The 72,089-nt window shown below is 37.7% G+C and overlaps 1 protein-coding gene and 1 pseudogene across 1 annotated transcript; both read right to left on the bottom strand.

The window, feature by feature from the left end:
* Window positions 1-12,097: 12,097 nt before the first annotated feature.
* Window positions 12,098-13,036, bottom strand: LOC124983306 (olfactory receptor 6C2-like). The gene has a single exon (XM_047550490.1). It carries the CDS (start codon window positions 13,034-13,036, stop codon window positions 12,098-12,100), a length of 939 nt encoding a protein of 312 aa, XP_047406446.1.
* A 26,156-nt stretch (window positions 13,037-39,192) lies between these two features.
* Window positions 39,193-40,126, bottom strand: LOC124982911 (olfactory receptor 6C4-like; annotated as a pseudogene).
* Window positions 40,127-72,089: the final 31,963 nt, after the last annotated feature.

Here is a 72,089-nt window from a genome sequence, read left to right as displayed (position 1 = left end):
GTTTTGAGCATGAAGGGGTGCTGTATTTTATCAAACGTTTTCTCAGCATCTACTGAGATAATCATATACTTCTTAACTTTAAGTCTATCGATGTGATCAATTACACTTATTGATTTCCAGAGGTTGAAACAACCTTGCATTCCTGGGATGAACCCCACTTGATCATTGTGCACTATCTTTTTAATATGTTTTTGTATGTGATTTGCAAGAATTTTATTAAGGATTTTTGCATCTATATTCACCAGGGATATTGGTGTGAAGTTTTCTTTCCTTGATGCATCTTTGGTTTAGGTATCAGGGTGATACTAGCTTCATAGAATGAATTTGGAAGGTTTCCCTCCTTTTCTATTTCCTGGAATACTTTGAGAAGTATTGGTATTAGTTCTTCTTTGAAGGTCTTGTAGAACTCAGTTGAGAATCCATCTGGTCCCAGACTTTTCTTAGTTGGTAGGCTTTTGATGGCTTCTTCTATTTCAATGCTTGAAATTGATCTGTTTAAATTGTGTATGTCCTCCCGATTCAGTTTGGGAGGATCATATATCTCTAAAAATTTGTCAATGTCTTTGACATTTTCTATTTTGTTGGAGTATAGATTTTCAAAGTAGTTTCTAATTATGTATTTCAATGGTGTCTGTCATGATCTTTCCTTTGTCATCACAAATTCTAGTAATTCAAGTTTTCTTTCTCTTCGTTAGTGTGGATAGGGGTTTATCAATTTTGTTTACTTTTTCAAAGAACCAACTTTCTGTTTTGTCAATTTTTGAATTGTTTCTCTTGTTTCAATTTCACTGATTTTAGCTCTGATTTTAATTTTTTCCTGTCTTCTACTACTTTTGGCCTTGATCTGTTCTTCTTTTTCTAGGACTTTGAGATGTAATGTTTGGTCATTTAGTTGTTGAATTTTTATTCTTTTAATGTATGAGCTCAATGCAATGACCTTTCCCCTTAGTACTGCTTTCATAGTGTTCCAGAGATTTTGATATGTTGTATTGTTGTTCTTGTTTACCTCTAAGAATTTTTTTATCTCCTCCCTGATGTCTTCTGTTATCATTGCATCATTCAATAGCATATTATTTAGTCTCCAGGTGTTGGAGTATTTTCTGTTTTTTATTTTATCATTGATTTATGATTTCATTCCATTTTGTTCTTATAGAATACAAGGTAGTCTCTCTAGTTTTTTATATTTACTAATGACAGCTTTGTGTCATAGCATATCCATTTTGAGAAGGATCCATGAGCATTGAGAAGAAAGTGTATTCACTCAATGATGGATGAAATACTCTATATATGTCCATTAAGTCTAAATCATTGATTATATCATTTAATTTTATAGTTTCTTTCTTTGTTTGTTTGTTTTTTTTTGGAGGATATATCCAGTGGTGAGTGAGGTGTGTTGAAATCCCCCAGGATTTTTGATTTTGGTCTGTTTGTTCCCTGAAATTGAGAAGAATTTGTTTGATGTACATGGATGCACCACTGTTTGGGGCATAAGTATTTATGATCATTATGTCTTGCTGGTTTATGGTTCCCTTAAGCAGAATTAAATGTCCTTATTTATCCCTTCTGACTAACTTAGGTTTGAAGTCCACTTTATCTGATATGAGGATGGAGACCCCTGCTTTTTACTGAGTCCATGTGCATGGTAGGTTTTTCCCCATCCTTTCACCTTTAGTCTGTGGATGTCTTTTTCTATGAGATGAGTCTCTTGAAGGCAGCATATTGTTGGGTCTTTCTTTTTAATCCAATCTGCTAGTCTATGCCTTTTGATTACTGAGTTTAGGCCATTAACATTCAGAGTTATTGTTGAAATATGATTTGTATTTCTGGTCATTTTGACTTATTTTTGGTTTTTATCTTGACTTGGTTTCTCCTTTTATTGGCTTTTCCTTTAGGGTAGTTCTTCCCTTTGCTGACTTGCCCTGTTGTTTTTCATTTCCTCCTCATGGAATATTTTGCTGAGAATATTCTCTAGTGCAGGCTTTCTATTTGTAAATCCTTTTAACTTTTGTTTATTATGGAAAGATTTTATTTCTTCTTCAAATCTGAAGGTTAGTTTTACTGGGTATGATATTCTTGGTTGGCATCCATGTTCTTTCAGAGCTTGAAATGTACTGTTCCAGGCCCTTCTAGCTTTTAGGGTCTGGGTGAGAAATCTGCTGATATCCATATTGGTTTCCTCTTATATGTAATCTAATGCTTCTCTCTCACAGCCTTTAAAATCCTATCTTTTTTGTATGTTAGGCATTTTCTTTATAAAGTGACTTTGTGTGGATCTGTTGTAATTTTGTGGACTTGGTGTTCTGTGAGCCTCTTGAATTTGATTTTCCATTTCATTCTTCAGATTTGGAAAATTTTTTAACATTATTTCACCGAACAGGTTGTTCAATACTTTGGTTTATATTTCTGTGCCTTCCTCAATTCCAATAATTCTTAAATTTGGTCTTTTCATGATATCCCATAATTCTTGGAGGTTCTGTTCAAGATTTCTTACCATATTCTCAGTTAGATCAACTTTATTTTCAAGATTAAATATTTTGTCATCATTGTCTGAGATTCTGTCTTCTAAGTGATCTATTCTGTTGGTGATATTTTCTATTGAGTTTTTAATTTGGTTTATTGCCACCTTCATTTCAAGTAGTTCTGGGTGTTTTTTTTTTTTTTTTTTCTTTTCAGAATCTCTGACTTTATTAAAATGCTCTTTTGCTTCCTGCATTTGCTCTTTTAATTGTTTTTTGACTGATCATACATTGCCTGCATTTGCTCTCTTATCCCAGCCTTTGCTTCATGGATCATTTTAGTTATGTACATTCTATACTCATTTTCTGACATTTCTACTGCCATGCTGTCATTGGATTCTATTAAAATAGCATCTTGGTTTGTTTGGGAGGCTTTCTTTCCCTGTTTTTTCATGTGGTTCCTGTATCTTCCCCTCTAGCAGTGTGGATCTGAGGTATTGCAGTTTCCCCCTTATAGCCTCATTGTGACCCTGCAGGTTCCAGTACCTGTCCTTTGAAGGGGAGATCAATATTAGCAGCACCCAATACAAACCATATGCAGCCCTAAACCAGATACCCTTTATGAAGACATTAACAGTATTGTAATAAACAGGGTGAGTTTGATTATTATCTACAATGTAACCAAAAGGCTTGAAATGAGATGTGCAATTTCTAATGGTGAACAAAGAAGATGGGGAGGGTTGTAGGATGTAACTGTTAAGGATAAGAAGTGAGTATTTAGAGGTACTAGATCAAGGGAGGAGTGAGAGTGGAATCAAAAGAAGTTGGTTGTTAGTATGAGAAAAGGGAAAAAGAGACTCTAAGGAAACAGGCAAATAAAAGGAACACAGAGTGAGAAAAATGAAGAAATAAAAAATTAAAAGTTAAAAATAAAAATAAAACTATGGTGTAACAGTCATTAACTATTCAAATCTTGCAGTCTTCAGTATTCTGATGCAAGAGAGCTACCTAACAAAGAACTTTCAGTCTCCAGCAGGCATCTTGGGATGGGAGTTGCCCACCTAAAAATGGTGGCTTTCCCTTTGTGGATAATTGAAAATGTCTGCACCAGCTTATAAACATGTTGATAGGTGGAGAGCCATAGCACAGGTGCTAAGTCTGCATGGGGTGTGGGCAGACTGGGGTCCAGAAGCAGGGCATAGTCTTGGGTGGACCGGTCTTGGGTGGGTCTAAGATTCTATATTTAGAGGACCCAAAAAGTTCCTCCAGAAAACTTCTAGAACTAATAAATGAATTCAGCCAAGTAATAGGATATAAAATCAATACTCATAAATAGAATGCATTTCTATTCATAAGTGATGAATCCACTGGAAGAGAAATTAGGAAAACTACCCCATTCACAATAGCCTCAAAAAAGAATTAAAATACTTGGGAATCAATCTAATAAAAGAGATGAAAGACCTCTACAATGAAAACTACATAACACTAAAGATAGAAATTGAAGAAAATCTCCCATGCTCTTGGATAGGCAGAATTAATATTGTCAAAATGGCCATATTACCAAAAGTGTTATACAGATTTAATGTGATTCCAATTAAAATCCAATTGACATTCCTCATAGAAATAGAGAAAGCAATCATAAACTTCATCGAGAAGAATAAGAAACCCGGAATAGCCAAAGCAATTCTGAGCAAGATGAGCGAAGCAGGAGGCAACATAACACCAGACCTTAAACTATACTACAGAGCAATAGTAAAAAACTGCATGGTATTGTCACCAAAAGAGACATGTGGACCAATAGTATGGTATAGAAGATACAGAGACAAACCTACATAAATACAGTTATCTCATACTAGAGAAAGGTGCCAAAAACATACAATAGAGAAAACAAACCAATGGTGCTAGGAAAACTGGAATCCATATGTAGCAAGATGATTAAATCTGTATCACTCACAAAAATCAACTCAAAGTGGATGATGGACTTAGGAATTAGACCAGAGACCCTGCAACTAATAGAAGAAAAAGTAGGCCCAAATCTTCATCATGCTGGATTAGGCCCAGACTTCCTTAACAAGACTCCTAATGTATAAGAAACGAAAGCAAGGATCAAAAATGGAATGGATTCAAACTGAAAAGCTTCTCAGCAAAGGAAACAATAATGTGAAAAGAGAGCCTACAGAATGGGAGAAAATCTTTACCACATGCACCTCAGATAGAGCACTAATCTGTAGTATATATAAAGAACTCAAAAAACTTAATACCAAAAAAACCCAAATAATTTAATCAATAAATAGACTATGGAACTGAACATACAGAGGAAGAAATACAATTGATCAACAAACATGAAAAAATGTTCATCTTCTCTAGCAGTTAGAGAAAAGCAAATCAAAACTACTCTAAGATTTCATTTCACTCCTGTTAGAATGGCATTTATCAAGAATAGAAGCAATAATAAGTGTTGGCAAGGATGTGGGGAAAAAGGAACATTCATATGTTGGCGGGACTGCAAATTGGTGCAACCACTTTGGAAAGCAGTATGGAGATTCCTCAGAAAACTTGGAATGGAACCACCATTTGATCCAGCTATCTTACTCCTCAGTTTAAACCTAAAGAACTTAAAATCAGTATAAGACAGTGATACAGCCACATCAATGTTTATAGCAACTAAATTAACAATAGTTAAACTATGGAACAACCTAGATGCAGATGAATGGATAAAGAAATATGGTATACATATACAGTGGAATATTACTCAGCCTTAAAGAAGAATAAATTTATGGCATTTGCAGGTAAATGGATGGAGTTGGAGAATATCATGCTAAGTGAAATAATCCATTTCTCAAAAAAAAATTCAAAGGCCAAATATTTTCTCTGATAAGTGAGTGCTGAACCATGGTGTGTGTGTAGGGGAGAATGAAGGAACTTTGGATTGTGCAGAGGGGAATTGGGGGAGCAGTGGGGCAGTGGCGATGATAGATGAGACAGACGTTATCACCCTATATACATGTATGATTACATTGCTGCTGTGACTCAGCACCATGGACAGCCAGAGGAAAGAGCAGTCATGCTCCATTTGTGTACAATGTGTTGCAATGCATTCTACTTTCGTGTATAACTAATTAGAACAAGTAAAAAAGAAACAAACTATGAGTTAATTTTTCCTTTACATCAATGTCAAATTAAAAAAAAAGATTTAGCAATTTAAACTCATTGGTGTTTAAAAGTTGATGCTACTTCAAGATCGGTTTGAATTAATTGCAAGAGATTAATGTTTATTTGGTACTAGAAAACAATTTTAAGTAATTCAGTACACACAGATGAAGATCACACACTAATCTCTATGGGTTAAAAATAGCATTTGGGAAAATTCAATACTCATCTAAAACTCTGGGCAAATTTAGCATACAGGGAATATTAATTTAATGGAGAAAAAAATCTAAAAGATAAAATCCTACTGCAAGTATCATATTTCTGGTGAACTACCAAAAGTTACTTACTTGAGAAAAATCTATTGCTATCATCATTTATGTCAACATTGTAGTTATATTTCTGGTCTGTGTAAAGAGGCCAAATGAAGAAAGAAAATGTAAATGAACTGAACAAAATAGATAGGTGTTATCAATCACAGACTACAGATTAGGTATACTGGAATTCCAAATGAATCTACAAAAAAAGCATTAAAATCAAAAACTTGAGTTTAGCAAAGTCACATGCAAATATAATTTTTATGTTTGTGATGTGACAAATATAGGAAATTAAAATGAATTAAAGATGCTATTTACAGTGATGTAAAAATATTAAATTTGAAGGAAGACATTTATTAAAATATGTACAAAATTGTTGCTCTGAGAACCAAATAACTTTATTAGAATAAATTAAAGATGACTTGAAGGGCTATACCAGGGTCGTGTATTAGAGCGTTTAATATCATTACAAAGTCAGGGATAATACACAGCATTCCAGTCCTCAGATGAAGACTTTTGATGTTCTCCAGTGTCTCATCCACAGCACACTGTGTCAGGGAAGTGGGGTACATTGCAGATAGGTCAAAGAAGTGCCCAGAGGCAGCATGGTGACATATGACTTATTGGGGAAGGATTACAAGAGATCAGTAGCTGCTTCCAAAAGGGTTCAGTGGTGACAAGCCAACAGATAGCACCTCTGTCCCTCATGATGCTTTTCCAAAAAAGTGCCTCCTCTCCCTCGAGGTGTCCACTGGTGGCTGGCTGGAAAAGTGACACACAGACCTTCCCTCCGTTTTCTACCTGTCCCCACTCAGAATGGAGTTTTGTATGTTAGGTTGCAAAAGCAGTGATACTATGAGCGTCAGGGTTAGGGTTAGGGTTAGGGTTAGGGTTAGGGTTAGGGTTAGGGTTAGGGTTAGGGTTGGGTTAGGGTTAGAGTTAGGGCATTTAGTTGAATATGTAGAAACATACACCTGAAGTTCTGGCCACCCTGAGTAGAATCCCTTATTTTAAAATGTCTCTTTTCTTTCAATCCTTAATAATCTCTTCTTGTTCAGAATATCAAGAGCCAAAGTTTGAGAAACTTATTGAAACTCGATTCTGAGATTTCTATTTTCTTTATGTCTGTGAAAGATTAAAAAAAATTTAAGACCGCAGAGGCCATTCAGTATATCAGCTTTTAGTGAATGCATCATGTTTAGAGGCGATTTTTTCCATACAAAGATACATTTCATTTTGAAGAGAAAGATGAGTTCATGTCAAATAACAGTGAGATAACAATCTAGATAATGATTATTATTTCTTGGCTAAGCTGTGTATTAAAAGGTTGTGCTCTCTATAAAAAAAATATAACAGGCATAAGCTTAATTCTTTTACAATATTTCAAATAGTTATACACATCAATGATAGAGATAAATGTATGTAAAATCTATTTCTATGATGAAATACTGATACAATCTCTCAAAAGGTATAGTGGTGCAATCATAGAAGTTGTGCTTAATTTTTTGAGAGTCCACATTAGCTTCTGCTGGATGGGTAACAACAGCTTTCCTTTGGATGACAAGGAGTGTATCTTGTTACATGTAGAATGTATGTAGAATGTAAGAATATGTAAATATTCCATATATAATTTCTTTAACTTGTTTCATCATAAAATATGAATATACGAGTATTTCAAACAATCATGTTAGAAGGTGTCATTATTTCAATACCTTTGTAACAGGGTTCCTTCAGTTTCTTCACACCAGCTCCGATTCTCGGGCATTCCTTGAAGCTGCTCATTATTATCAAGTAGATGGGTGCATGTAAATACATTGTATGGTTGTATACACTGTTTTCCAGAAATTTATTTTTTCTGGCAAATCATCCTTCTACAAATACTTTTGCAAACTTATAATAATGACTACATTTATAGCAACAGAAATAAAGTACATCCACATTTCAAGACTTTTGCATCATATTATCAAAATTTTCTCAAAAAGATCCTACAGATTTATATATCCAATTATAGTTCATGTCAGTACTCCTGTGTCAACACTGAGTTAAACACTGTATATTCTTCTTCTTATTATTATTTTCAAGTCTAAAGCCTTTTAAACTATGTTGAAATATTTTTTTCTTTAATTGTTATTGGTCTTTAAATTCACTTATATTATTTAAAAAATTATGATTTCTCCTATTACTCCTTGAGGAGTTGTTCTTATAGTTTTAACTTATTTTATACTTTGCACTTATTTTTGAAAGTCTTCTATTATATATTGCAAATCGTTATTTACAAACTCTCTGGTAAGTTTGATTCTATTAGTAATTCTATTGAAAATACATTTCAAATTATATCAAATATTCTGTATTCATTGAGGTATTTTTTCTTTAATATCTTCCCTTTGTTATTTTACTTCCTATTATTTATTTTACTTTCTATTATATTATATTTTTGTTATTAGTAAAATATGGTGAATTATTAATAAAATGTGGTGAATTATATATTTCATTTTAAATGTAAAACCAGTATTATATTCTTTGAACATATTCTAACTTGTTATATTAACCTTTTGTATGCTGCTGAATTCAACAAGTTAATTTTCTAATATTTTATTTAGGATGTAGTATCCATGATCACATGAGACTAGTCATTAATTTTCTTTCTTTTACTGTCCTAACTTGATTTTTGTATCAAAATTTACTGTGAACTTTTAAACTGAGTTGTTTTATCTTATGTTTTGAGGATTTTGTGTAAGATAGATGATATTTAGAGCAATGTATTTGGGGTGACATTTTGTCTTGGAGCTTATATTGTGGGAAGGTTTTTCAATACAGATGCATTTGCTTTTCATAAAATCAGAAATAACAAAATTTGAATTAATATTGTGTCATATTTGCTGAGTTGTGGTTTTCTAAGAGATTGTCCAGGCAAATATATATCTCAATTAATTTATTCTTTTTTTTTTTTGTGGTGCTGAGGATTGAACCTTGTGCCTCACATGTGCTAGGCAAGTGCTCTACCACTAAGCCCCAGCCCCAGCCCCTGTCTCAAATTAATTTGCATGAAGTTTTAGACTGTCATCTCATTTCTTCTTAATGATTCTAGGATCTGTAGTGATATACATACTGATACTTGGAATTGGTGAAAAAGAAAAGATAATATATGTGTTTATCTTTGGACTTTCTTTTCTGTTCAATCTTCTTGCAAATACTGGCTTGATTACTGTAGTTTTATATAGTCAGGTAGTTTTTGTCCTTAGTATTGTCCTTTCTCAAAGTTGTTTTGTCTACTATACATCGTTTGCAATTACATGTACATTTTAGAATCATCTTGTTGATTTTTACAGAAAAACTTTCTGAGATTTTGATAAAGATTATATTGAAACTATAGGAAAACATAGGTAAAATTGACATCTTAACAATATTGAGTCTTTCAATCTATGAATATATTTATTTTTATTTGTTTAGGGCTTCTTTAATGTTTAGCAGTCATGTTTTATAACTTTCTGTGTACACAACTTACATGCCTTGGGGGCAGATTTATCCTTAAGTGTTTTATATTTTTGCAGCAATGTTGGTACTATTGCTTTATAATTTTAATTTTTGGTCATTTGTTGCTAGTATGTAGAAATAAAATTCATTTTTGTACATCAATCTTGTATTAAACAGTAGAAAAATTTACTTTTGGTTCTACTAGTTTTTTGTTTTTTATTTACTTATTTTTTGTATTGGGGATTGAACCCAGGGGAGCTTTCCACTGAGCTATATCCCCTTCCCTTTTTTTTATTTTTTATTTTGAGGCAGGTTCTTGCTAAATTGCTTTGGGCTGGGCATTGGGTCTGGCTTAGCTCTAGTAGTTTTTAAACAGATTCCACATGATGTTTTACATAGATATTCTTACAGTCTTAAAGTTGGATTCCTTCCTTTCTTTCTATTCTGAATGCCTAATTATCATCATCAGTATCATTACTATAAAATTTTGCTTTATTTCATGGGCTGGAACCTCCAGTATAGTGTTAAAGAGATGTGGTAAGAGAGAATGTTATTATATTCTATATTCTATTTTTGAATTAAAGCCATTCATTTTCCCACATTTTACTATTAACAGTCAGTATATAAATTTTTATCTATTTTTTAGGTTCTTCAAAAATAATCACATTGCACTTAATTTCTTTACATGTTTATTAAATTTTCTACCTTCAAATATGTTTAGAAAAATGTCCAGGATGGTATAATACGGTTCTTTAGACAGTATTTGTGTCAGTTTTAGTGCTAGATCATGATAGCACCAATGACATAAATACCAATGATTGATTCTTCAGATTTCTTCTTTAACGGTGAATATGTGACTTCAAAAAGTAGAGCTAGAGATACAAATTTAGACTTAGTAAAATTTGTGTTGTGAAGAGTTTCAAGATCTTTGGTTTTTTTTCTTTAATTAGATGAATCTATAAGCTCTGTCAGTTATTTCTGAGTCAACGAGATGCTGTGTTTCAGTGGATGATGATAGTTTTTAGTCCCAAGGATTCTAAATACATTTTTAGCATCTCAAAAAGAGTTAGATTACCTCATTCAATATTTTCCTGAAAGTAGTCTAGGGTGCAGTGTTGTATAGACTGTAAAGATAGTGTTCAAGATTTTGGATTTAATGCAATTTACATTAAAAGAAAAACACTACACTAGAAGTACAGGTCAAAGATTAAATTCCTTAGACTGTGGAAAATAGTGGAGATTATGTAATTTCAATTGTGGTATTTTTCACCATGTGCAGTAATAGAATAAGAGGTGATTCCAAGAATGACTGAAGAAGAGGTTTGTTAAAATGTTCAATGTTATTTATTTATCTAAAACTTACAAGTGAATTATTTGGCATCAGGGATGCAAATGTAGACTAGAATTATAAAGGAGCTGCCATTTTTTTGGTGGATAAGAGAGTATACCAGTAAAAAAGTGATAGAACATTTATGTATAGAAAAAAATTTTTTTAAGACTGTTTACACAACTGTATTCATCATTGAAGGAAGATAAAAAGAGATGATGTAGTAGTAACTGAGGTCTAGCAAAATGGAGTGTTATTAACACCCCTGTGTTAGAAGAGAAAAATGAGAGGGAATTGTTACTGAAATCTGGAAAAATGACTCTTCACTGTAGGTGAGGGCTCTGTAGGGTTCTGGCTTTTGGTAGAAGGATGTGGCCAACTGCCGCCAATCACGTCAAGATCAAATGAGCAAAATGGATAACCAATTTCGCTCTTCTAAACTCTGATCTTTTATTAGGTCTTTCCACTGGCTAACCCCATCTTGAATTTATGAAATTCATGGGAGTGAATGGCATAAAATATTCAAAATATTCTGGAGGTCCAGGTTCTGGAGGGTCAGGTCATTTGTCTGTTTTGGTGCTGTGGCATGTTTGACCAACCCCATTCATTAAGTCTTACTGGTAAGATTATAACAGGGTATAGTTCCACTCAACCATCTAGACCCTAAAACATCAAATCTGTGTATTTGCTTAAGGTAGTGGTGATGAGTCTTCTTTTCCTCTCTTATTTTTTCTTCTTCCTTCTTTTATTTTTGAGATTCAGAATACAACTTCCCTATAATGTAAGCTACATTATGGTGAGGTAGTGTCAATTTGTTCTAAACATATCCCCCATCAGGTAAGCACTTATTTTTTGAATTGTTTTGTGTTATATTTGGTTCTCTTACTTAAACATTCATAGTAACTTACAGTTTTAGTTAACCTGGATAGAAGAGAAAATTATTGTTTTTCTGATGAACATATAATCATATATTCTGGTAAAGAATATTCGTCTAACAAAGGTTCATTTTTATGAAGAGAAAACAATAAACTGAAATTTGGACTTTAAGATAGTTTGAGAAAGTTATCCTGAATTAGAACACAGGTGAGAAAGATACAAAATAGTTTTGTAACTTCAGTAATTCACATGTGGAAATCTCTTGTTCCTTGAAAACTTGGTTTTTAGACCTCAGCATTCTCCTTTAAATATTTATTTATTTATTTATTTTTTATTTTTTTGCAGTGCTGGAGATTGAACCCAGGGCCTTGTGCTTGCGAGGCAAGCACTCTACCAACTGAGCTATATCCCCAGTCCTTAAATATTTAAATTAATTCATTAAATTAATTTTTGAATTTGACAATAGAAATTGTACATATTTGTGATATCTCAGCATTCTCTTACTTCTTTGAAGGTAACGTAATTCTTTTGAAGGAGTCACTGAAGGCTTGTCTCACCTGCTTGTTTCTCAGAGTGTAAATGAATGGGTTCAACATGGGAGCAATGGACGTCATTAGCACCGTCACACCCTTGTTGATCGCCACAGATTCCTTTGCTGAAGGTTTGACGTAGATGAAGATGCAGCTTCCATAGGTGATGGACACCACAATCATGTGAGAAGAACAGGTGGAAAAGGCCCTTTTTCTTTGCTGGGCAGAGGGGAATTTTAGGATGGTCTTGATGATGTATATGTAGGACAGAACAACGCACCAAAGAGTTGTGATGAAAGATAACACGGCACAGGCTATCACCACCTGTTCTAAAAGCCATGTGTCCGAGCATGAAATCTTCAAGATAGGAGATGAATCACAGAAAAAGTAATCAATTACATTTGAGTCACAGAATTCTAGATTTAGTATCATGATAAGTGGTGGGAGTATGATCAACACACCAATGGTCCAGCAGCAGAAGACAAGCCTTCCACAGACTCTGCTGCTCATGATGGTGACATAGTGCAGGGGTTTGCAGATGGCCACATAGCGATCATAGGACATAATGGCCAGAAGAAAAAATTCTGTTACTCCGAATACATCAATAAAAAACACTTGAATGACACAAACATTATAAGTAATGGACCTGTCACCTGTTGCTATGTTATATAAGTATCTAGGAATACAAGCAGATGTAAACAAAATTTCTAATAAGGCAAAATTCTGTAGGAAAAAGTACATGGGTGTTTTAAGGTGGGGGTCCAGTAAAGTGAGTGATATGATGGTCAGATTCCCAGTTATACTCAACATGTAAGTGAGAAATAGAAACACGAAAATTAAGCCTTGAACTTGAGGATCATCAGTCAGCCCTAGCAAAATGAAGGTGGTTATTGTCTTGTTTGCCATCATTGAATCCAAGTTTCTTTCATATTTCCAGAAAAAATTCAGAGAAATTTCAGGTGAATAGAAGGCTGTCAAAGGTGAGCAGTACAATTTTCCTCTCTTGTTAGGGTATGGAGAGTCATCTGAGGCTGTTATTATCACTTCAACAACCCAGACAATACAGGTGAGCTACAAAAATCATTGCTTTAATAAATCATATCAGAGATCTGAAGAGCCAAAGAAGCCTAAATGAAATAGCTATGTAAACTAGTAAATCCTTCACAGAGGAAAAACGACTCTTAACTGCACTTATTTAAGGCAGAGGAGATGAAGGTGAAGGAATTTATCACAAATAAGAGCAAAAATAAACTATCCAGCACTTTAAACAGCTGCATTTGGGTTTCTGTCACAGAATTTTGAAGACTCTCCAGGCAGAGTGAATTTTTACTTGCAACTCTTTCCTACAAATCCTCATAAGGTACTTGGTGCAGTTATTTCAGAGTTCATGAGAATGCACAGGTATTGTTGCAAGTACCTCTCAGATATTCTCTTAATATGTTCCAAGCTTTCAAGTGCAGAAGTATGAGGATGAGGCAGAAAAAGTGAGAAAAATTCCCCCCAAACCTTCCAGATATACTCAAAGAATGATAGTAATCAATCTGCAATGTCTGGGGCAGTCTAAAAGGGTAGGAAAAAATCTCCTAGGATCCAGGATACTAGAAGCATACTGAAAAGCAGGGAACTAAACAGTGTGAAGAAAATAAAATGGCATCCTCATAATGCTGGAAGAACAAGAACAACATAAAGCATCAATCTAAAATTCTTTATTGAGCATGCATTTGTTAGAAGCAAACATTTGCAAAATAAGTTTTTATGCATAAAACTGTAATAAACTACAGCACAGCTGAATTTAAATGAATACTAAATCATCAAGAATGAAAATAATAATTGCTGGTGAGAATGTGGGGAAAAAGGTACATTGTTGGTGGGAATGTAAATTGGTGCAATCACTTTGGAAAGCAGTATGGAGATGCCTCAAAAGACTAGGAATGGAACTGTCATATGACTCAGCTATTCCATTTCTTAGTATTTATCCAAAAGAAATCAACATGCTATAGTGATACACGAATACTAATGCCCATAGCAGCACAATTCACAATGGCCAAATTATGGAATCAGTCTAGGTTTCCATCAACAGATGGATGAATACAAGACAATCCTTGGATGCGTAACACTGAGGATAGTACCAAACTCACAAATACTGCTTTTTCCTATACATAAATATGTGTGATAAAGTTTAATTTGTAAAAAGAAAAAAGGGGGCGGAATTCCATGAAAATAGAAGAGAGATCAGTGGAGTAGAAGAAGGGGATTGAGGAGGAGAGACAGGGGATGAGAAAAGGGAGGAACTGTGTAATGAGTCTGACCAAACTTTTCTATGCACATACATGGATATGCCACAGTGAATCTCACCTTTATCTATAACCACAATGCACTAATTTAAAAAGCTGACTGCAGATAACTGAAACTACTGAAATTGTTATGATGCATCATGAAATGCTGAGTATAGTACCTTACCAAAGTGCAAGGTAATAATTGTGTACTTCTTCCTGCTTTATCTGCCAACAGTAAAGTTCACTCTTCCTACTTTTGCCTCTCCAAGTGGGTGTCAGTTACAAAATGAAGGAAGAGATGAAGAATTTTTTCAGTTCTGAGTTTTGGTTAATAGCTGTTTTGTACACTCTTCCTTAGCTATCAGAAATTGGCCACAAGTGCAGATAATTAAGTTTTCAGACTTGAATAATACTAATGGTGGTTTGAGTATTTTATAGAAGTTATATAAAGTATCCTTTTCAGTACACTCTTTCATTGCTGATGGGACTGCAAATTGGTGCAGCCACTCTGGAAAGCAGTATGAAGATTCCCTAGAAAACTTGGAATGGAACCACCATTTGGCCCAGCTATCCCACTCCTTGGTCTATACCCAAAGGACTTAAAATTAGTGGTGATGCAGCCACATTAATGTTTATAGCAACTCAATTTACAATAGCTAAACTGTGGAACCAACCTAGATGCTCTTAAATAGATAAATGGATAAAAAAAACTGTGGTATGTATACACAATGGAATACTACTCAGCCTTAAAGAAGAATAAGATTATGGCATTTGTGGGTAAATGGATGGAGCTGGAGAATATCACGCTAAGTGAAGTAAGCCAGTCCCAAAAAACCAAAGGTCAAATGTTTTCTCTTGTAAGTGGATGTTGATCCACAGTGGTGGGGGAGCAAGGGAAAAAGGAGGAACTTTGGATAGGGCAGAGAGGAGGGAAGAAAAGGGATGGGGCAAAAGGATGGGAAAGATGATGGAATGAGTCAGACATTATTACCCTATGTATGTGTATGATTGCATGAATGGTGTGACTCTGCATCATGTACAACCAGATAAATGAAAAGCTGTGCTCCATTTGTGTACAATGAGTCAAGATGCATTCTGCTGTCATGTAGAACTAATTAGAAGAAGTAAAAAAATAAAGTATCCTTTTCATAGTGAGGTAGGTTGATGGCGATTGCAACTATATGATAGCTTCCATAGTTGAACATTCAAGTTTTACCTTCACCATTATAGGAAGGAAAGGACCACTACTTGCTTGAGAAGTTATTCAAAATAATGGTCTTAAGGAAACTTATTGAGATACAAGAGAATTTAATAAAGAGATAGATATATTAAAAAAGGAACCAAGCAGAAATCTTGCAACTGAATAAGTGAATGAAATAAAAAATACAACAGAGTGCTTCTATATCAGACCAGATCAAGCAGAAGAAAGAATCTCTGAACTTGATAGTTTTTTTTTTATTTTTACAGATTGCATTTTGATTCACTATACACAAACGGGGTACAACTTTTCATTTCTATGGTCGTACATGATATACACCATTCTCATAATCATAAAGTACATAGGGTAATGATGTCTGTCTCATTCCACCATCTTTATTACCCATCTTTATTACCTTCCCCCCCTCATTTCCCTCTACATAATCCAAAGTTCCTCCATTCTTCTCTTGCCTGCCACCCTGCCACTCAATTGTCCACTTAGAGATTTAAAATAGAGTGAAAAGGAGTAGACATAGCTTGTAAGACTAATGAGACACCATTAAACAAATCAATGCTCACAGAAATTGTACATGTTCATGGAATACCATATGATTTACTTTTAATGTGAGATTTCTTTTTCATCACTGTGACAAGAGGTGGGTTTTGTTTTGTTGTTTGAAAAGGAGCAACACTTTTCTGGTGATACCTGGCACACCCAAGAGTGTTGATTCACAAGGGCTCAAGCACAATACAACACACTCATTGTAGTAAAAAACCAGTTCTGTGGTCTGTTTACTATCCCTTTTTCCACCTTTCCTCAACTGGCAGACTACTGTGCTTTACTATAATTCCCTAGTCAAGCCTGCACCCTTTGGGCAGTATTCAGCATTCTGAAAATATTTCCCAAATTACTAATTCTATACATTCTTTTTTTGTGATGGTATACTTATTGTATTTATCATTAATATTTAACACTCAACCATCAGTGAACAATCTAACCTTCATTGCCCAGGCTCCATTTAATACTGTACAGTCTTAAGAACAGTCTCATAGGTATTATAAAAGGGAATACATAATTGTTTCTACTGTGTGATTAATTTCTGTTTATTTTTCTTTGAGATAATATTATCCAATTAATTTTGGTGGGATTACTGATATGTTGTGTGTATGTTTTCAGCTTGAGATTGCAAAATCTCTATCTGTATGAAATCATATAAAATTTAGATACTTCTCTTGACATAAACACTATCCTCTCAATGAGTATAATCTATATGAGAGCTTGCTATTTAAAAATGAGTCCCATGAATAACTTGGGTTACTTTATAACATATTCAATTTAACACTCATCACTTTTATTTTTCTGAATTTCTTCAATTTTATTTAAAAACTCAAATATAACAGAATGAATCAAACACCATTACCCTATGTAAATGTATGATTACACAAATCGTATGCCTCTACTTCATGTACAGAGAAACAAGATGCATCCCATTTGTTTACAATAAAAATAAATTTAAAAAAACCTCAAACATATTTTTAACGGATACATGCAAACACAAAAATTGCATACATTAATGGGGTGACATGTAAGGTTTTGATATATATAATGAAGTTTTGTTATGTGTGTGTATATATATGTTCAATTAGGTTAACGTATGCATCTCCTAAAACATTTATCATTTCTTTTTTATAATCTTTTAATTTTTGCATCATAATTATACATAATAGTGGGGTTCAGTGTGACACATTCATACATGCACATAGTATAGTTTACTCTATTTCATTCTCTGGTATTTCCCCTTTCCCTCCCTTCTTCTATTCCCTGATTTCCTTCATCTATTCTACTGATCTTCCTTCTATTTATTTATTTTTTAATTGGTGTACTATAATTACACATAAAGGTGGGATTCTTTGTGATCTATTCATATATACATACAGAATTTTTTTGTGTGTATGCGTGTGTTACTGGGGATTGAACCCAGGGCCTCATGCATGCCAGGCATTTAAGTACTCTACCACTAAGCTATGCCCCCTCACAGTTATTATTTTGATAGAGGCAAATTCAATCCCTTTTGAAGTAGAATTGTGATCAGTTTTTCACAGAGAAAACTACTGTTGAAGTAAGACATTTTCATGTGTTGACTATCAATCACAACAACTGTTGGTAATTTAACTATCAAAGTTCCTAAGGTTATCATTCAGAATAAATGTATTGTTCGGACTTGAGTTTCGTGACTCAGGAATCCACTCTAAAAAGTCCCATACAGGCCTAGGAATGCATAAATTCTTCAGTTTTTCTTCAGTAATTGCAAAAATTTTCCCTTAACTGATTGCCATTAAATACCCATAAACATTTTCTTATATTCTCCATCATTTTAAAAGAAAATTTATTGCAAAGAGCTTAAGAACATTATAAACTCTTGATTTGTAAATGTTGATATTCTTGCCACATCAATTTAACATTAGCTTTATTTCTTAACTTTGATAATAAAATCTCACATGGGTAGAAATCACTAATTCAAATGATTTTGGGACATGTCTTTCTCATCTTTGTCTTTAACCATTGTATCAGTTATATTATATACATATATCATTAGTAAATACATGACATAATTTAACACATCACTTATCTTTAAAACGTGCTGTGAATCTATATCTCAATAATTGAGAATATACAACTCTTTATTTTGGGTTATCTTGATCGGTTATTGGTTATGTAGATTTTAAAACTCATCTCCATTATTAAGATTTTGTACCCCCCAAATTATTCATTATTGATGTGGCAATACACCTCATTTTAAACCTATAATTTATTACAGTTTTAGATTCTGCTTTGCTTTTACTTTAAACAAATTTTTGATGGTATTCTTATGCCAGAAATTTCATGCTTGTTATGATACGGCAGAATTTTTGAGACAAGGACATGCTTATTATTTGGTAAGTTTTGAATAATGTTACCAAAGTGACTTTCACAATGTTTTAAAATCAATATAATACTTAAAGTTCACTGTATGCATGTCTGGTTTTGCTTACATGAAAATCCCTACTGTGTTGTATTTTTGAAAGAGTAGCAACACTTTATTTGGTGGAGGAATTGTTAATGGTTCTGAAATCATCCCTGAAATTTTTACCTATTCATCCTGTGTGTAATACTTTCAATTAAAAATGAAGAAACCAAAAATGTTTCTTCTTCCTGTTTTCTGAAGATAAATGTTTCTCTTAGAGAATTTTCTCTATTGCCAATTATATTTTATCAATGCATTCTTCTGTAAGCTATTAAGAAAAAAAAACCTTAAGAGCTTTGGAAAACTGTCTTTTGGACCACAATTCTGCTTCTCCACAAGAATTCCTAAATTATCATCAATTATTTATAATACCGGCTAATAACAATTTTAGTTTTGAGTAAGTATCTCCAGGGATCACATCTGTCTTAAATTGATGAGTTTAAAGACACTTTCCCTGGAGACCCCAATTAGTTTGTCATGTGAAAGGTTTTATTCAGTTCCTTTAAGACATTTCCTTTCTATTGATATCAGCTCTATCAATTCCTATCTAGGTCACAAAGATGGACCTCTTATGTTAGGGAGAAAGTTTTGCTGTCACACTCACCAGGTGAGTGATGTGGTTGAAGACACTACAACACACCTGTATCCACTCCATCTTCTTTTCCTTAACCTCAGAATTCACAGAGAATCTGTAGTCAAATCCTCAGCCATAAATGGAAATATTTCCTCTTCCAAATTTGTTCTTTTCTCTAACCAGTAATACCTTCCTTTATTTTTAAAGTTTATAAAGAAGTGATGTTTGAAAGAATATGAATGCTCTTTGACTGATTTAATTATATTTGTTCTATTGGTTCAGAGATTTTTGGATTCTGAGTTCATGGGTCATGAAATAAGTCAATATTTCATTATGTCTATCTATCTGAGTCTCTATCTATCTATACACATTCACATGCGCAGAGATGATTTAGGATGGTTTGACTTAGAATTATTGCTGTGAGAGCCAAATGCATTTGAACCATACTTTGAATGTTGAGTTTTGAAATATTCCCTGGCTAGTGGTAAGTGGTATGATATCTCTTGCGATGCTGGCCTATGGCAGTGAACCATAGCTTCTAGTCAGCCATGCAATCACAATGGTAAACAACAGGCAACTCTATAGTATAGTGTGTTGCTAAGCGATGATGCTCTATGGGCTAGGTATATTTAAATGCATTTTCAACTTGACTTATGATGGGTCTATCAGGAGGTAACCCCATTTCCTGGAGTAATTTTTGCAAACTATTTACACAATGGTAGCATTGATGAAAACATCACAACCAGTAAAGAACTTAACTTCTTCACAATGATTTAAGTCAATGGTTTCATCATTAATATTGATAAAAGCAGATCAAATCAATAGACCAAAATTTGTCATATAAATTACTCAAAAGAAAAAGAAAACAAGTGAAATCACAAAAATCATACTTACTTTTCCAAGTGCCAATAATAGTTCCATCCCGTTGGTCAATCACAACAGCTATGAAGGTTAAAAAGAGGAAGAGGAAAGTGTTACCAAAGGCTTGCGTGGGGGTCGTTGGTCACTCTTACTTATGACCCCACAGTCACGTTCACTGGTGCCCTGAGATGGCCTAGCTTTGCCAACACATGGCAAAGATTTTCCCACTGAGTCCACTTACATTTTTTAATGCAGGAAATATTTTCTAATTTGAAAGTATACACTGTTCAAAGACTTCTAGACCATCTGGAACTCTCTTTGGTTTGAAGAATTGTTTATTCTCGTCGTTCTAATTTTATTGCCTTTGGGGGAGCGTGTTGTTGATAAGACTGAAACTAAGTATATAAATAAAAGAATCCTTGGTGTTTCAAGATAATAAATTACTAATGAATCCCTTGAGTGAGGCACTTGTGCAAAAAGGTACAACATGGGCACAGTTCCTCAGAGACATGAACATTGAACAGCATCAGACACAGCCTATTACAAAAGAGTGCAAATTGACTGGTTAAGAAACCAGGCAGACTTCTCTTTTATTTCATTGTTCAAAGCAACTAAATTATCACAAAGGATCATGTTTTCTTCTTGATTTGTTTTATCATATGTTCTTGAAAAGTAAACAATATGGATAATCAAAAGAGAAAAGATAACAACTGCAAGCAGTAATGCATGCTTTTAACATTTTTGAGTATGCCATTTCATTAATTTTAAGGGTAAATTGAACATTGCTTAATATGAACATGTATGAAACTTGGAATAGTCCTTTGAGGAGGAAAATAACAACTGAGAATTTCACATAGCTCAACTTAACACATTTTTATTGAAATATGAAATGTGTACATTAACCAATATATTCATGTAACTACAGCTAAAATATCCCTTACTTCTTCAGTCTTGTTTCCAAGAAGATGAAAGAAAACAAAAACAACAACAGAAAGGGCTGTGGCCATATGCTGTCTATTTGCTACAAATTGTTCCCAGTTCATGCCCAAGGACAAGACCATCAATCAATTTGTCAGTTAAGCACAAAAGGCCCCAAAGAGCCAAAGTAATCTTGAGCAGAAAGAGCAAAGCTCGAGGCATCATGATACCTGACTTCAAGACATAGTAAAGAGCCGTAGTAACCAAAACAGCATAGTACTTGCATAAAAGCAGGGACATAGAACAATGGAACAGAATAGAGGACACAAATAAATTCACACACTTAGCTATCTGATTTTATTTTTAATTTGAAAATTTTTAATTTTATGAAATGCAGAATTATTCCTTGTTTTGGAAGCATAGCTACTTAGGTATAATAAGTACCTTAGTTGACAGTTCTTTTATTCAGTACTTTGGATAGGATCAGTTCACTGCCTTTTGGTCACTGTTATTTCCAATTAGAAGTCAGTCATTTATCTTATTGCAATTCCTTTGTATGCATGGAAATGTTTTTTTCCTCTTGCTGCTTGCAAAATTTTTCTTTGTCCTTTGACATGTTAGTTATGATGAAACTGACCATGAATATTTTGTATTTATCCTACTTGGAGTTTGGTGAGTTTCTTATGTATTAATTTTTTAAAAATTATATTTGGGAAGTTTCCAGTTGTTATTTCTTGAAATATTTTGTCTGGTCCTTTCACTCTCTTCTGTCTTTTTGGTACTATTATTGCACATATATCAGTGTATATAATGTCTCATTTTTCTCTGAAGTTCTTTTTATTTTCCCTTGTCTTCTCTTTCTCATTTGTTGACTGTTCTGTCAGGTGAAAGCTATAGTTGAACCCCTCTTGAGTTATTTATATTTTTTCTATACCAAAACCTCCATTCAGTTATTTTTTTGTCACTGCTGTCTCTTGATATTCTCTATGGGATGTGGCATTGTTTAGTGTCTTCCTTTAATCCTTTAAGCACTGTTTTCTTTAGCTATATGGACATTGATAGTACAGGTTGAGTACTACTTATCTGAAATGCTTGGGGCCAGAATTGTTTCTGATCTGAGATTTTTTCTGGTTTGGGAATATTTGTGTACACACACACACACACACACACACACACACACATCTCCTATACACATAGCCAAAATTGTAATTTTATACAATACTCTCAGTGTACCTGCACGTTGTGTCCCAGATGTGGAATTTTCCACTTGTGGAATCATGTCAGGGCTGCCAAGGTTTCAGATTTTGGAGCGTTTGGGATCTCAGATTCTCATATTGGGAAAGCTCACCCTGTAGGTACTCTGAAGTCTTTATCTACTGAGTCTGTATTTGGACCTCTTAAAGGCAATTTCTGTTGTCACTTTTTATTCCTGTATATAGATCACATTTTCTTCTTCTTTATTCCTTCAAATATTTTTTTTTTGTTTGTTTGAAAACTGGGCATTTCAGATAATATATGAACAGAATACTGATTTCCCATGCCCAAGAGCTTTGTGGTACTGTCATATTCTTATTTTGTTTGTTTTGTGATGTGGGTTGGCTAGTTTAGTGAAGTCTACTTCCCACGCAGTGTGAAACCTCTGTTGTTTTTCCTCCCATGGGTCTTGGGCATCCTCACTCCAGGGTGACAGTGAGGTTAGCCAGGACTTTTTTGGTCTACTCTGGGCAGATGCAGCCAGGAACAGAGCTCCGTCCTCAGTCTGAAGGTAGTTTCCCCCTCAGAGGAGCATGTGGTCAGCAGTCGTCATCTGTATTAGTTAGGGTTCTCTGGAGAATCACTGGCAGAGCCACCTTTGGAAGACTGTAAAAGCGAAAGTCTGATATTCTCAGATGATCAAAGCAGCAATCAAGAACCTGCTCAAGAAGAGCCGAGCTTGCATCTGCCAGCTATCTGATTTTTGCCAACAGTGTCAAAAAAAAAAATTGAAGAAAGCATAGTCTCTTCAACAAATACTAACAGGAAAACTGGATGTACACATGTAGAAGATTGAAACTTGACTTCTCTCACCTTGTATAAAAGGACCAAAAACCCTAATGTAAGACCTGAAACTCTGAAATGACTAGAGGAAAACCTAGGGCAAACACTTCAATCATTAGGCAATGATTTACTGGCTAAGATACCAAAAGCTCAGGAAAAAAAAAAAAAAAGCAAGAATTGATAAATGGAACAATACCAAATTAAAAAGCTTATGCTCAGCAAAACAAACAATCAACAGAATGAGGAGACAATCCACAAAATGGGATAAATCTTTGCCAGCTATTCATCAGCTATTCATCCAGAATGTATATAAAGACCTCAAAAAACTTATGAAGAATTCAATAAAAAATGGGCAAGTGATCTGAATAGACACTTCTCAAAAGAAGAAATAAAATGGTCAATAAAAATATGAAGAAATGCCCAATATTTTTAACTTTCAGGGAATTGCAAATCAAAACTGCTATAAGATTCCATCTTACCACAGTTAGAATGGTTATTATCAAAAAAACAAAAACTAACAAATGCTGGCAGAGATGTGGAGAAAAAGGAATTCTTCTAAATTGCTGGTGGGATTGTAAATTAGTAAAATTACTGTGGGAAAGAGTATCAAAGTTCCTCAAAAAACAAAAAAACGTAACTGCCACATGATCCAGTTATCCTACTCCTGGGTATATGTTGAAAGGAAACAAGGTCACATACAAAAGAGACAACCACATACCCCTGTTTATGGCAGTGTTATTCATAATACCCAAGATCTGGAATAAGTGTGACGGTCAACAAATGAATGGATAAAGACAATATCTCACACACACACACACACACACACACACACACACACAGAGGAGTGTTCAGCCAGAAAGAAGAATGAAATACCATCACTTGCAGAAAAATGGATGGAGTAGAGGGCATCATGTTAAGTGAAATAAGCCAGAGACAGAAAAACAAGTATTGCATGTTTCCTTTCTTATGCAGAAACAAAAACAAACAAGTAAACACAAACAAAATCAAACGTGAAAGGAGAAGAGGGACTATGAGGAAATGGGAAGGATGGGAAGGATGCCAAGGTGGGGGGGTTGTGAAGAGAAGGATGAGTGGGTGGAAAATGGGCGAATGGGCATGATCGGCGCACCACACACATGTACGGAAATATCACGGTGAGTCCTGTCAATATGCACAACATATGTTAACAGTTATAATACAATTCATTTGAAATGCTGTGAAGAATTTTTAAAAAGTTAGCCATTTGAAACAAAAGTGGCAGCCTTCAGGGACATTTCCAAAACAAGCATCTCCCCAACCTCCACCTGAAGTTGTATTTCTGTGCAAGTTGTGCCGTTGGCAGCGAGGTAGGCAGGATTCCATCCTGTGCAGTTAAGAACCTCACCTCAGTTTAGACCTGCCGGTGCTGCCCCACGTCCTCCTCCAAAACCCATGTCATGAGCTGGACCCCTAGGACTGAAGAAAAACTGTCCTCTGGATGAAAAAATAAAGGAAATTATACTTTGAAAATATCCCTTGTCTGAAATGCCTGGGACCAGAAGCACTGTTTTGGATTTACTTGCATTTTTGGAATGTTCGCTTGTATCTAAGGAGATTCCTTGAGGATGGGACCCAAGTCTAACCAAGAAATCCATTTATGTTTCACAGACGACTTATACACAGTATGTGAAGGTCATTTCATACAGTATTTTTGGTGTGCCTGGGTTTTGACTGTGGCCTGTCACCTAAGGTCAGGTATGATATTTCCTACTTGTGGAATCATGTTAGTGTGCAAAATGTTTCAGAGTTTGGAGCATTTTGGATTTGGAATTTTTGAATTAAGGATGCTTAATTTGTAACAGAATATAAGTCCATAAAACCAATGTCATACATTTTAATCTTATGTAGTTTTATATATATATGTGTGTGTCTGTATGTGCTGTTGTTGTTACTATTATTATTATTATTATTATTATTATTATTATTATTATTTGCTATACTAGGGATCAAACCCAGTCCTCATGTGTGCTAGGCATATGCTCTACAACTGAGCTGTATTTATTATTTTTGTATATTTCTATATGTTGTATTACTTTTGTGTTTTTCTTTAAATATATGACATGCACATATTTTAATGAAACTTTATGGATGTATATCATTATTTTGGGGTGCTATATCAGATATATATGATAAATTCCATCATATTTTTAGATCTAATTTTGAAAATTTATTAATTTTTTTCTATTAAAAGCATCATTATTATGATTAATTGTGCAGTTATACAAATCATATTTATTTTTCTTTTTAAAATATTTGTTCTAATTAGTTATTCATGATAGTGGAATGAATTTTAATAACATTAATTGTTACTGTTTTTTTTTTTTTATTGTAAACAAATGGGATACATTTTGTTTCTCTGTACATGGAATCAAGGCATACCATTTGTGTAATCATACATTTACATAGGGTAATGTTGTTTGATTCATTCTGTTATTTTTTCCCTCCCCCCCACCCCTCCCACCCCATTTTCCCTTTATACAGTCCTTCCTTCCTCCATTCTTGTAACCCTCCTTAACCCTAACCCTAAACCTAACCCTAACCCTAACGCTAACCCCTCCTATCCCCCATTATATGTCATCATCCCCTTATCAGCGATATCATTTGTCCTTTGGTTTTTTGAGATTGGCTTATCTCACTTAGCATGATATTCTCCAATTTCATCCATTTGATAATTTTATCATTCTTTATGGCGGAGTAATATTCCATTGTATATATATGCCACAGTTTCTTAATCCAATCATCTATTGAAGGACATCTAGGTTGGTTCCACAATCGGGCTATGGTGAATTGAGCAGCAATGAACATTGATGTGGCTGTATCTCTGTAGAATGCTGATTTTAAGTCCTTTGGGTATAGGCCAAGGAGTGGGATAGCTGGGTCAAATGGTGGTTCCATTCCAAGCTTTCTGAGGAATCTCCATACTGCTTTCCAGAGTGGCTGCACTAATTTGCAGCCCCACCAGCCATGTATGAGTGTACCTTTTTCCCCACATCCTCACCAACACCTATTGTTGCTTGTATTCTTGATAATCACCATTCAAATTGGGGTGAGATGGAATCTTAGGGTGGTTTTGATTTGCATTTCTCTTATTACTAGAGATGTTGAACATTTTTTCATATATCTGTTGATTGCTTGTACATCTTCTTCTGTGAAGTGTCTGTTCATTTTCTTAGCCCATTTGTCGATTGGGTTATTTGTATTCTTGGTGTAGAGTTTTTTGAGTTCTTTACAGATTCTGGAGATTAGGGCTCTATCTGAAGTATGAGTGGCAAAAATATTCTCCCACTCTATAGGCTCTCTCTTCACATTACTGATAGTTTCCTTTGCTGAGAGAAAGCTTTTTAGTTTGAATCTATCCCAGTTGTTGATTCTTGCTTTTATTTCTTGTGCTATGGGAGTCCTGTTCAGGAAGTCTGATCCTAAGCCAACAAGTTGAAGATTTGGACCTACTTTTTCTTCTATAAGATGCAGGGTCTCTGGTCTGATTCCGAGGTCCTTGATCCGTTTTGAGTTGAGTTTTGTGCAGGGTGAGAGATAGGGGTTTAATTTCATTCTGTTGTATATGAATTTCCAATTCTCCCAGCTCCTTTTGTTGAAGAGGCTATCTTTTCTCCATTGCATATTTTTGGAACCTTTGTCTAGTATGAGATAATTGTATTTATTTAGGTTTGTGTCCATGTCCTCTATTCTGTACCATTGATCTACCTGTCTATTTTGGTACCAATACCATGCCATTTTTGTTACTATTGCTTTGTAGTAGAGTTGAAGATCTGGTATTGTGATACCCCCTGCTTCGCTCTTTCTGCTAAGGATTGCTTTAGCTATTCTGGGTTTCTTATTCTTCCAGATGAATTTCATGATTGCTTGCTCTATTTCTATAAGGCACCTCATTGGGATTTTAATTGGAATTGCATTGAATCTGTATAGCACTTTTGGTAGTATGGCCATTTTGACAATATTGATTCGGCCTATCCAAGAACATGGGAGATCTTTCCATCTTCTAAGGTTTTCTTGAATTTCTTTCTTTAGTATTCTGTAGTTCTCGTTGTAGAGGTCTTTCACCTCTTTTGTGAGATTGATTCCCAAGTATTTTTTTCGATGCTATTGTGAATGGGGTAGTTTTCCTAACTTCTCTTTCTGAAGATTCATCACTTATGTATAAAAATGCATTGGATTTATGAGCATTGATCTTGTAACCTGCTACTTTACTGAATTCACTTATGAGTTCTAAAAGTTTTCTGGTGGAATTTCCTGGTTCCTCTACATATATAATCATGTCATTAGTGAACAGGGATAGTTTGAGTTCTTCTTTTCCTATTCGTATCCCTTTAATTTCTTTGGTTTGTCTAATTGCTCTGGCTAGAGTTTCAAGGACGATGTTGAATAGAAGTGGTGAAAGGGGGCATCCCTGCCTTGTTCCAGTTTTTATGGGGAATGCTTTCAGTTTTTCACCATTTAGAATGATATTGGCCATGGGCTTAGCGTAGATGGCCTTTACAATGTTAAGGAATGTTCCCACTATCCCAATTTTTTCTAGTGTTTTGAGCATGAAGAGGTGCTGTATTTTATCAAATGCTTTTTCTGCATCTATCGAAATACTCATGTGATTCTTAACTTTAAGTCTGTTGATATGGTGAATGACATTTATTGATTTCTGGATGTAGAACCAACCTTGCATCCCTGGGATGAAACCCACTTGATCATGGTGCACTATCTTTTTAATATGTTTTTGTATGCGATTTGCTAAAATTTTGTTGAGAATTTTTGCGTCAATGTTCATTAAGGATATTGGTCTGAAATTTTCTTTCCTTGATGTGTCTCTGTCTGGTTTAGGTATCTCGCAGCCTTTAAAATTCTGTCTTTATTTTGTATGTTAGGTATTTTCATAATAATGTGCCTTGGTGTGAGTCTGTTGTAATTTTGTATATTTGGAGTCCTATAAGCCTCTTGTACTTGATTTTCCATTTCATTCTTCAGATTTGGGAAATTGTCTGATATTTTTTCATTGAATAGATTGTTCATTCCTTTGGTTTGTTTCTCTGTGCCTTCCTCAATCCCAATAATTCTTAAATTTGGCCTTTTCATGATATGCCATAGTTCTTGTATATTCTGTTCATGATTTCTTACCATCTTCTCTGTTTGGTCAACTTTGTTTTCAAGATTAAATATTTTTTCTTCAATGTCTGAGGTTCTGTCTTCCAGGTGTTCTATCCTCTTGGTTATGCTTTCTATGGAGTTTTTAACTTGGTTTATTGTTTCCTTCATTTCAAGTATTTCAGTTTTTTTTTTTTTCAGTATCTCTAACTCTTTATTGAAATGATCTCTTGCTTCCCGTATTTGCTCTTTTAACGGTTGATTGGTGCAATCATTTAATGCCTGCATTTGCTCTTTCATCTCCTCATTCCATGCCTGCATTTGCTCTTTCATCTCCTCGTTTGCTTCCCTGATTGTTTTAATTATGTACATTCTGAACTCTCTTTCTGACATTTCTTCTGCTGTGCTGTCTTTGGGTTTTATCGATATAGTATCTAGGTTTGTTTGGGACATTTTCTTCCCTTGTTTTCTCATATTGGTCAGATATCAGTGGGACTCTGAGAAATTGCAGATTTCCTCTACTGGCTTATAGTGTTCCTGTAGATTTCCAGTATTTCACCTCCCAGCCTACAGTAGCTGAAGTCTTGGAGGAACTTGATAATGCAGTGCTTCTGAAGAAAGCTGCTCCTAGCCCGCTACTGATTCCAGGGCTTGGAGCTAGCTGTGTGCGGAAAGGCTCTCACTGGGCGGCCTGCTCCGAGAAGCTGGCCATGGAAGGAGCCTGCCGCCGGAGGGAGCAGGGCTGCTTGGGGAAGTCCCTGGCTGCCCTGCCGTGGTCCCTGAAGCCGCCTGCAGACCCGGGCTTGCCGCTGGGTCTGGGGCTTGGAGCTGGCTCTATGCGGAAAGACTCTCACTGGGCGGCCTGCTCCGAGCAGCTGGCCGTGGAAGGAGTCCACCGCCGGAGGGAGCAGGACTGCCTGGGGAAGACTCTAGCTACCCTGCCCTGCTCTGAGAAGCTGCCCCTGTCTGGACCTGCCACCTGGGCTGAGCTTCACCCAGTGGGGGAGACTCACCCCATGGTTCTATGTTAGTCCGAGTCTCTCAATGCCTGCCCTTCTTGAATCCTGGGTTCTGGAGCAACGGGAGATGCAGTCACCCTCTAGTCCACCATCTTGGATCCTCATGTCTACTGTATTCTTGACAATTGCCATTCTGACTGGAGTGAGATGAAATCTTAGAGTAGTTTTGATTTGCATTTCTCTAATTGCTAGAGATGTTGAACATTTTTTCATATATTTGTTGATTAATTGTATTTTTTCTTATGTGAAGTATCTGTTCAGTTTCTTACCCATTTATTGATTGGGTTATTTGTTTTATTGGTGTTAAGTTTTTGAGTTCTTTACATATCCTGGAGATTAATTCTCTATCTGAGGTGCACATGGTATAGATTTTCTCCCATTCTGTAGGCTCTCTCTTCAAGTTACTGTGTTCTTTGCCGAGAAGAAGCTTTTTAGTTTGAATCCATCCCATTTATTGATTCTTAATTTTACCTCTTGTGCTTTAGGGTCTTGTTAAAGAAGTCAGATGCTAGGCTGACATGGTGAAGGTTTGGGCCTACTTTTTCTTGTATGAGGTGCAGGGTCTCTGTTCTTGTGCCTAAATCTTTGATCCACATTGAGTTGATTTTGGTGCAGGGTGAGAGATAGGGATTTAATTTCATTTTGCTACATATGGATTTCCAGTTTTCTTTTCTTTTCTTTTTATTTTGGGGTGCTGGAGATTGAAACCAGGACCTTGTACTTGAGAGACAACACTCTATGAACAAAGCTATATCCCCAGCCCTCCTGTTTTCTTTCTCAGAACCATTTGTTAAAGAGGCTCTCTTTTTCTCTTATTATTCCAGATGAATTTCGTGTTTACTTTTTCTAGTTCTATGAAGAATGTCTTTGGGATTTTAATAGGAATTGTATTAAATCTGTATAACACTTTTGGTAGCATGGCCATTTTGACAATATTAATTCTGCCTATCCAAGAATGAGGGAGATCTTTCCATTGTCTAAGGTCTTCTTCAATTTCTTTCTTTGGTGTTCTATAGTTTTCATTGTAGAGGTCTTTCACCTCTTTTGTTAGAATGATTCCCAAGTATTTTATTTTATTTTATTTTTTGAGACTATCTTGAATGGGGTACTTTTCCTAATTTCTCTTGCAGTGAATTCATCACTAATGTACAGGATCACATTTGATTTTTGGTGTTGATTTTATATCCTGCTACTTTGATGAATTCACTTATTCTATAAGTTTTGTGGTGGAATTTCTGAATCTTATAAATATAGAATCAGTGATAGTTTGAATTCTTCTTTTCTTAGTCACATCCCTTTAATTTTTTTCTTCTCTCTAATTGCTCTGGCTAGAGTATCAAGGATGATGTTGAATAGAAGTGGTGAAAGAGGGGATCCCCATCTTGTTCCAGGTTTTAGAGGGAATATTTTCAATTTTTTTCCATTTAGAATGATGTTGTCCTTGGTTTAGCATAGATAACTTTTACCATGTTGAGATATGTTCTTATTATTTCTAGTTTTTCTAGTGTTTTGAACATGAAGGGGTGCAGTATTTTGTCAAATGACTTTTCTTCATCTATGGAGATCATCATATGATTCTTATCTTTAAGTCTATTGATGTGATTTGTTTTCCATATGTTGAACCAACCTTGCATTCCTGGAATGAACCTCACTTGATCATGGTGCCACTATCTTTTTAATATGTTTTTGTTTGCAATTTGTCAGATTTTATTGAGAATTTTTGTGTCTAGTGTTCATCAGAGATACTGGTCTGAAATTTTCTTTCCTTGATGTGTCTTTGTCAGGTTTTGGTATTAGGGTGATACTAGCTTCTTAGAGTGAGTTTGGAAGGGTTCCCTTCTTTTCTGTTTCATGGAATAATTTGAGGAGTACTGGTAATTCTTCTTTGAAGGTTTTGTAGAACTCAGCCGAGAATGCATCTGGTCCTGGGTTTTTCTTGGTTGGTAGGGTTTTGAAGGCATCTTCTATTTTGTTGTTTGAAATTGATCTGTTTAAGTTGTGTATGCCCTCCTGATCCAGTTTGTGTAGGTCTTATGTCTCTAGAAATTTATTGATGTCATCAAGATTTTTTATTTTATTGCAGTATAAAATTTCAAAATAGTTTCTAATTATCTTCTGTATTTCAGTAATATCTATTGTGATATTTCCTTTTTCATCACAAATTTTAGTAATTTGATTTTTCTCTCAGTGTGACTAAGGTCTCATCAATTTTGTTTATTTTTTCAAGGAACCAATTTTTGGTTTTGTCAGTTTTTTGATTGTTTCTTTTGTTTCAATTTTATTGATTTCAGTTCTGATTTTAATTATTTCCTGTCTTCTTCTGCTTTTGGTGTTGGTTTGTTCTTCTTTCCCTAGGTCATTTATTCATTGAATTTCTATTTTTCAAATGAATGAACTCAATGCAATGAATTTTCCTCTTACTACTGCCTTCATAGTGTCCCAGAGATTTTGGTATGTTGTATTGGTATTTTCATTTACCTTTAAGTATTTTTTTTATTTCATCCCTGATTTCTTCTATTATCCATTTTTCTTTAAATAGTGTATCATTTAGTCTCCAGGTGTTGGGTTAGCTATTATTTTTTACTTTATCATTGATATGTAATTTCATTCGATTATAATCTGATAGAATGCAGGCTTGTAATATATTTTTGTATTTACTAAGAGTTGCTTTGTGGCATAAGATATTGTCTATTTTAGGAAAGGATCTGTACTGCTGAGAAGAAAGTGTTTTCACTTGTTGATGGTTGAAATAGTTTATATATGTCCATTAAGTCTAACTTATAAATTATGTTATTTAGTTCTGTAGTTTTCTTTGTTTAGTTTTTGTTTGGAAGATCTGCTCTGCCAGTGCAATTTATTGTTAAAATGGACTTTTTTTCTCTTCTTCTCTCCCTGTTCCTTCTACTTCCTAATCTATCCCCTCCCTAATCTCAGGGGAAACAGGATTACCTTTCTTCCCCATCCTAGACAGAGTTATCTGACCTTGAGTACTCACCCATCACAGGAATGAAGTAATTCAGACTTTGGAGATGGCACAAGAACCTCTCAGAAATGACTATCTCCCAAATTAACAAGTGAATCACAACACGACAGAGAACATGTGGAATCTAACTTCGAATCACCACTTTTAAAAGCCTAAAACCCCTGCTAAACTTGATGGTAAGAGCCTCTGTAACAGGAGTCCTCTGTTCTTCTCCTTTGCTAGCAAAGCAATGAACTGACTATCCGTTTTCTAAAAAAACAGTGTGATTCTATCACTGCAAGTATTTCTTTCCCTTATTCTTGCTCTCTTCTTCTGAGACTTATCGCACGTAGTTTGTAGTATTTGATCCTGTGCCATGATGCTGGAATGGTCTTTCCCTCAGTTCAGTTTTTTATCTTTGCATTAAATTTGGATATACTCTCTTGACTTATCACTGATTCTTTCTTAAACTGTGTCCAGTAGGCTTATGAAAAATTCTTTATTTCCATTACTATGTGTTATAGTTCTAGCATTCAATTACACTCTTAAAAAATACTTTGTGTTTTCACAAAGTTTCCAAAATGTTCAGACTTATTTTCACCCTTGTTCAGTAAATCCTTAACATGGTAATCACAATCATTTCGTAGTTCCTGTCTGATGAGTATCTGTCATATCTGAGAATAGCTATGTTTAGTGCTTTGTGTTTTGCATAAGAAATCTGCTTTCGTTGTTTCTTCTTTATTTTTGGGAGACGTGTAGTATTTTATTTCATGTTGGACAGCATGTACAGATGAATATTTATAGGTAAGTTGTATTGATGCGGCAAAGAGGGATCATGGGAGTCTAAGAACTAGTTAGTAGCTAATTGTGAGAGCCAGAGGGTCTACATGGTAGTTTTCAAGGGAGGATTTATCTTCTGCAGTTTAAGGGCAGAAATATTTGAGTGGCATGTTGATCTACTTGTTATGGTCATTGAGCTCCAGAAACATCTGAATTCTTAGCAAAACAGGTTTGTTATAAAGCTGAAGACCCTTGTGGGGCAAACTTGTCTAGAAATATGAAAAAAAGGCATCTGGATATGTGTCTGAGTGTTTTTGCATTTTTAAACTTATGAACAAATGGAATTGCAGATGTGACCCATTGTTGCTTAGTAAGATATAGCTAGAAGGTGTTTCAGAGGTCTCTTCTATAAGAGCAAATGCTTCTTTTAGGAACTATTCACATCTCCTTTCCTAGGTGCTTGACTGATATATTAATGTCAAACCCCATTTAGTATAGGTGGAGAGATGGTGGCTTAAACATGGAGGAAAGAAACTGTACTCTGAAAGAACTGTTATCACCAGATAACTTGTCCTGGTTGGAGTCAGAGGTGTAGATATTGCTTAGGGGTCAGGCATGTAAGACTGGTTGAGCTAGAATTTAAGGACATGGGAGCCTTTGTCAATATGTGAGATTTATCATCTGAGCAAGGATCTCAGTTCATGGCTAGGGTCTGGTACAGCCTGGAAAAAGTAATGTCCAACACTCATTGATGTGGAATTACCTTGTTTCCTTGGAAGGGGAATGACAAAGGAATGAGTAAAGATGTAAGATCATAAGAGGCTCCAAAGATTTGTTCCAGAGGAGACCCTAAATTCTCCAAGGGATTATGAGAGGGGCACCAGCATCACTAAGTTTCAATGGTGGCTCTCATTCAATAAGGGTGATGGTGGGGAGATAGATGACCACGGAGCTGGGCTAGTTATTCTTCTTGGGGATGTTGCGGACTGAAGAGTTAGATGCCAGGTGTCTCCACTTAAGCACAGAAACCATCTACCACAAGCCATTGTTGGGTCTACTATCCCCCAATGATCGGCATGGTCAGAGGGGCATCCAAGGGACCTTGAATGCAGGGAGCTGTGATGAGGGTTAATAGACCATGACAGAGCATCCTTATTAATTACTCTAACCTCCCCAGAATCATTTTTAAATATGTCCTGTGCACATCAGGCACAGCCTCCTTAACTTCCTGTCTTGGTGGAGTTTTGTCACTGCCAAAATTTTCTATCATTTCTCTTTTCCTGGGTCTCCCTTTCAATGGAATCTAGATGATTCCATTTAACACCTTTCGTTTTGATTTCAGCACCCAAAAAGACAGCCAGAAATGTCCTTAAGAATACTCATGCCACCAAACACTGTACCAAAGAAATCCTTTCTGTAGGTGGTGGCAGGAAGAGGCAGTGGTTGGAGTCATCAAAAGGAGAAGCTTCAGAAATAAAGTTGTTTAAAACCATAGAAAAGGTGATCTGGTGAAATAATTTTAGGCATAGATTATGAACAATCTCTTTTGAGAAGCAGTCAGTCATTTTTGATGTAGTCTATTTACAAGTTTTTGATAATCATAAAATACTATTTTTTTCAGTTCTAAACATTCTGGGGAAGTGCTCTATCACTGAGCTCCACCCACAACTCTGATAATTATTGATGAGTCCTAGAGTGCCTTTGGAAAGATAGTCAGTCAGTCAGCTGAACATCAAATTTATGATGAACAAAATAGTTTTTAGTTTTTTTGTGTGTGCACACAATCTAAATATATTTTCCTCTCTTTTTTTTTTTTTTTTAAATCTAAACATTATCTACCAGACAAAATTGAACTAGACTTCTTTACTCAACTGTTTCTTGGTAGGAAATGGGATCTGAAATTTTGATAAATATTTACATTAAATTCATCTAAGTAAGCACTCTAAAAACTGAAGAGGAACTTCAGGAATGTCATTACAATTTTTCATTTGTTTTGAGGCCACTAATGTCCCGGCCTGTGGGACATCAATGGGGGACGGCGAACCTAAGAGAGAAGGAATGAAAGGGATAAGAGACACAGGGAGTGACAGCAAGACAGGAATTCTGATCAAGCTGCAAATTTTTATTGTTCACACGGGTATTTATGCTGAGGGAGTGAGGGGTATGACGAGGTGCAGGCTGGTTGGCTGTGTTCTTCTACTGGGCTCCTGATAGGGTGCAAGTTCGCGCCGGCGGGAAGGTGAAATCCTGGAAGAGAAGCAGGGACGGCGCCATAGGTGCCATTTTGTCAGAACTATCAGCCAGGAGGGGGGAGTGGCGCTACTGCTTATTGTAAAGGTCAGAACGTTCTCAGAATGAGAACTTCTTCTTGGTCCCTGACATTTCCCCCTTTCTTATATAAAATTATTGACCATATTTCGATAGCCATATTTTAAGGGGGTGATAGAGGCTATGTGGCGAGGCGGGGGCGTGGCTTGCCCAATCAGGTACAGAGCTGGAGTGACAATCCCTCGGGAACTGTGCCTGTCTTAGGTTGTCCGTGATAGAGCAACATCCTTACCTGTCATTGGATAATGAGGCTCTAGCCCTCATTTCCTGTCTTAGGTTGGTATGAGCTCTCACGAATCTTACCCGTCATTGGCTGTCCAGTTCAGCTCACAGGGGTGATGGCCTATTAAGATCACCATCGTGATCTATCATCTCCAGTCGATGGTAATGAACCTGAATAGGTTTTTGCCTGTATAGCCTCAATTTGAGCTCTAAGAAAAGCCATGATCTTGTTGAATATCAAAGGACCTATAGATATGATAAGCAGCAAGCAAAGGAGGGGACCTAGGAAGGGAAGGAGATAGGGAAGGAGTCCACTGAATCCAGTCCATAGTGGATTATCAGCCAGTGCTCGTCGGCATTTTTCTAAGTCTTCCTGCAGCTGTTTGATCTTGTCCTTAACAATTCCTGACTTATTGGCATAGAAACAGCATTTTCCTGCAAAGCCAGACAAATGCCTCCCTGTTCGGCAGTTAGAAGGTCTAAACCTCTCCTATTTTGTAGGACCACTTCCGCTAAGGAATCCACCTGATCTTGAAGATCTTGTATGGTGCTTGAGAGTATCTGTACATCAGAAATAAATTGTCTGGATAATTTTGTATATTGAGTAAGAGAGACCCCCAAACCAGCAGTACCTGAGACCACTGCTGTAGTTATTCCAAGTCCTGCAAGTAAAGGGATAAAGGTGACAGCACGTTTAGCTCGTCCTGCAATGTGATCAATTGTTGGTATAGGAACAGGCTCATCTCCTGGAATAATATCTACGTCTGGGAGCAAGGCGGCTAGGACACATAATCCAGTCCAGTTGGTTGGCAGTTGAGTGAAAGCCTTATTACCTCCACAGACAAATACAGTGCCAATAGGGGGGCACAATGGCTGTGAAAAATTGAATGTCTCAGAGCAATCACTAAATGTCATAATCCCTACATTTAAATCCCAGGTATTATTATAGCCAGGTGAGAAAAAGCAAGTAGTATTGGAAAATGTGAATGGCTGTACCAAAAATGGTGGAGTCGGTAGACAATTTTCACTGGTAAAATTGGACCACGGTGTATTAGGATAGGTTACATTTTCAGCAATTTTTCTAGTAAGGGTAGCAGCTGAGTCATATCTATAATCAATTGGAATAGCTAATGGAGTGGGATATCCTAGCTGCAAGCAAAGCCAACAATCTGCAGTGAAGGGAGAATTGGACCGATTAAGCAAGGCGTAAGTGGCTTCAAGAATATCGTAAGTGGCAGGGTCTATCTCAGAAGGTCTGTGTTTAGGTAGTGCTAGTGGGTGATATAAGAGACTAGGATGCAGTTCCTCGTACAGTGCAGTGGTCTTGGATCTACACTCCTTGGCCCAGTGGCGACCTTTACCACATTTAGGGCAAAGGGTGAGCGGAGGTGGGTTAGCCCCTGTTTGAAGAGATATGGGTCCTTGACCCAGTCTCCCTGTTGGGCACTCTTGTGCAAAATGGCCAGGTTGTTTGCAAGTAAAGCAAGTACGTGGGCCAGGGTTGTGAAGGGCCTTGGTGAAGGTGGCGCCAATGACGAGACCCATGGCATGGGCCGTTCCTACCCCGGCACACAGCCTAATGAAGTCAGAAAGGTCCCCTTTATCTTTATGGGGCCGAAGAACATCTTGACACATTGGGTTGGCATTTTCAAAGGCAAGATATTTTACAAAGGAGCTCTCACTTTCACTTGGTCCAAGTAAGCGCTCCGCAGCTAGATTAAGACGGGCAACAAAGTCACTGTAAGGCTTGTCAGGACCCTGACGAATTTTTACTAGGGAGGTGGTGGCCGAGCCCTTTTGAGGGAGCCATCTCCAAGCATGCAAACCAGCAGTTTGAACCTGTGCTAGGAGCCCAGTAGGGAAGCGCGCCTGTTTAGGGTTAGTATCAAATGGCGCATTACCCACTAGTTTAACATAGGTCCAGGATTTAGAGGAAGCCTTGGTTGAATTTTTTTGGGCAGTTTCCCGACAGTATTCCTTAAAATCTGCATTCCATAACAGGAAGTCACCCGCACTGAGGGTGGCTCGGGCCAAAAATTTCCAATCATTAGGGGTGAGCCATTGTGTACTATGGTTCTCTAGCAAGGCCAGTGTATAAGGTGCAGTGGGGCCATACTGAGCACAAGCCTTTTTAAGTCTTTCAAGAAAGCGGAGGCTCAGCCTTTTATAAGAACCAAGGGCTCCACTCTGTCCAGAGGTGGGCTCCTCCTCGTCCCCTGATTCCTGGTCCTCCTTTTGTTCTCCCTTTGTTTCTACCTCTTGTTTCTCCCCTGAGTCCTCTTCCTGACTTCCTTCTAAATTCTCTGCCTCAGTTTGTGCGGGCTGATCTGCTTGACTGCGAGTGACTGGAAAGGCAAGAACAGGCTGACCCCGTGGCTTCACCTTACGAGTATTAAGGGGTTTTGGACCAGTTTGTGTTAACTCCATGCCCAAGGCCAGTGAGCGAAGTTCGGCATCAAGGGCTTTTAGTTCTTTTAAAAGTTGGATTTGTTCCCGCCTATGTTGGAGAGACTCCCATAAAGGGGTTAGTTAGATTAGGCAAGGGAAGCGGGGAAAAAATGTTTGGGGGGGCAGTAGGTCCCTGAAGGGCTGGAGCACAAAAGGCAGGGGGTATATAAGAGGGAGGTGGATTTTTAAGAGGTGGCAGGTCTGGAGAATGGTATTGAGCTGCTGCCTCCTCCAGGGTAGCCTAATCCTCTGGGGTGAACTCATCATGGGGATTTAAAACCGGATAAATCTTAGGGGGATTTTTAGGGGACTCTTTTGTTAAGGTGGGGTCTGGGAGGTTCCCGGGGTCTGGGAGGGTCCCAGGGTCCTGAGAAGGCTGAGTAGGGGGCATTTGAATACTAACCGAAGGGTATGCTGAGGTGGGGTAAGAGGTGGATCGCATTGCCTGCTCCCCAATTTTTACAAGTTTTAAAGTACCACTGTCAAAGGGTGAACTTTTAAGAATCTCATTAATTAAATTCCAATAAGAAAAGGCAGTGACGGGCACCTTTTGAGGACCAAAAGTCTCATAATAATCTTTGAGGTAGTCTCCTACTCTGAGCCACCTTTTACCATCAATTGACCCCTCGAGGTGAAACCAAGGACACAAATCCTCTATGTATGAAAAGAATGATCTTAAATCCCTTTTCTTAACATGCACTCCCCGAGTATTGAGGGCCTCCTTGAGACCTGTCAGAAACAAATCATGTGACGAAACTGCTTGTCCCATGGTGTGTCACTCACCTTGCGCCGGTCTCACTCTCCTCCTGGATCTGACTCCCGGTCACGTTTACCAAGGTGATCCCGAATCCCGCTTGGCCAAGACTTCCCCGGAGGGCGGCGTTCGCTTCTCAGGCAAAGGCTTCAGTCAACCACGTTGGGCACCAACTGTCCCGGCCCGCGGGATATCAACAGAGGACGGCGAACCTAAGAGAGAAGGAATGAAAGGGACAAGAGACACAGGGAGTGACAGCAAGACAGGAATTCTGATCAAGTTGCAAATTTTTATTGTTCACACGGGTATTTACGCTGAGGGAATGAGGGGTATGACGAGGTGCAGGCTGGTTGGCTGTGTTCTTCTACTGGGCTCCTGATAGGGTGCAAGTTTGCGCCAGCGGGAAGATGAAATCCCAGAAGAGAAGCAGGGACAGCACCATAGGCGCCATTTTGTCAGAACTATCAGCCAGGAGGGGGGAGGTGCGCTGCTGCTTATCGTAAAGGTCAGAATGTTCTCAGAATGAGAACTTCTTCTTGGTCCCTGACACACTAACATGAATCAAGATGCACAATTTTTCTGGCCATATCCTTGAAGGCTTGTTTTACTTGTTTATTCCTCAGAGTGTAAATGAATGGGTTGAGTAAAGGGGCAACTGAATTATTGAGCACAGCTACTCCCTTATTGAAGGCAACTCCTTCTTTCACTGAAGGCTTTATGTACATGAAGATGCAGCTTCCATAAGAGAGGGAGATGACTATCCTGTGGGAAGAACATGTGGAAAAGGCCTTTTTCCTCTACTGAGTGGAAGGGATCCTCAGAATGGTCCTGATGATGTTTGTGTAGGAGAGGATCACCAGCACCAGTGTGACCCCCAACGTTACAACTGCTAGGATAAAGTCTAACAGTTCCAGTAGACTTGTGTCTGAGCAAGATATTTCTGTGAGGGGTCCATAGTCACAATAATAGTGATTCAGCAAATTGGACCCACAGAAGTCTAGCTAACTGGAAAAGAAAATTGGGAAGAAGATGATCAGGAAGCCCCATAGCCAAGAGCAGAGTACTAGCTGGATGCAGACTCTGCTGTTCGTGACGGTGGTATAATGCCGAGGTTTGCAGATGGCCACATAGTGGTCACAGGACATGGCAGTCAGAAGGTAAAACTCAGTGGCCCCAAAGAAAAAAGCAAAGAAGAACTGAGTGAAGCAACCAGCAAAGTTGATAGTCTTAATTCCAGTTGAGATGCTGAATAGCAGCCTAGGCGTGAAAGTGGATATAAAGGAAATTTCCAGGAAGGAGAAATTCCGGAGGAAGAAATACATGGGAGTCTGTAGGTGGGAGTCCAGCAGTGTGAGGATGAGATGGTCAGATTCCCAATGATGCTGAGCATATATGTGAGGAGGAGAAATATGAAAAGGATAATCTGAAACTCTGGATATCTGTTAGTCCCGGTAGGATGACTTCAGTCACAGAGTGGTTTTTCATTGCTGACTTCTAGTGCCTGTGAAGCTGAGAAGGAGAAAAAGGAGTGTTGAGAAGGAGAGCAGAGCTCAGAAATATTGAGCAGAGGTTTAGATTTCCCCGGAAACTTGTTCATAGGAAATTCCTCTGCTTAATCTGGCCAAAGAGAATCTGGTCCTTCACAAAGTCTATTTTAAAATTTCCATCAGGAAGACTTTGTTTTTGGGTTCCTCTTTTTAGTTTAAAACAATGCCCATCTGGGTCTCCTGAATGTATCATTTGAATTTTAAATTTTATCTGCTTATTTTCACTTTTCCCCTTCTCATATCTATGATGTCTCTCTCAGGATTGTAATAGTCATGTTTCATCTTTACCTTACTATTATTTCTTGGCAGTTTGCTTTACTGTGTCCCTCTCCAACATATGGGATGTGTGTTTGAATATTTTACTCTGATAACTATTTACAACCTACTATTGTTGGAAGAATCACTCTTTTTCTGTGTTTTGGTATTTGTGCTTGGGAGCATAGCTTGAGAAAGTTTCAAAAGACTTAGTTCTGTATGAATCATTTCTTCATTTTTTTTCTAATGAAAAAAAAATATCAGATAGTCAACAATGCTAAGAAGGGTTTCTTTAATTGACTTAAACATGTAGGAAGAACTGTATATGGACCGGAATTCCTTCTTATGGTTTTCAACGGTGCAGGATATAGTTATGCCTCTGTTATAATAAAGTAGAGAAATATTGCCCTTATAGACTGATATGTGTCCTCTCAGAAAAGAATCTTAAAGAATCAAGAATCCTTTTCAACATTTTTCTTGTGCTCTGGTCTTCCAGATTCCTTGAAGCCAAGCTGCTTTGAAGCCTGAGTGCTTTTGAACTGGTTGCTTTTCTGGAGCAAAAATTCACAACAATGATCCATTCATGCCTTTGTTCTATCACTACCACTAGGATTGAAGTCAATGGCCATGTCACCCAGCAACTGGGAGGCTTGGGCTTCTGAAGCACTATCCGTCGAATCACCTTTGACTTTTGGAATATTTCTCTGTTTTATTATTCAAATGTTCACATTCATATTGTGTGGGAATTCCAGCACAAGTTCACAGAGATAATTGTTCAGGTTTATTTTTTGCATCTTGTTTAGTCAAATGTTGTAGGCTTTAAAATTTCACTAATAGGTAAGTGGAAAGGATCCAAGATGGCGGCCTAGAGGGAGACTGCACCCCCAGTCGCTCCAGAACCCAGGAGTTAAGAAGGGAAGGCATTGAGAGACTTGGATTGAAATAGAGCCACAGGTGAGTCTGCCCACTGGGTAAAGCTCGGCCCGGGTGGCAGGCCCAGATAGAGGTGGCTTATCGGAGCTGGGCAGGGCAGCTAGAGTTATCCACAGGCAGCCCTGCGCACTCCGGCGGTGGGCCCCACCCACACAGCCAGCTTCTCCAGGTTCTCGGAACAGAACTGGCCCGCTAGTGAGAGCCTTTCTGACCAGAACAAGCTCCGAGTCCCGGAGCCAGTGCAGCGCAACGTACTCCGGCACACAAGCAACTTCAGGGACCAGGATAGGGCAGCCAGAGACCTCCCCAAGTAGCCTGGACCCCTGTGGTGGGAGGTGCCTTCCAAGGCTAGCTTCTCAGACCAGACCGCCCAGTGAGAGGTTTTCTACATAGAACCAGCCACAAGTCCCCGAACCAACGGAGAGCTTCAATCTGCAAGCAGCCTCTGGGATCAGGGCAGGGCAGCCAGAGACCTCTTCAGGCGGCTCTGCCCACTCCGGCTGCAGGCTCTCTTCACGGGGCGATCCAAGATGGCGGCCTAGAGGGAGACTGAACCCCCAGTCGCTCCAGAACCCAGGAGTTAAGAAGGGGAGGCATTGAGAGACTCGGACTGAAATAGAGCCACAGGTGAGTCTGCCCACTGGGTAAAGCTCGGCCCGGGTGGCAGGCCCAGATAGAGGTGGCTTATCGGAGCCGGGCAGGGCAGCTAGAGTCTTCCCAAGGTAGCCTTCCACACTCCGGCAGTGGGCTCCTCCCACATGGCCAGCTGCAAGGTGCAGGCCCACAGTGAGAGCATTTCCGCACAGAACCAGTTCCAAACCGTGGAACCAGTAGGGGGCTAGGGGCAGTTTTCTTCGGATGCGCTGCTTTATCAGATTCCTCCAAGATCAGGCCACTGAAGGCTTGGAGGTGATACACTGGAAATCTACCGGGACACTATAAGCCAATAGCGGAAAACTGCAATATCTCAGGGTCCCACTGACAGCTGACCAATATGAGAAAACAAGGGAAGAAAATGTCCCAAACAAACCTAGATACTACATCAATAAAACCCAATGACAGCACAGCAGAAGAAATGTCAGAAAGGGAGTTCAGAATGTACGTAATTAAAATGATCAGGGAAGCTAATGAGGAGATGAAAGAGCAAATGCAGGCATTGAAGGAGGAGATGAAAGAGCAAATGCAGGCATTAAATGATCGCACCAATCAACAGTTAAAAGACCAAATACAGGAAGCAAGAGATCATTTCAATAAAGAGTTAGAGATACTGAAAAAAAATCCAAACAGAAATCCTTGAAATGAAGGAAACAATAAACCAAGTTAAAAACTCCATAGAAAGCATAACCAATAGGATAGAACACCTGGAAGACAGAACCTCAGACATTGAAGACAAAGTATTTAATCTTGAAAGCAAAGTTGGCCAAACAGAAAAGATGGTAAGAAATCATGAACAGAATCTACAAGAATAATGGGATATCATGAAAAGGTCAAATTTAAGAATTATTGGGATTGAGGAAGGCTTAGACAAACAAACCAAAGGAATGAACAATCTATTCAATGAAATAATAACAGAAAATTTCCCAAATCTGAAGAATGAAATGGAAAACCAAGTACAAGAGGCTTATAGAACTCCAAACATACAAAATTACAACAGACCCACACCAAGGCACATTATTATGAAAATACCTAACATACAAAATAAAGACAGAATTTTAAAGGCCGCGAGAGAAAAGAATCAAATTACATTCAGAGGGAAACCAATAAGAATATCAGCAGATTTTTCAATCCAGACCCTAAAAGCTAGAAGGGCCTGGAACAACATATACCAAGCCCTGAAAGAAAATGGATGCCAACCAAGAATCTTATACCCAGCAAAACTTACCTTCAAATTTGACGATGAAATAAGATCCTTCCATGATAAACAAAAGCTAAAGGAATTTACAAAAAGAAAGCCAGCATTACAGAACATTCTCAGCAAAATATTCCATGAGGAAGAGATGAAAAACAATGATGCAAATCAGCAACAGGAGGCGCTAGCCTAAAGGAATAGCCAAATAAAGGAGAAACCAAATCATGTCAAAAATAAATATGAGTCAATTGACTGGGAATACAAATCATATCACAATAATAACCCTGAATGTCAATGGCCTGAATTCATCAATCAAAAGATATAGACTGGCAGATTGGATTAAAAAGAAAAATCCAACAATATGCACCTGCAAGAGACTCATCTCATAGAAAGAGACACCCATAGACTAAAGGTGAAAGGATGGGGAAAAACATACCATGCACACGGACACAGCAAAAAAGCTGGAGTATCCATCCTCATTTCAGATAATGTGGACTTCAAACCAAAACTAGTCAGAAGGGATAAAGAAGGACATTACATGCTGCTTAAGGGAAGCATAAATCAGCAAGACATAACAATCATAAATATCTATGCGCCAAACATTGGCTCATCCACGTACGTCAAACAAATCCTTCTCAATTCCAGAAATCAAATAGACCACAACACAATAATACTAGGTGATTTTAACACACCTCTCTCACCACTGGATAGATCATCCAAACAAAAATTGAATAAAGAAACTATAGATCTCAACAACACAATCAACAATTTAGACTTAATGGACATATATAGAATATACCATCCAATGAAGAACGAATACACTTTCTTCTCAGCAGCACATGGATCCTTCTCTAAAATAGACCATATTTTATGCCACAAAGCTACTGTTAGCAAATACAAGAAGATAGAGATACTACCTTGTACTCTATCAGATCATAATGGATTGAAATTAGAAATAAATGACAGAATAAAAAACAGAAACTTCGCCAATACCTGGAGATTAAATAATACACTATTATATGATGAATGAATAACAGAAGACATCAGGAGGGAAATAAAAAAATTCTTAGAAGTAAATGAGAACAAAGACACATCATATCAAAATCTCTGGGACACTATGAAAGCAGTACTTAGAGGAAGATTTATTTCATGGGGTGCATTCAAAAAAGAAGTAGAAATCAACAAATAAACGACTTAACACTACAGCTCAAAGCGCTAGAAGAAGAAGAGCAGACCAATACCAAAAGTAGTAGAAGACAGGAAATAGTTAAAATCAGAGCCGAAATCAACGAAATTGAAACAAAAGAAACAATTGGAAAAATTAACAAAATAAATAGTTGGTTCTTTGAAAAAATAAATAAAATTGATAAACCCTTAGCCACACTAACAAAGAGAAAGAGGGAGAAAACTCAAATTACTAAAATTCGGAATGAACAAGGAAACATCACAACAGACACAAGTGAAATACAAAACATAATTAGAAGCTATTTCGAAAATCTATACTCCAACAAAACAGAAAACCTCGAAGACATCAACAAATTTCTAGAGACATATGAATTACCTAAACTGAACGAGGAGGACATACACAACTTAAATAAACCAATTTCAAGCAATGAAATAGAAGAGGTCATCAAAAGCCTACCAACAGAGAAAAGTCCAGGACCAGATGGGTTCTCAGCCGAGTTCTACAAAACCTTTAAAGAAGAACTCATTCCAATACTCCTCAAAGTATTCCATGAAATAGAAGAGGAGGGAACCCTCCCAAACTCGTTCTATGAAGCCAATATCACCCTGATACCTAAACCAGACAGAGACACATCGAGGAAAGAAAATTTCAGACCAATATCCTTAATGAACATCGACGCAAAAATTCTCAACAAAATTTTAGCAAATCGCATACAAATATATATTAAAAGATAGTGCACCATGATCAAGTGGGTTTTATCCCAGGGATGCAAGGTTGGTTCAACATTCGGAAATCAATAAATGTCATTCACCATATCAACAGACTTAAAGTTAAGAATCACATGATTATTTCAATAGATGCAGAAAAAGCATTCGATAAAATACAGCATCCCTTCATGCTCAAAACACTAGAAAAAATTGGGGTAGTGGGAACATTCCATAACATTATAAAGGCAATCTACGCTAAGCCCATGGCCAATATCATTCTAAATGGTGAAAAACTGAAAGCGTTCCCCCTAAAATCTGGAACAAGGCAGGGATGCCCTCTTTCACCGCTTCTATTCAACATTGTCCTTGAGACTCTAGCCAGAGCAATCAGACAAACCAAAGAAATTAAAGGGATACGAATTGGAAAAGAAGAACTCAAACTATCCCTGTTCGCTGATGACATGATTATATATTTAGAGGAACCTGGAAATTCCACCAGAAAACTTTTAGAACTCATAAGTGAATTCAGTAAAGTAGCAGGTTACAAGATCAATGCTCATAAATCCAATGCATTTTTATACATAAGTGATGAATCTTCAGAAAGAGAAATTAGGAAAACTACCCCATTCACAATAGCATCGAAAAAAATAAAATACTTGGGAATCAATCTCACAAAAGAGGTGAAAGACCTCTACAATGAGAACTACAGAACACTAAAGAAAGAAATTCAAGAAAAACTTAGAAGATGGAAAGATCTCCCATGTTCCTGGATAGGCAGAATTAATATTGTCAAAATGGCTATACTACCTAAAGTGCTATACAGATTCAATGCAATTTCAATTAAAATCCCAATGATGTACCTTTCAGAAATAGAGCAAGGAATTATGAAATTCATCCAGAAGAATAAAAAACCTAGAATAGCTAAAGCAATCCTCAGTAGCAAGAGCGAAGCAGGGGGTATCGCAATACCAGATCTTCAACTGTACTACAAAGCAATAGTAACAAAAACGGCATGGTATTGGTACCAAAATAGACAGGTAGATCAATGGTACAGAATAGAGGACATGGACACAAACCCAAATAACTACAATTTTCTCATACTAGACAAAGGTTCCAAAAATATGCAATGGAGGAAAGATAGCCTCTTCAACAAATGGTGCTGGGAAAACTGGAAAACCATATGCAATAGAATGAAATTAAACCCCTATCTCTCACCCTACACAAAACTCAACTCAAAATGGATCAAGGACCTCGGAATCAGACCAGAGACACTGCATCTTATAGAAGAAAAAGTAGGTCCAAATCTTCACCTTGTTGGCTTAGGATCAGACTTCCTGAACAGGACTCCCATAGCACAAGAAATAAAAGCAAGAATCAACAACTGGGATAGATTCAAACTAAAAAGCTTTCTCTCAGCAAAGGAAACTATCAGAAATGTGAAGAGAGAGCCTACGGAGTGGGAGAATATCTTTACCAACCATACCTCAGATAGAGCGTAATTTCCAGAATCTATAAAGAACTCAAAAAACTCTACACGAAGAATACAAATAATCCAATCAACAAATGGTCTAAGGAACAAATGGTCTGTTCACTTCTGTGAAGTGAACAGACACTTCACAGAAGAAGATGTACAAGTAATCAACAGATATATGAAGAAATGTTCAACATCCCTAGTAATAAGGGAAATGCAAATCAAAACTACCCTAAGATTTCATCTCACCCCAATTAGAATGGCGATTATCAAGAATACAAGCAACAATAGGTGTTGGCGAGGATGTGGTGAAAAAGGAACACTCATACATTGCTGGTGGGGTTGCAAATTAGTGCAGCCACTCTGGAAAGCAGTGTGGAGATTCCTCAGAAAGCTTGGAATGGAACCACCATTTGACCCAGCTATCCCACTCCTTGGCCTATACCCAAAGGACTTAAAATCAGCATTCTACAGAGATACAGCCACATCAATGTTCATTGCTGCTCAATTCACCATAGCCAGATTGTGGAACCAACCTAGATGCCCTTCAGTGGACGAATGGATAAAGAAACTGTGGCATATTTATACAATGGAATATTACTCCGCAATGAAGAATGATAAAATTATGGCATTTGTAGGCAAATGGACGAAATTGGAGAATATCATGCTAAGTGAGATAAGCCAATCTCAAAAAACTAAAGGACGAATGATCTCGCTGATAAGCGGATGAGGACATATAATGGGGGGTGGGAGGGGTTAGCATTAGATTTAGGGTTAGGTTTAGGGTTAGGGATAAGGAGAGCGGTAAGAATGAAGGAAAGAAGGACTGTATAGAGGGAAAAGAGGGGTGGGAGGGGTGGGGGGGAAGGGGGAAAAAAATAAACATCATTGCCCTATGTAAACGTATGATTACACAAATGGTATGCCTTGACTCTATGTACAAATAGAGAAACAACATGTATCCCATTTGTATATAATAAAAAAAAATAGGTAAGTGGATAAATAAATTATGGTCATTTCTATTGTGGAATAAAATAGGCAATGTCTACGTAATGACTTGCATATGGTGAGTATAAAATATGTCTAGTGAAAGAGGCAGCCTATTACAGTAATGTCATTTTATCTGGGTGTGTATTTAGACCAAAATCTGGAAGAACACCAAGTGGTTGGGCATCGTATTTTGGAATCACACTGTAGGAAAAGAATGGAAGAATCCCTTTTATTTCATGCTAACCTGTTCATTAAAAAATTTAAAAACAAGCCTAATGAACTTTTGAATAAAAAATACCTCAAAGATTAGTAGAAATTCAAATTGATAAAAATCTGATAATTCACCAACATGGAAGGGTAACATTGATAACCTGTGTACACACTCACTTTTTGACATGGGAAAGATGAAGAGGGATTGTATCTCTCTGGAGGCTATGTAGAGTCAGACCTGAGAAGCTAGATGTGTATGAAAAGGTGGAATAAACTATCACGTATTTTCTTAATCCTAATGCATGTCCTGATTGCTCACAAAGTATTCAGGCAGGCTTTGAAAAGAAGTCATTTCTAGCTCTCCCTGCATTTAACCCATGACTTATTATTGCCCTTCCTCCATTCATTGAAATAAGAATTCTTCTTATAATTCCCCAAGAAGTTGGCTTATTTAAAATATTCAAAGATCAGGGAATATCCTACTCTTTAATGTTTTGTCTTCTCCATTTGTCTGAAGATTGGTAATGGACTTCATTATAATTTTATACCAGGTTCATTGGTGCACATTTTTTTTTAGTTTAATCAGTCAGCAGTGACATTGGGGGATAACTTATTGCCCTGGGACCAAGGTCCAGAAATGTTAGTTAGCCTCCTTTAAAAAAATAATACTGGGGATTAACTTTGAACAGGTAGCTAGGGAAGATGTTCCAAACCGACCCAAGAGGGAGGTGTCACCAAGCATCGCTAAGAGGGTAAAACCTTGTGGGAACTGAAGCAAAGAACATGACAATAGTGAGAAATGAAACATGATGAGTTTATTTATAGTAATAATGTTTTATTCATGCATTATAGTCATCCGTAATAGTTGGGCTCATTCTAACCTGATCATATGTGCATGGACTACATTTTGCTCCATTTTAGTCCCCAGTACAGCTTATTGCTTGTTTTCCTCTCTCCTACCCTCCCTGTTTCCCTTCTTCTACTTTACGTCTATTTATTTATGATTTTTAATTGGTGCTTGGTAGATGTACATAAAGGTGAAATTCACTGTGGTATATTCATATATGTACACAGCACAATTTGGTGTTTCATTCTTCAGTTCCTCCCTCTTCCTATTCCTCTTCTCCCCCCTCCATCCCCCTCCTCTACTCCACTGATCTCCTTCCTATTTTTCTGGAACCACCCCTTTCCCTTTAGTTTGCCCCAGCTTCCACATTTGAGAGAGAACGTTTGACCCTCGACTTTCTGAGTCTGTCTCATTTCACTTAGAATGTTCTTCTCCATTTCCATCCATTTACAGTAAATGCCATAATTTCATTTTTATTAATTGCTGAGTAAAACTCTTTTGTGTATACCTAACACATTTTCTTAACCATTTATCTGTTGATAGGCTCCTGGTTTGGTTCCATAACTCAGTTATTGTGAATTGTGCTGCTATAAACATTGGTGTGCCTGTATCACTGGACTATTGCTGATTTTTATTCTTTTGGATAAATACCAAAGATGGGAATGTGGGGTCATGGGTTCTAGTCCTAATTTTTGAGGAATATTCCTATTCCTAGTGCTTTCCACAATGGTTGTATAAATTTGTATTCCCACCAACAATGTATGAGTGAGTGTACCTTTTCCTAATCCTTGCCAGATTTGTTTATTATTTGTATTCTTGATGGTTGCCATTCTAAATAGAATAAGATGAAATATCAATGTATTTTTTTCATTCCTTAATTTTCTGTTTCTAGTTATACATGACAATAGAATCTATTTTGACACATATATACAAACATGGACTATATCATTCTAATTAGGACCTTCATCTTGTGGATGTACGTGATAGTGAGATTCACTGTGGTGTATTTGTATATGTACATAGGAAAGTTATGTCAGATTCATCCCATGCTCATTCCTATTCTTATCCCCCTTTCCCTTCATTCCCTTTTATCTAATCTGAATTTTCATGCTTTCCCTTCCCCCTTATTGTGGGTTAGCTTCCACATATCAGAAAACATTTGACCTTTGGTTTTTTGGTTTTGGCTTATTTCACTAAGCATGATAGTCTTCAGATCCATCCATTTTCTGGCAACATCATAGTTATTCTTTTTTATGGCAGAGTAAAAATTCCATTGTGTATATAGCCCACATTTTCTTTATCCACTTATCTGTTGATCGGCACCTAGGTTGGTCCCATAGCTTAGCTATTGTGAATCGATATAGTGGTGTCACTGTAGTATGCTGACTTTTAACTCCTTTGAATATATACCAAGGAGTGGTATAATTGGGTCAAAGGGTGGTTCCACCTCTAGTTTTTTGAGGAATCTCTATACTGCTTTCCATGGTGGTTGTACCAACTTGCAGTCCCACTGACAATGTGTGAGTGGACACTTTTCCCCACATGCTCACTGACATTTATTGGTACTTGTACTCTTGATAATTGCCATTCTGACTGGAGTGAGGTGAAATCTCAGTGTGTTTTTAATTTACATTTCTCAAATTGCTAGTGATGCTGAAATTTTTTCCCCCATATATATATATATATATCTCACAGTTTCTTTAGCCATTCATCAATTGAAGGACATCTAGGTTGGTTCCACATCTGGCTATTGTGAATTGAGTAGCTATGAACATTGATGTGGCTGTATCTCTGTAGTATGCTGATTTTAAGTCCTTTGGGTGTAGGCCAAGGAGTGGGATAGCTGGGTCAAATGGTGGTTCCAACCAAGTTTTCTAAGGAATCTCCACACTGCTTTCCAGAGTGGCTGCACTAATTTGCACCAGCAATGTATGAGTGTACCTTTCTCCTCACATCCTCGCCAACACCTGTTGTTGCTTGTATTCTTGATAATTGCCATTCTAATAGGGGTGAGATGGAATCTTAGGGTAGTTTTGATTTGCATTTCTCTTATTACTAGGGATGTTGAACATTTTTTCATATATCTGTTGATTGCTTGTACATCTTCTTCTGTGAAGTGTCTGTTCATTTTCTTAGCCCATTTGTCGATTGGGTTATTTGTATTCTTGGTGTAGAGTTTTTTGAGTTCTTTACAGATTCTGGAGATTAGGGCTCTATCTGAAGTATGATTGGCAAAGATTTTCTCCCACTCTGTAGGCTCTTTCTTTGCATTACTGATAGTTTCCTTTGCTGAGAGAAAGCTTTTTAGTTTGAATCTATCCCAGTTATTGATTCTTGCTTTTATTTCTTGTGCTATGGGAGTCCTGTTGAGGAAGTCTGGTCCTAAGCCGACATGTTGAAGCTCTGGACCTACTTTTTCTTCTATAAATCTGCAGGGTCTCTGGTCTGATTCTGAGGTCCTTAATCCATTTTGAGTTTAGTTTTGTGATGGTGAGAGATATGGGTTTAGTTTCATTCTGTTGCATATGGATTTCCAATTCTCCCAGCACCATATGTTGAAGAGGCTATCTTTTCTCCATTGCTTATTTTTGGCCCCTTTGTCTAGTATGAGAAAATTGTATTTATTTGGGTTTGTGTCCATGTCCTCTATTCTGTACCATTGATCTACCTGTCTATTTTGGTAACAATACCATGCCGTTTTGTTACTACTGCTTTGTAGTAGAGTTGAAGATCTGGTATTGCGATACCCCCTCCTTCGCTCTTTCTGCTAAGGATTGCTTTAGCTATTCTGGGTTTCTTATTCTTCCAGATAAATTTCATAATTGCTTCCTCTACTTCTATAAGGTATGTCATTGGGATTTTAATTGGAATTGCATTGAATCTGTATAGCGCTTTTGGTAGTATGGCCATTTTGACAATATTAATTCTTCCTATCCAAGAACATGGGAGATCTTTCCATCTTCTTAGGTTTTCTTGAATTTCTTTCTTTAGTGTTCTGTAGTTCTCATTGTAGAGGTCTTTCACCTCTTTTGTGAGATTGATTCCCAAGTATTTTATTTTTTTCGAGGCTATTGTGAATGGGGTAGTTTTTCTAATTATTATTTCCAAAGATTCATCACTTATGTATAAAAATACATTAGATTTATGTGCATTGATCTTATATCCCGCTAATTTACTGAATTCACTTATGAGTTCTAAAAGTTTTCTGGTGGAATTTCCTGGTTCCCCTAAGTATATAATCATATCATCAGCAAATAGGGATAGTTTGAGTTCTTCTTTTCCTATTCGTATCCCTTTAATTTCTTTGGTCTGTCTAATTGCTCTGGCTAGAGTTTCAAGGACAATGTTGAATAGAAGTGGTGAAAGAGGGCATCCCTGCCTTGTTCCAGTTTTTATGGGGAATGCTTTCAGTTTTTCACCATTTAGAATGATATTAGCCATGGGCTTAGCATAGATGGCCTTTACAATGTTAAGGAATGTTCCCACTATCCCTATTTTTTCTAGTGTTTTGAGCATGAAGGGGTGCTGTATTTTGTCAAATGCTTTTTCTGCATCTATTGAAATAATCAAGTGATTGTTGACTTTAAGTCTATTGATATGGTGAATGACATTTATTGATTTCTGGATGTTGAACCAACCTTGCATCCCTGGGATAAAACCCACTTGATCATGGTGCACTATCTTTTTAATATGTTTTTGTATGCAATTTGCTAAAATTTTGTTGAGAATTTTTGCGTTGATTTTCTTCAAGGATATTGGTCTGAAATTTTCTTTCCTCATGTGTCTTTGTCTGGTTTAAGTATCAGGGTAATTTTGGCTTAATAGAATGAGTTTGGGAGGGTTCCCTTCTCTTCTATTTCATGGAATACTTTGAGAAGTATTGGAATGAGCTCTTCTTTAAAGGTTTTGTAGAACTCGGCTGAGAACCCATTTGGTCCTGGACTTTTCTTTGTTGATAGGTTTTTGATGACTTCTTCTATTTCATTACTTGAAATTGATCTATTTAAATTGTGTATGTCCTCCTCGTTCAGTTTAGGCAATTCATATGTCTCTAGAAACCTGTTGATGTCTTCGAAATTTTCTATTTTGTTGGAGTATAGATTTTCAAAATAGCTTCTAATTATGTTTTGTATTACAGTCGTGTCTGTTGTGATATTTCCTTGTTCATTCCGAATTTTACTGATTTGGGTTTTCTCTTGTCTTCTCTTTGTTAGTGTGGCTAAAGGTTTATCAATTTTGTTTATTTTTTTGACAAACCAACTATTTATTTCGTCAATTTTTTGTATTGTTTCTTTTGTTTCCATTTTGTTGATTCAGCTCTGAGTTTAACTATTTCCTGTCTTCTACTACTTTTGGTGTTGGTCTGTTCTTCTTTTTCTAGGGCTTTGAGCTGTAGTGTTAGGTCGTTTATTTGTTGAGTTTTGCTTCTTTTATTGAATGTGCTCCATGAAATAAATTTTCCTCTAAGAACTGCTTTCATAGTCCCAGAGATTTTGATATGTTGTTTCCTTGTTCTCATTTACCTCTAAGAATTTTTTAATTTCCTTCCTAATATCTTCTGATATCCATTCATTATATAATAGCATATTGTTTAATCTCCAGGTATTGGAGTAGTTTCTGTTTTTTACTCTGTCATTTATTTCTAATTTCATTCCATTATGTTCTGATAGAATACAAGGTAGTGTCTCTATCTTGTATTTGCTAACGTTAGCTTTGTGGCATACTATATGGTCTATTTTAGAGAAGGATCCATGTGCTGCTGAGAAGAAAGTGTATTCGCTCTTGGTTGGATGGTATATTCTATAAATGTCCATTAAGTCTAAATTATTGATTGTGTTATTGAGATCTATGGTTTCTTTGTTCAATTTTTGTTTGGAAGATCTGTCCAGTGGTGAGAGAGGCGTGTTAAAATCACCTAGTATTATTGTGTTATTTTCTATTTTGTTTCTGAAATTGAGAAGGATTTGTTTGACATACATGGATGAGCCACTGTTTGGGGAATAGATGTTTATGATTGTTATCTCTTGCTGATTTATGTGTCCCTTAAGCAGTATGAAATGTCCTTCTTTATCGCTTCTGACTAACTTTGGCTTGAAGTCCACATTATCTGAAATGAGGATGGATACCCCAGCTTTTTTGCTGTGTCCGTGTGCATGGTATGTTTTTCCCCATCCTTTCACCTTTAGTCTATGGGTATCTCTTTCTATGAGGTGAGTCTCTTGCAGGCAACATATTGTTGGATCTTTCTTTTTAATCCAATCTGCCAGTCTATGTCTTTTGATTGATGAGTTCAGGCCATTAACCTTCAGGGTTATTGTGAGATATGATTTGTATTCCCGGTCATTTGGTTCATTTTTAACATTTTATTTATTTATTTTTTTTGACATGACTTGGTTCCTCCCCTATTTGACAATTACTTTAGGATAATTCCTCCCTTTGCTTATTTGCTTCTTTTTTTTCATCTCTTCCTCATGGAATATTTTGCTGAGAATGTTCTGTAATGCTGGCTTTCTTTTTTGTAAATTCTTTTAGTTTTTGTTTATCATGGAAGGATCTTATTTCATCGTCAAATTTGAAGGTAAGTTTTGCTGGGTATAAGATTCTTGGTTGGCATCCATTTTCTTTCAGGGCTTGGTAAATGTTGTTCCAGGCCCTTCTAGCTTTTAGGGTCTGGATTGAAAAATCTGCTGATATTCTTATTGTTTCCCCCTGAATGTAATTTGATTCTTTTCTCTCATAGCCTTTAAAATTTTGTCTTTATTTTGTATGTTAGGTATTTTCATTATAATATGCCTTGGTGTGGGTCTGTTGTAATTTTGTGTATTTGGAGTTCTATAAGCCTCTTATACTTGATTTTCCATTTCAGTCTTGAGATTTGGGAATTTTCTGATATTATTTCATTGAATAGATTGTTCATTTCTTTGATTTGTTTCTCTAAGCCTTCCTCAATCCCAATAATTCTTAAATTTGGCCTTTTCATGATGTCCCAAAGTTCTTGGAGATTCTGTTCATGATTTCTTACCATCTTCTCTGTTTGTTCAACTTTGTTTTCAAGGTTAAATATTTTTCTTCAAATTCTGAGGTTCTGTCTTCCAGGTGTTCTATCCTATTGGTTATGCTTTCTATGGAGTTCTTAATTTGGTTTATTGTTTCCTTAATATCAGGGATTTTTGTTTGGTTTTTTTAATATCTCTAACTCTTTATTGAAATGATATTTTGCTTCCTGTATTTGCTCTTTTAACTGTCGATTGGTGTGATCATTCCATGCCTGCATTTGCTCTTTCATCTCATCGTTTGCTTCCCTGATCATTTTAATTATGTACATTCTGAACTCCCTTTCTGTCATTTCTTCTGCCATGCTGTCATTGGATTTTATTGATGTAACATCTAGATTTGTTTGGGGCATTTTCTTCCCTTGTTTTCTCATATTGTTCAGGTATCAGTGGACCACTGAGATATTGCAGATTTCCTCTATTGACTTATAATGTCCCTGAAGATTTCTAGTATATCCCCTCTTAGCTTTCAGTAGCCTCAAGTCTTGGAGGAAGTTGATCATGCGGTGCTCCACAAGGAAGCTGCCTCCCTAGGGGTGGTGGCCTTCAGGTAGGGTTATTCCCTGCTAGTGGGCAGAGGTGCCTCCACTTGTTGACCAGTGGTCATCCGAAGGGGAACTAGGCTGCGGGCTGAGGCAAGGCCTGTTTGTGCCTGTGTCTCTGGTTTTACTGTGCTTGTGGGAAAACCTCACCTGGCAGGGAAGACTAACTCGGTGGGGAGGTCTTGCTGGTCAGTTCCCCTCCTAGAGGTTCCCCTCAACCCACAACTACTGCCTGGGCTGGACTGCCTTGCTCTGCAACGTTCCCAGGGGTCCAGACCTACCTCCTGGGTCTGGGAGCCTCACCCTTCACAGATGAGTTTCCTTAGGCTGCCTCTCCTCAGAGAATCTGCCTGCAGTCCTGGAACCGTCGCTCCGTTCCTCAGCTTGTCTCTGTGTGACTCTTCCACCAAGAAGCCTCCTAGGTCCTGGGACCCTGCTCTGCACCTAATCGCCTGTCTATGCGGCCCCTCCTCTGAGCAGTGACCCGGAGCCCCGTACAGTCGCTCCGAGTCCCAGCGACCCGCTGCACGCCTCTTCCTCTGGGCAGCCACCCAGTGTTCCGGCGCGGTCGCTCCAAGTCCAAGTGACCTTGTGCGCACCTCCTCCTACTCCTCCAGGCAGCCGCCAGAGTTCTGGTGCAGTCGCTATGAGTCTAAGCAACTCACTGCGCACCTCCTTCTCCCAACAACTGCCCATAGCCCTGGTGCAGTTACTTTGAGTCCAAGTGACTTCCCACGCTCCTCCTCCTCCTCTGGGCAGACCCCGGTGTTCAGGAGTGTTCGCTCTGTGTTCAAACAGCTCACCGCGCAGCTCCTCCTCTGGGCAGCTGCCTGGAGCCCCGGTGGGTTGCTCCAAGTCCCAGCATGATGCTGAGCAGCCTCCTCTACAATGCTCCCAGTTGTCCGAGTTCACTGCGGGAGGAGGGGTGTCTCGTTGGGCAACTCTACTTCACAAAGTTCCCTGTGTTCCAAGACTACTGCCCCATCCGGGACACCTCCCCAATGGGAGAGACTCACCCGCCGGCTTTGAGTTGGTCCCAAGTCTCTCAATATTTCCTCTTGAATCCTGAGTCCTGGAGCAACATGAAATGCAGCCACCCTCTAGTCTGCCATCTTGAAAAAATCCCTAATTGTATTTTTGAGTGTTATAGCTTCTTAATTTTTTGAAGATCTATCTAGTAAGTAGAGAGACATGTTGAAGTCACCCAGTAGTACTGTGTTGTGATCCATTTGATCCTTGATATCAAGAAAGGTTTGTTTGATGTGTGGAGGTGCTCCACAGTCTGGGGCATAAATATTTACAACTGTTATGTCTTGTTGATGTATAATTCCATTAATCAGTATGCAGTGACCTTCTTTGTCTCTTCTGATTAACTTTGGCTTGAAGTTTACTTCATCTTATATGACAATAGAAACCCCTGCATATTTGTGAAATTCATGTGAATGATACTTTTTCCCCTATTTTTTTCTACTTCGGTGTGGATTTCTTTGCCTATGAGGTGAGTCTCTGGGAGGTAGAATATTATTGGTTCTTATTTTTAGTCTAGTCTGCTAACCTATGTCTTTTGATTAATAAGTTTAGTCCATTTACATTCAATGTTATTATTGAGTGATGATTTTTATTCCCTGTCATTTGATTTGTTTCTTGTTTTTAATTTGTATTAATTTATCCTTTGAATGATTATTCTTCTAGTGTAGATTTTCCCTCTGCTAGCTTTTATTTTTCTTCATGAAATATTCTGTGTGTTGTAGTGCAGTCTTTCTAGTTGTGAATTTTTTTTAGATTTTGTTTATCATGGAAGGTTTTATTTCATCTTCAAATCTGAAGGTTAATTTTGCTGGGTATAGTATTCTTCACTGGCATCCATTTCTTCCAAAGCTTTATACATAGCATCCCAAGACCTAGTGAGGATTTGAGTTGAGAAATCAGTTGAAATCTGGATTGGTCTTCCTCTAAATGTGACCTGTTGTTTTATCTAGCAACCTTTAAAATTCTCTCCTTATTCTTTGCATTAGTCATTCTCATTACAGTAAGTCTTGGTGTGGGTCTATTGTAATTTTGTACTTTTGGGGTCCTATGAGTCTCTTGTATTTGATTTTCCATCTCATTCTTCAATTTTGGGAAATTTTCTGATATTATTTCATTGAAAAGATTGTGCATTACTTTGGTTTGTATCTCTGTGTCTACCTCTTTCCTGATAAATATTAAATTTGATCTTTTCATGTTATCCCATAATTCTTTGAAGTTCTGTTATGGTTTTTTTTTAACTATCTTCTCTGTGTGGTCAACTTTATTTTCAGGATTATGTATTTTGTCTTCATTGTCTGTGGTTCTCTCTTCCAAGTGGTCTAGTCTATTGGTGATAATTACCATTGAATTTTTTTTTTTTTTTTTTTTTTTTGCCAAAGCAAGCTTTATTGGAATTTGGCTCTTGGGCAAAATTCCCTGTCCCCCTGGGGTATAGGGACCTAGAGAAAATTGCACGTGGCCCTGGATGCCCAGGGTTTTTATAAACTGGGATGGGGTCCTGTTGAGTGACAGGTGGGTGTGAAGGGTCAGTGGAACTTTCCATCCACCTTGCTGCGAACTTTCTGGTTACCTTTGGTGGGCTGGTCTTTGTTCTGGCTGCTCAGCTTTGCCCCCTACAGTCGCCTAATTTCCGACCTAACATCCCGACCTTTTTGGTGATCTAGTGTGCTGGAGTCTGGCTACTTCCTGCATGTTAGGGGGCATTGTGGGGAGAAAAAGATTCAGGTTCTAGGTTGGTGGGGAGGCGATTATAAGTGTGTAGGAGCATCTGGTTGTAGGTCACCCTGGCAACCTCACTTATGCAGTTCCGGGCAAACCTGAGAAGACAGGGAGCAATTGTTAGCAGAAATTCTATCACAAATAGGAGAGTAAGGTCAGCCAGGTGACAAGAGTGGAGTTCAGCCATCCTGGCCAGGGGTCATTTGATTCTTCTTGCTTCAGCCTTTTATTTAGATGTCTAAGAGTTTTGACGTTGCTTTCATTAGACCGGTTTCATTGATGCAGCAACAACATTCTTTTAGGAAGAGGTGTATTTCCCCTTTGTCTGCTGTCAGATCTAGTGCTCGATGGTTCTGGAAGGAAACTTGAGCAATAAATGTTATTCATCTTTGCAGGGATGTCAGGGGGGCAGCAGATGCCTCTATTGTCTTCTGGAGTTGCTGTTCTAGCTTTTGGTTGGCAGTGACTGCATAATTCAGTCCTCTTGGTATAACCTATGTTTAGTAGAGATCTCTATATTCCTGTGCCTTAGGGCTAGAGAATCATACTAGCAGGCATAGATTAAGCCTACCTATGTAGTTCAGGAGGATCTGTAGGCCTTAAACTGACTAAAAACTCCTGATTCTGGCAGTTTCTCTTGATAGTTAGCAGGTACATCTGCCTAAGAATTTCTCTCTTGTAGCTTCCAGTCTTTATTTATTTTAGGGAGATTAACACAAGTGTACATCTTAGGTTGCATTTTACTATTATTTCTCTTAAATGCCAAAGAATGGCTATATTTAGGTTTTAATTGTTTTGTTAGGTGTCTAAGATTAAGCTGGTCAAATTGGCCTGTTACTGACTTTTCTTGGCCTCTGTATTTAATCTCAATTTCTAAATCTGATCTTAACCATCCAGCAAGTCATAAAGTAAGAGTGCTGGGCTTTAACTTCAATGCCAAATTCCAAAAAGAAAGCTTGCGAATGGTTGCGAGTGCCTTTTGGTGGCCATCTTGAGACCTAAAACATACTGAGGCTTGAAAAAAAAAAAACTAGCTGCTTACGGCTTAAATCTTTGGAAAGTCCCAGTTTAGTAAAATTACAGTGGATACATCCCAAAGGAATTTTGGGGTCTAATGAGCTCCCGGTATTTCCCATTAGCCGTCCAATTTTACCCAGAGAGATGTACAGAAGCAGAAGAGGCATCCCAGTTCTGGCTTTTGTACACAGGGAAGACGGCGGGTGGGCCAAAATTTGAGACGTCTCTCAATTCTTGGGGACCTGAGATGGACATGGAGCCTAACTGGAAGCCCAGACGTCTCTGGGGCGACCAGGGCCAGATGGATGGAGAGGGTCTGTGGCCCGCCAACAGAACAGAACCCCCTGCGGAACCGAAGGGACATTGGAATGGCAAATGGGAAAAAAAGCCAGGGAACTTACCGCACTTTGAAGTGGGATGGAGCAGAACAGAGTAGAGCTGAGCGGGAATCTCCTGGTTCTTCTGAGGAGGGGGTGGGTCTCAACCCTGAGGCCTGGGGGAGCCCGAAAAACCCCCTCCTGGGTTTCGGCACCAAATGTAAGCTTGTCGGGTCTCGGCTGGCACAGTTAGCAGCCAAATAAAATGGGACAAAAATTGGTGAAGCAAGTTTTATTTGAATTTGGCTCTTGTGCAAAATTCCCAGACCCCCAGGGGTATAGGGACCTGGAGAAAATTGCCTACCATTGAATTTTTAATTTGGTTTATTGATTTCTTCATTTCAAGGATTTCTGTTTTATTTATTTTCATAATCTTTGTTTATTGAAGTGATCTTTCATCTCCTGAAATATATCTCTGATTTCACTCCTTACATAGACCTTTATGTTATGGATCAGTTTAACTATGTACATTCTAAAGTGTCATGTCTTCTACTGTGTTTCAATGGGTTCTATTATTGGAGCATCTTTAATTGTTTGAGTTTGTTTGAACTTGACAGATGATTTGAAGACCTATACAATGAAACCTAAATAGTGTTCCTGAGAGATATTAAGAGGCCTTAATACATTGAGATAATGCTTTCTTGAGTAGGAAGAAATGTTAAGCTGTACTTCTCCAATTGATCTACAGATTAAATGAAAGCTCATGAAAATCCCAGATTGGTTTTCCTTTTGTCAAGTTGACAAACTGATTCTAAATTTCATATGTAAATGAGAATAAATTAGAATACCCAGAGAACTTTGGAAAAAAAATTTAAAGAAGTAACACTATGTGATTTCAAGATTTACTATAAAATTACAATAAACCAGTGATTTGGTGTAAAGATAGACTAATATGTCATGGAAGGTAATGGAAGATTACTGGAAAGAAATCTAGTCATTATGAACAAATGATTTTTAACCAAGATAGGCAGTTCCTTAGAGATAAGATAGTCTTTTGAACAAATAGGGATGGGAAAGTTGGATATCCTTGTGAAAAAAAACCAAAAACCAAAAACCAAAACAAAACAAAAAAATACCCAATCCCAATTTTAATTAGCATTTTACACTGCAGACAAAAGGTAACTCAAATGAATCAGGCATAAATGTATAACCTCAAATTATAGAACTAAAAAAAGAGGGAAACATTTGCAACCATAGGCTATGCTAAGATTCTTTTAGATATGATACTAGAAGCATAATTTATAGAAGAACAAACTGATAAAAGGACATTATTAAAAGGAAGAAATTAAAATTGGAATTAAATAAAGCTGTAAAACTCCAGACTAAGAGAAAATTCTTACAATCATATATATGATAAGAGAGTTGTATCCAGAATATAAAAGAACTTTTGTATACCAATAATAGAAGAGAAAAGTTCAGGGCTGGGGTATAGCTCATTGTAGAGCACTTGTGTATGAGGCCCTGGGTTCAAACCCAGCACCTAACAACAAAACCAAAAACAAACAAACAAGATAAAACCTCTATAAAATTGCACAAAACAATTGAGCTGATATTTCATTAAATAAGACATGTGGACAGCATTTTAGGCATTTATCTAAGAAAAGAGAAACTATATATTTACACAGAGAATTTTATATAAACTTTCACAGTATCTTTTAAAAAATTTATTGGTTCTTTTTAGTTATATGTGACAATAAAATCCATTCTGATATATTTAAACAAGCATGGAATATTTCTTATTCTAGTTAGTATCCCATTCTTGTGAATGTATATAATGGTGGGATTCACTTTGATGTTTTCATATGTATATGGGAAAATTATGTCAGATTCATTCCACTATCTTTCCTTTTCCTTTTCTCCCTCTCTTCCCTCCATTTCCCATTTTCTAACCTACTGAACTTCTATTCTTCCCTTCAACCTCTCCCCTTATTGTGGGTTAACTTCTATATATCAGAGAAAACTTTGAACCTGGACTTTTGGGACTGGCTTACTTCACTTATCATGATAGTCTCCAGATCCATCCATTTACTGACAAATGTCACAAAGTCATTCTTTTGTATGGCTGAATACTACTCCATTGTGTATGTGTGTGTATATATATATATATATATATATATATATATATATATATATTACATTTACTTTATTCATTCATCTGTTGAAGGGCACCTAGGTTGGTTCCACATACATTCTTCTTGGAAATAGAAAAAGCAGTCATGAAATTCATTTGGAAAGATAAGAAACATGGAATACCCACATATATCTTTAGAAAAGTGAAGCAGGAGGCGCCATGATACCAGAACTTAAATGATACTGCACAGCTATAGTAAGTAAAACAGTATGATATTGGTATCAAAACAGACAAGGAGACCAATAGAATAGAATAGAGGACACAGAGACAAACCCACAAAAATACAGTTATATAATACTAGACAAAAATGCCAAAAACATACATTGGAAAAAAGATAGCCTCTTCAACAAATGGTGGTAGGCAAAACGGAAATCCATATGTAGTAGAATATGGAATGAAATTTAACCCCTATCTCTCACCCTGCACACAAATTAAGTCAAAGTGAATCAAAGACCTAGAAATTAGAACAGAAACCCTGTACCTACTAGAAGAAAATGTAGGCCCAGCATTCCAACATATTGACTCAGGAACCGACTTCCTTAAAAGACTCTGCAAGAAGTAAAGAAGTAAAATCAAGAATCTCTTGATTATCTACCCATATTTGTTAAAGATGCTTTTGCCATTTTTATTTAAAACATTAAGTGTTTTAAATAAAAATGGTTTCTTGGATATTCTTTGGGATGGTTATCTAACTAAAAAACTTCTTCACAGCAAAGGAAAGAATCAAGAGTGTGAAGAAACAGCCTAAAGAATGGGAGAAAATCTTTGCCATCTGCACCTCAGGTAGGGCTTTAACTTCTAGGTTATATAAACAACTCAAAATTTTAACACCAAACAAACAAATCTAGACAATAAATGGGCAAGGGAACTGAACCAGCTCTTCACAGAAGAAGAAATATGAAGGGTCAACAAATATATAAAAAAAGTTCAACATCACTAGCAATTAGAGAAATGCAAATTAAAACTAAAGTAATAGTTCCTCTCCAGTCAAAATGACAATTATCAAGAATACAAGTAAATGAATAAATGTTGGCGAGGATGTGGGGGAAAAGGTACACTCATACATTTCTGGTGGGACTGCAAATTGGTGCACCCACTCTGGAAAGCAGTATGGAGATTTCTCAGAAAACTTGAAATGGAACCACCTTTTGACCCAGTTACCCCACTCCTCTGTATACACCCAAAGACTTGAAATCAGTACACTATGGTGATGCAGCCACATCAAAAGCTATAGCACCTCAATTTATAGTAGCTTTATTTATTTATATATTTACTTACTTATTTATTTTTGGTACTAGGGATTGAACTCAGGGGCACTCGACCACTGAGCCACATCCCCAGCCCTATTTTTTTGTATTTTATTTAGAGACAGGGTCTCACTGAGTTGCTTAGCGCTTTGCTGAGGCTGGCTTTGAACTTGTGATCCTCCTGCCTTGGCCTCTCTGCAGGGATTTCTGGTGTGCACCACTGCACCCTGCTTATAGTGGCTTTATTTTTAACACCCTAAAACTGGAAACAAACCAGATCTCTATTGGTGAATTGGTGAACTTTCAGTATCACAAGCTATGGAATACTATTAACCAATAAAAAATAATAAACTAACAAATACGCAGGATAACATGGGTGAATTTCAAAATAAAGGCTGAGTGAAAGAAGCCATATAATAAAAAGAACACATTGTATTATTTCATTTATATAAAACTCTAGATAATGTAAATTAATGTATTATGATGGAAGTAGCCCTTCAGGAGACAGGAGAGTGGAGAGGAATACAAAGCAGTACGAGGAAGCTTTGGAGGTGATGCAGACATTCACTCTTTGATTTTGGTGATGGTTTAATGTGTGTTTTCATTTGTCTTTACTTGTAGTTTATGATATGTATTTCAATAAAGCTGTTAAAAACACTCAACAGGTCTTTTTGAAAGGATTAGGGAAAACAGTGGGAAATTGATCCCTCAAAACATCTCTACTGTTTCAGAAAGGAAGCTGAGTGCAGGGATAGTTTTGGTTCTCTGGATGTATCTTGTTTATTCAAAGTCAAACAACCATAAAAAGGTGAGGAGAATCAATAGTTTGAAACTCACCTAACAAAGGACACTTACAGCTTCACAAGCTCTGTGAGCTATTGCATTTCTACAAATGTGTCTGTCGATGACAAAAAGATAAATTCCAAAATTGGACTTTTCTTTAGAATTGCTATTCTAAGAACTGGAAACTCCAGAGGAATAGTCACTAGATTTTCTTGATCAAGCTGTGATAGTATTCTTTCTTTTGGGTATACATTTTTCTGTATTTTTATGCAGAAGCTTCAATGTATTCCTCCTTCTGCCCTGCAAATTAGTAACTGCTGGATCCATGTTATGGTGCATTGGTTTGGGTATATGATGAATAATAATTCATTTTAAATAATTTTAAAATAGTCATGGATTTGAGAATTCCAGTGAAGACTTCTTTATGGCTTATTTTTCCCCTAGTAGGAGTGTCTCATTTTGGGTGGTACAAGATAGAAAGGTCAGAGCATAGCACCAAGGCATGTACTAGAAACTAGCCTTCAGTTTTTCCTCCTTCATTAAAGAGACTGCATCTTTGATTCCACAAAGTCATTCTCCTTCATTTTTTGTGGGTAAGTTTTGCCTTGAGAACTGGAAGACAGCCGACACCTTTTGTCATCATTTCTTCATTCCAATTTTTAACTCATTTTACTCTGGATTCAATTTTTAGGGACATTTGTCTCTTTCTTGTTGTTATAATAAAGCATTAACTTTTCTTTATTTGATTACTAATTTTAAAATTTATATATTTTTATAAGATATCAATGAATACAGAGTGCCATTTTTGTTAGTAATGACAATTTTTAACATCAAAAATTATATCAAATAGTATTTTTTATTTTAAGGAAATACATTTGTTCAAATACCTGTATTTGTTAAGGATACGTGTGCCATTTTTGTTTCTAAACATTGGATATTTTAAATAAAAATGGCTCTTGGACATTCTTGGAGGTGACTTTGATGATTACGTATGGAGTCCTGAAGAGGCAGTGTCAGATTCTATAACCTTCATGGACCTGGAATCACAAGAAACGGGATTGAGCCGTGGTGCCAACACTGACAACATTTACCTAATATCCCACACCACATTTTAAGGATCTATGATGCAAAGATTAAAAACTAGTTCTGTCGGGGTTTCTAGAGCCCCCAGCCTTAGGCATGGTCAAGATGGCGCCTGACGCTGAGCCAAAAGCGGCCAGCTATACAGTAAACAACCAGCGAATTCCAATGATTGGCTAGTTAACGATGTGACTAGAGCATGCCCCCCTCGTGTACCCATCCTGTGCCTGCAGCTGTCCGCGTGTATCTCGTGTACTCTCCCCTGATTGGTTGAAGTGTATATAAGCCTGGTGGGTGGGAGAAGCTGAGGAAGGGACGGAAGAAGCGGCGGCGGCGGCGGCGGCGGCGGCGGTGGCGGCGGCAGAGGCGGCAGAGGCTGGAGCTGAGCTGGAAGCAGGGAGTACGCGGGAGCTGGAAGAAGCTGGGAGAAGGGAAGCTGGGAGTGCGCAGAAGCTAGGGGTAAGAGAAGCGTAGGAGAGGAACTGTGCACAATAAACTTCCAAAGCTTCAGACATTTGTCGTGTCTCTCTCTGCGGCCAGAGGGGACGCGATAACTGGTGCCGAAACCCGGGAAGATGAAGGCCTTATAAAAGAAAACAAGGTAAGATATTTGAAAAAACTTTTTTTGTATACAAGTTAAACCGGTTATAAAAAAGTTAAAGGGTGTCAGGATGTGCCATTGGCGGTCCTGGGGACACGCGGAGTGTGGTCCGGTTGAAAGGTATCGGGATCCTGACGCGTAGAACGTGGGTATCGGGGCGCGCCATCAGCGGTCCTGACGCGTAGAACGCGGGTTGAAAGGTATCGGGGTCCTGACGCGTGGAACACGGTCTAATTAAAGTGAAAGTAGAAACACGCTTGGAGCGGTCCAATTAGGTAGTACGTGAAAAGCCGCTATAAAAATTTTAATGCGCACTTGATAGTTTTCCTTTCAGTAATCTCGTTGCTCCTGGCAGCTAGGCCACTGTTATTGTAACTACCATAACTAAAGCTATTCAAATTAGTAACAATGGGGTCTGAATGCAGCAACCCCTCAGGGAACTATTAAAAAACAATGGGACGCCATTAAAGGGAAAAAAACAGCTAAGTAAGAAAAGCTGCTTAGTGTGCCACAAGGGGGATCTTCATGAACAGGATCTAATAGTAACAGAAAAGAACGCTTAAAGAGAATAAAGTGAGGAAAAATTGAGTGGTGGTGACCTAGAAAATAATTGCTCAAAAAATCTAAGAACAAGGGAAAAAAGAGAACTAAGTCTAACACAAAGAACCCCCAAAAGGAATAACCAAGTGGTAGTAAAAACTAAAGAACAAGGGAAAAAGGTAGGAGAAACCTAAGCCTAATAAAAAGAGCTTCAAAATTTGTAGAACCTGCCCGTATTTGAGGAGCAAATGGAGATACCATCAACCATTAGAAAAACTTTAAAGAGGCAGTTAAGACTATTGGAGACAGGTATGCAGAGCAGTGTTATCTGGAGAACAATGGCTAATTGGGGAAGCTCAGTGGCAAGAAATAGCTGTTGAAACTGCTTGCAGAAACATAGTGGCAAGGTTTCCTGATAGAAATGTTAATAGGAGAAGGCCAATACGCTTCAATAGATGCACAAAATCAGCAGCAAGGAGATAATGCCCTAACAAAAGATAAGAGATAACTATAGTAAAATCTGTTACACCTTATGCCCCAGGGCTATGTCCAAGATGCAGAAGAGGAAGTCATCGGAATAGTGCCTGTCAGCCTATTAGAGATAGGGAGGATAATTTTCTAGGGTCGAATCCTGAACTTCAAAAAAAAACGGGAGACAGGGCCCTCCCCGGGGCCCGCAACAAATATACGGGGTAATTCAACAAGTTCCCCGACGATGGTATCCTCCCACAGAGAAGGGGAGCGCAGAGCCACCTCAGGAAGTGCCGGATTGGACATCTGTGCCACCTCCAGACTCATACTAACCCCAGATATGGGGGTGCAGATGATTGATACTGATTGGCATGAATAAATCCCACAGAACAGTGTAGGACTATTACTAGGTAGAGGTTCCTCAACACTAAAAGGACTTATAGTACACCCAGGGGTTATTGATCCTGATTTCACTGGACAAATAAAAGCCTTGGTCTCTTCACCAAAAGGAATTACGGTCATCTCTCCAGGGGATCGCATTGCACAAATGCTTATATTGCCCAGTCAACATTCTTTGTGGCCCAGTAAAAATACAAATAAAAGACAAGGAGGTTTTGGATCAACAGGAACCACTTTAATAAACCTTACTATGGATATGGAACAGAGGCCCCTCCTAAAATTAAAAGTGGGAAATATGGAATTTACAGGTTTATTAGATACGGGAGCAGACAAAAGTATTATTAGCGCAATGGTCTGGCCAAAGCACTGGCCATTGATCACAGCAGCTCAGAGCTTGAGAGGCTTAGGAGTAGCAGAAAGCCCCAATCAAAGTGCTTCCTCATTATCATGGAAAGATACAGAGGGACACACAGGAATATTTCAGCCATATGTCTGTAATGTTCCTATTAGCCTATGGGGACGAGACGTCCTGCAGCAAATGGATATGAAACTCACCACTGACCAGATTTACCAAGGGACTCCTGTAAGAAATATGTTACAAAATATGAATTATGATGATAAAAAAGGATTAGGAAGACATAGCCAAGGATCTACCCAACCACTGCCTTTACTTCCACCAAAAAATGATTCTCATGGATTGGGTTTTTCCTAGGGGCCACTGATAAACCATCAATCCCTATAATATGGAAAGATGATAAGCCTCGCTGGATTCCACAGTGGCCCCTAACAAAAGAAAAGCTAGAGGCAGCTCATAAGTTAGTACAAGAGCAGGTACAAGCAGGTCATTTACAACATTCTACCTCTCCTTGGAATACTCCAATATTCTTAACAAAGAAAAAATCAGGAAAATGGAGGTTGTTACAGGATTTAAGAGCCATAAACGAACAAATGTACCCTATGGGACCCATCCAATGTGGACTCCCTCTTGTCACTGCACTACCAAAAAATTGGCCTACTATTATCCTGGATTTAAAGGATTGCTTTTTCTCTATACCCTTACACAAAAATGATTGCTGGAGATTTGCCTTTACTTTGCCCTCTCTTAATCACACTCAGCCTGACCAGAGATTCGAATGGACCGTGTTGCCTCAAGGTATGGCTAACAGTCCTACTATATGTCAAATATACGTAGATAAAGCATTAACAACTACTAGACAAAAGTTTAAGAGATTGTTGATTTATCACTATATGGACGACATACTTATTTGCCATCCAGAAAAAGAAGTTTTGTTAGAAGCATTACAATTTATAACTCAAGCATTAGAAAAGAGAGGACTAACGATAGCCCCTGAAAAATTACAATTAGAGGAGATCCAAGAATATCTGGGTACAAGGCTCACTGCTACTACAGTCAGACCAACAAGGTTGACCATCAGGACAGATCAATTGAATACCTTGAACGATTTTCAGAAACTCTTAGGTGACATTAACTGGATCAGATCCTATTTAAAATTATCCACAGGGGAATTAAAACCTTTATTCGATATATTAAAAGGTAATCCTGACTTGAATTCCCCTAGGAAACTTACTCCCGAAGCACGGATATCCTTACAGCTAGTAGAGAATAGACTTCAGCAGTGTTACATTGATCGTTGTGATCCTACTCAACCATTAAGTTTAATCATAATCTCAGAGAAGCATACCCCTTTTGGCATAGTTTGGCAAGGAGGACCTTTGCAAAGTATAAATCTCCCTAGCTCTCCAGCTAAAACATTGCAATCATATCCCCAAGCTATTGCTCAGGTAATATTCAAGGGAATAGAATCTTGCATTACTGTTTTTGGAATCCATCCGTCTATTATTATAACTCCTTATTCCACTCAGCAAATTAAATGGTTAATTAATAATGATGATGATTGGTCAGTATTATATTGTTCCACTTCAGCTCAGTTTGATAACCATTATCCCCAACATCCCTGGATTCAATTCTGTAAAAATACTCCCATAGTTTTTCCAAAAGTGACTAGTGTCCAGCCTCTTAAAGATTGTGTAACCATTTTTACTGATGGCTCCAAAAATGGAGTAGGCGCAGTACTTATCGGTAAACAACTTCACACCATAATAGTTCCACCCAACTCCGCACAGGTTACTGAACTTGCAGCTGTAATATTAGCCTTTAAATTAGCAGATAATCAGCCATTCAATCTTCTATCTGATAGCTTATATATCGTTAACGCTTTACAGGTTCTTGAAACGGTACCCCATATTTCTTCCATGTCCACGGTAGCTTCTTATTTTACAACGCTACAAAACCTTATCCTGCAGCGTAAACATCTATTCTATGTAGGACATATTAGAGCTCATTCTAATTTACCAGGACCTTTGGCCAATGCTAATGACTTGGTAGATATGGCCACCAAATCAATTTTTGTTTTTTCCATAGAGGAACAAGCAAAACTCTTTCATGAAAAATTTCATGTAAATTCCACTACTTTGAGCAGAAAATTTCCTATATCTAAATGTATGGCTCGACAAATAGTAAAAAATTGTCAACATTGTGCTCCTTTAATTCCAGTACAATCCTTTGGAGTTAACCCCAGGGGACTGCTGCCTGGTCATATTTGGCAGATGGATGTAACCCATATTTCTGAATTTGGTACTGTTAAGTATGTACATGTGTCAGTAGACACTGCTTCAGGGGTCATTATGGCTTCTGCTCATTCTGGAGAAAAGGTAAAAGATGTCATTCAACACTGCCTGCAAGCATTTGCTGGCTGGGGCATACCTAAAGTTATTAAAACAGATAATGGTCCTGCTTATACTTCCAAAAGCTTCCGGTTGTTTTTACAAACATTTAATATCCAATTAGTCACTGGCATCCCCTATAATCCTCAGGGACAGGGCATTGTGGAAAGAGCACATCTTACTTTAAAAAATTGTCTAAATAAACAAAAAGGGGGAATAGGAGCCTCCTACAAGTCTCCTAAAGATAAACTTAATTTAGTTCTTTTCATTCTAAATTTCTTAACTCTGGATAGGGATGGCCATTCTGCAGCTGATCGACATTATAATCCCCATAATACTCCTCAAGTATGGGCAAAATGGAAAGATATCCTGACAGGTTGTTGGAAAGGACCGGATCCAGTCCTTCGTTGGGTCCGAGGGTCTGTTTGTATTTTCCCACAGGATCAACAGACTCCAGTCTGGATTCCAGAAAGGCTAATCAGAGTTTTACAGCATGCAAGTGATGCTGCTCCTCCTCACAATGGCGAGTCTGAGCCTTCCTCCAATAACAAAAACTCAGACGGAAAGGCAAACCCGGAACCTATGGGCCATTGTTAGCCTGGCCATATTTTTCATTTCTGACTAACATATTTTTTATCCTTCCTTTTCTTGTTTTTCACCAATTTCTCTACAAGTCTGTCAATTCTACTGATGATTTTTCAGGTCGTGCTGTTTTTGGTGACAAGGATATTTCTAGCCTTTCTTTGCTTTAACAGGAGGAATTTCTGCACTTTGCTGTTGGAATCATACTACAAATCAGACCCAGAGTAGAGCAACTCGTTCTGCTGACCCTAGCTATGATGTTGCTTTTCCTCCCACGTCAGCTTGTGTATTTCCTCTTTTTTATGTTTCTACCAACTAACATTTCTAATAACACCTCTTAACTGTTCACTAACTGTGTGCTATCTTTCACAATACTGGAATGATTCTTTTGCCACCTGTGCAATTTGCACATTTCTATCTTCCTACCAGTCCTAGTTTCTGTTGCAGATATAGAATTGCCAGTGCTATTATCAAGAAACAGAAGATGCTTTGACATTGCAACAGCCGTGATCATTGCCACCACAGTCCTTGCAGTAGCAGCATTGACACAACCATAACAACGATCATTCGGCCGAGAATGCAGCTGCAGCCTTACAGACCATAGAGACTCTATCAGAGAATGGACTCATTATAAGAACAAGTGGATACCTTGCAAGAACTTTTGGGACTGGGATGCGTTTATTCCCTGAGAGCTGTTTTGTGTTGCCCATATTGTAACTCCATTGGGATGTATATTGTTTCTGTATTTAATATGGCTATATGGTTTTTCTTCTGTTTATAGATTTGTCAAACAGCGGGCAAGCTTAGGAGCTATGGTGGTATTCCTCTGCCTTGGCCTTCTTCTCTTCATTCGTTTTGGCATGCATCTGCAAGCTAGCCAATAGAGAGATCAAATTATCTTTCATCAGGCCATGACCGCCCTAAAGGCCGACAGCCCCCCATTAGTATGGCTCTTGATGCTGGACCGGTAGTCAAAGACGGGTAATGAAGGAGGTGGCTGTGTACCGACCTAAGACAGGAGCTGCAGCATGCTCTGCAGGCTCTGATGACGGGTAAGGACATATGCTGACCACTCAGCCTAAGACAGACACGGTCCCGAGCCTTAGTTTAATATTAAAGAAGGGGGATCTGTCGGGGTTTCTAGAGCCCCCAGCCTTAGGCATGGTCAAGATGGCGCCTGACGCTGAGCCAAAAGCGGCCAGCTATACAGTAAACAACCAGCAAATTCCAATGATTGGCTAGTTAACGATGTGACTAGAGCATGCCCCCCTCGTGTACCCATCCTGTGCCTGCAGCTGTCCGCGTGTATCTCGTGTACTCTCCCCTGATTGGTTGAAGTGTATATAAGCCTGGTGGGTGGGAGAAGCTGAGGAAGGGACGGAAGAAGCGGCGGCGGCGGCGGCGGCGGCGGTGGCGGCGGCAGAGGCGGCAGAGGCTGGAGCTGAGCTGGAAGCAGGGAGTACGCGGGAGCTGGAAGAAGCTGGGAGAAGGGAAGCTGGGAGTGCGCAGAAGCTAGGGGTAAGAGAAGCATAGGAGAGGAACTGTGCACAATAAACTTCCAAAGCTTCAGACATTTGTCGTGTCTCTCTCTGCGGCCAGAGGGGACGCGATATAGTTCCAGTGTGGAGATTCCTCAGAAAGCTTGGAATGGAACCACATTTGACCCAGCTATCCCACTCCTTGGCCTATACCCAAAGGACTTAAAATCAGCATACTACAGAGATGCAGCTACATCAATGTTTATAGCTGCTCAATTCACAATAGCCAGATTGTGGAACCAACCTAGATGCCCTTCAATTGATGAATGGATAAAGAAACTGTGGTATAAATATATACAATGGAATATTACTCAGCTATAAAGAATAATAAAATTATGGCATTTGCAGGCAAATGGATGAAATTGGAGAATATCATGCTAAGTGAGATAAGCCAATCTCAAAAACCCAAAGGACGAATGATCTCGCTGATAAGCGGATGATGACACATAATGGGGGTGGGAGAGGGCAAGAATGGAGGAAGGAGGGACGTTATAGAGGGAAAAGAGGAGTGAGAGGGGTGGGGGGGAAGGAAAAAATAACAATGAATCAAACACCATTACCCTATGTAAATGTATGATTACACAAATGGTATGCCTTTA

This window comes from Sciurus carolinensis, chromosome 4 (genome assembly GCF_902686445.1).
Source record: "Sciurus carolinensis chromosome 4, mSciCar1.2, whole genome shotgun sequence".
NCBI lineage: Eukaryota > Metazoa > Chordata > Mammalia > Rodentia > Sciuridae > Sciurus > Sciurus carolinensis.
This window is presented reverse-complemented; position numbering and strand designations above follow the sequence as displayed.

Excerpts from the sequence above, each read along its gene's own strand:
- LOC124983306 (XM_047550490.1), bottom strand. The coding sequence starts at position 13,036 with ATGATGGCAAACAAGACAATAACCACCTTCATTTTGCTAGGGCTGACT.